General features: G+C 44.6%; 2 protein-coding genes across 2 annotated transcripts; both read left to right on the top strand.

Annotated features, from left to right (window-relative positions):
* The first annotated feature begins 15,527 nt into the window (after positions 1-15,527).
* LOC139584588 (zona pellucida sperm-binding protein 4-like) lies at positions 15,528-21,119 on the top strand. The gene is made up of 8 exons (XM_071416611.1): positions 15,528-16,346; positions 16,631-16,818; positions 17,085-17,182; positions 17,564-17,724; positions 18,060-18,252; positions 20,082-20,235; positions 20,579-20,651; positions 20,952-21,119. The coding sequence occupies exons 1-8, from the start codon at positions 15,548-15,550 to the stop codon at positions 21,047-21,049; spliced, it is 1,764 nt and encodes a 587-aa protein (XP_071272712.1). The 5' UTR covers positions 15,528-15,547; the 3' UTR covers positions 21,050-21,119.
* Positions 21,120-25,683: 4,564 nt separating this feature from the next.
* On the top strand, positions 25,684-71,148 carry fbxl13 (F-box and leucine-rich repeat protein 13). Its single transcript, XM_071416610.1, has 19 exons — positions 25,684-25,746; positions 36,525-36,679; positions 37,425-37,534; positions 38,193-38,297; positions 41,240-41,335; positions 41,555-41,690; positions 52,483-52,535; positions 60,117-60,217; positions 62,905-63,034; positions 63,671-63,769; positions 63,924-64,044; positions 64,486-64,648; positions 64,735-64,854; positions 64,972-65,098; positions 65,185-65,268; positions 65,406-65,540; positions 65,613-65,776; positions 65,878-70,832; positions 70,949-71,148. Exons 1-18 carry the CDS (start codon positions 25,736-25,738, stop codon positions 66,059-66,061), a joined length of 2,094 nt encoding a protein of 697 aa, XP_071272711.1. The 5' UTR covers positions 25,684-25,735; the 3' UTR covers positions 66,062-70,832; positions 70,949-71,148.
* Positions 71,149-72,089: the final 941 nt, after the last annotated feature.

The raw sequence follows: 72,089 nt of genomic DNA, 5'->3' as shown, positions 1-72,089 counted from the left end.
TCGGGCTAATTGAGGTAGTATGTACATGGTTAAAGTGACTATGCATATATGATTAACAGAGACTAGCAGTAGCGTAAAAGAGGGGTTGGCGAGTGGTGGGTGGCGGGACACAATGCAGATAGTCCAGGTAGCGGGGGCACCGGTTAGTCGGGCTAATTGAGGTAGTATGTACATGAATGTATAGTTAAAGTGACTATGCATATATGGTAAACAGAGAGTAGCAGCAGTGTAAAGAGGGGTTGGGTGGACAATGCAAATAGTCCAGGGAGCCATTTGATTACCTGTTCAGGAGTCTTATGGCTTGGGGGTAAAAGCTGTTGAGAAGCCTTTTGGTCCTAGACTTGGCGCTCCGGTACCGCTTGCCATGCGGTAGTAGAGACAACAGTCTATGACTGAGATGGGTGGGGTCGTTGACAATTTTTAGGGCCTTCCTCTGACACCACCTGGAATAAAGGTCCTGGATGGCAGGCAGCTTAGCCCCAGTGATGTACTGGGCCGTACGCACTACCCTCTGTAGTGCCTTGCGGTCGGAGGCCGAGCAGTTATCGTACCAGGCAGTGATGCAACCAGTCAGGATGTTCTCGATGTTGCAGCTGTAGAACCTTTTGAGGATCTGAGGACCCATGCCAAATCTTTTTAGTTTCCTGAGGGGGAATAGGCTTTGTCGTGCCCTCTTTACGACTGTCTTGGTGTGTTTGGAACATTCTAGTTTGTTGGTGATGTGGACACCAAGGAACTTGAAGCTCTCAACCTGCTCCACTACAGCCCTGTCGATGAGAATGGGTCGTGCTCGGTCCTCCTTTTCCCGTAGTCCACAATCATCTCCTTAGTCTTGGTTACGTTGAGGGAGAGGTTGTTATTCTGGCACCACCCGGTCAGGTCTCTGACCTCCTCCCTATAGGCTGTCTCGTCGTTGTCGGAGATCAGGCCTACCACTGTTGTGTCATCTGCAAACTTAATGATGGTGTTGGAGTCGTACCTGGCCACGCAGTCGTGGGTGAACAGGGAGTACAGGAGGGGACTGAGCACGCACCACTGAGGGGCTCCAGTATTGAGGATCAGCGTGGCAGATGTGTTGCTACCTACCCTCACCACCTGGGGGCGGCCCGTCAGGAAGTCCAGGATCCAGTTGCAGAGGGAGGTGTTTAGTCCCAGGATCCTTAGCTCAGTTCTTGGGCACAGGGACTATGGTGGTCTGCTTGAAACATGTTGGTATTACAGACTCAATCAGGGACATTGAACATTTTCACTGACGTTGAAAATGTCAGTGAAGACACCTGCCAGTTGATCAGCACATGCCCGGAGCACACGTCCTGGTAATCCGTCTGGCCCCGCGGCCTTGTGAATGTTGACCTGTTTAAAGGTCTTACTCACGTTGGCTACGGAGAGCGTGATCACACAGTCGTCCGGAACAGCTGATGCTCTCATGCATGCCTCAGTGTTGATTGCCTCGAAACGAGCATAGAAGTGATTTAGCTCGTCTGGTAGGCTCGTGTCACTGGGCAGCTCGCGGCTGTGCTACCCTTTGTGGCCTGTAAGAGTTTGCAAGCCCCACATAAGACGAGCGTCGGAGCCGGTGTAGTACGATTCAATCTTAGCCCTGTATTAGCGCTTTGCCTGTTTGATGGTTCGTCGGAGGGCATAGCAGGATTTCTTATAAGCTTCCGGATTAGAGTCCCGCAACTTGAAAGCGGCAGCTCTACCCTTTAGCTCAGTGCAAATGTTGCCTCTAATCCATGGCTTCTGGTTGGGGTATGTACGTGCAATCACTGTGGGGACGACGTCCTCGATGCACTTATTGATCAAGCCAGTGACTAATGTGGTGTACTCCTCAATGCCATTGGAAGGATCCCTGAACATGTTCCAGTCTGTGATAGCAAAACAGTCCTGTAGTTTAGCATCTGCTCATCTGACCACTTTTTTATAGACCGAGTCACTGGTGCTTCCTGCTTTAATTTTTGCTTGTAAGAAGGAATCAGGAGGATAGAATTGTGGTCAGATTTACCAAATGGAGGGCGAGTGTACTCTGTGTGTGGAGTACAGGTGTCACGATCGTCGTAACGTTGAAGAGAGGAGGACCAAGGCGCAGCGAGAAATTAATACATTCTTGATTTATTTAACGAAGACGAAAATGAAGAACACTTGACAGACTAATACAAAACAATAAACGACGAACGTGAAGCTAACTTCGGACTGACGGCAGCTCCGGACTGACGGGCAGCTCCGGACTGACGGGCAGCTCCGGACTGAGGGGTAGCTCCGGACTGAAGGGCAGCTCCAGACTGAAGGGCGGCTCCGGACTGATGGGCGGCTCTGGCAGCTCCTGACTGGCGGGCGGCTCTGGCAGCTCCTGACTGGCGGGCGGCTCTGGCAGCTCCTGACTGGCGGGCGGCTCTGGCGGCTCCTGACTGACGGACGGGCAGGCACCGTGTTATGCGGTGGAGCGCACGGTGTCCCCGGTGCGTGTGCATAGCCCGGTGAGGTACATTCCAGCACCTCGTATCGGCCGGGCTAGAGTGGGCATCGAGCCAGGTGCCATGAAACCGGCTCTACGCATCTGGTCACCAGTGCGTCTCCTTGGGCCCGGGGTACATGGCACCAGCCCTACGCATGGTGTCCCCGGTTCGCCAGTACAGCCCAGTGCGGGCTATTCCACCTCGCCGCACTGGCCTGGCTAAGGGGAGTGTTCAGCCAGGTAGGGTTGGGCAGGCTCGGTGCTCGAGACCTGAAGTGCGTCTCCACGGTCCGGTTTATCCGGTGCCTTCTCCACGCACCAGTCCGCCTGTGACAGCTCCTTGCACCAGCCCAGTACCACCAGTGCCTACACCACGCACCAGGCTTCCTGTGCGCCCTGTTTCTCCTCCCCGCACTCGCCCAGAGGTGCGTGTCCCCAGCCCGGTACCACCAGTTCCGGCACCAGGCTTATAGTGCGCCTCCATAGCCCAGTACATCCTGTTCCTTCTCCCCGCACTAGCCTAGAGGTGCGTGTCCCCAGTCCGGAACCACCAGTTCCGGCACCACGCACCAGACCTACAGTGCGCCTCGGCAAGTCTGAGCTGGCTGTCTGTCCAGCGCCGCCTGAGCCGCCCGTCTGTCCAGCGCCGCCTGAGCCGCCCGTCTGTCCAGCGCCGCCTGAGCCGCCCGTCTGTCCAGCGCCGCCTGAGCCGCCCGTCTGTCCAGCGCCGCCTGAGCCGCCCGTCTGTCCAGCGCCGCCTGAGCCGCCCGTCTGTCCAGCGCCGCCTGAGCCGCCCGTCTGTCCAGCGCCGTCTGAGCCGCCCGTCTGTCCAGCGCCGCCTGAGCCACCCGTCTGTCCAGCGCCTTCAGAGCCGCCCGTCTGTCCTGAGCCTTCAGAGCCGTCCGTCAGTCAGGAGCCGCTAGAGCCGTCCGTCAGTCAGGAGCCGCCAGAGCCGCCCGCCAGACAGGAGCCGCCAGAGCCGCCAGCCAGCCAGGAGCCGCCAGAGCCGCCAGCCAGCCAGGAGCCGCCAGAGCCGCCAGCCAGCCATGACCTGCCAGAGCCGCCAGCCAGCCATGACCTGCCAGAGCCGCCAGCCAGCCATGACCTGCCAGAGCCGCCAGCCAGCCATGACCTGCCAGAGCCGCCAGCCAGCCATGACCTGCCAGAGCCGCCAGCCAGCCATGACCTGCCAGAGCCGTCAGCCAGCCATGACCTGCCAGAGCCGTCAGCCAGCCATGACCTGCCAGAGCCGTCAGTCAGCCAGGAGCTGACAGAGCCGTCAGTCAGCCAGGATCTGCCAGAGTCGTCAGTCAGCCAGGAGCTGCCAGAGCTACCTGTCATGCCGGCGATGCCGGAATTCCCCCTCAGTCCGGAGCTGCCCCTCAGTCCGGAGCTGCCCCTCAGTCCGGAGCTGCCCCTCAGTCCGGAGCTGCCCCTCAGTCCGGTGCTGCCCCTCAGTCCGGTGCTGCCCCTCAGTCCGGTGCTGCCCCTCAGTCCGGTGCTGCCCCTTAGTCCGGTGCTGCCCCTTAATCCAGTGGGGTTAATATGGAGGGTAGCCATTAGGGGGAGGCCACGGAAGCGGGGATTAACTATGGTGGGGTGGGGGCCACGTCCAGAGCCAGAGCCAGAGCCTTGGACAGATGCCCACCCAGACCCTCCCCTATAGGTTCAAGTTTTGCGGCCGGAGTCCGCACCTTGGGTGGGGGGGGGTGTTTTACGTTTCCTCTGATTGAGAACCATATTAAGGTAGGCTGTTCTCACTGTTTGTTTGTGGGTGATTGTTGCTGTGTCTGTGTCTGTTTCACCACACGGTACTGTTTCGTTTCGTTCGTTCGTTTGTTCCTACCTGTTCGTGCGTTCATGTTTTATGTTCTCAAGTTCAGGTCTGTTCACGTCGTTTTGTTATTTTGTATTTTGTTTAAGTGTTCTTCATTACGTCGCTTAAAGAAATAAAATATGGATACATACCACGCTGCATATTGGTCCGATCCTTGCTCCTCCTCAGCCGAGGAGGAAGACGAACGTTACACCATTTTAAAGATACACTTCTTGTTAATCCCACCACAGTGTCCGATTTCAAATAGGCTTTACAGCGAAAGCACCACAAACGATTATGTTAGGTGAGTGCCAATTCACAGAAAAACACAGCCATTTTTCCAGCCAAAGAGAGGAGTCACAAAAAGCAGAAATAGAGAAAGTAATCACTAACCTTTGATCTTCATCAGATGACACTCATAGGACTTCATGTTACACAATGCATGCATGTTTTGTTCGATAAAGTTCATATTTATATTAAAAAATCTCAGTATACATTGGCGCGTTATGTTCAGTAGTTCCAAAAACATCCGGTGATTTTGCAGAGAGCCACATCAATTTACAGAAATACTCATCATAAATGTTGATGAAAATACAAGTATTATACATGGAACTTTAGATAAACTTCTCCTTAATGCAACCGCTGTGTCAGATTTCAAAAAAACTTTAACGAAAAAGCAAACCATGCAATAATCTGAGTACGGCGCTCAGAGCCCAAAACAACCATAAAGATATCCGCCATGTTGTGTAGTCAACAGAAGTAAGAAATAGCATTATAAATATTAACTTACCTTTGATGATCTTCATCAGAATGCACTCCCAGGAATCCCAGTTCCACAATAAATGTTTGTTTTGTTCGATAATGTCCATCATTTATGTCCAAATACCTCCTTTTGTTAGCGCGTTTGGTAAACAAATCAAAATTCATGACGCGCGTTCACTAGGAGCAGACGAAAAGTTACAGTCCGTAGAAACATGTCAAACGATGTATAGAATCAATCTTTAGGATGTTTAACATAAATCTTCAATAATGTTCCACGCACCCTTGTGGGGCCCCAGTGCTGAGGGTCAGCGAGGTGGAGATGTTGTTTCCTACCTTCACCACCTGGGGGCAGCCCGTCAGAAATTCCAGGACCCAGTTGCACAGGGCGGGGTTGAGGCCCAGGGCCTCCAGCTTGATGATGTAGTCAATGACCAGCATTCTTACATACTGTAGGTATTCCTCTTGTCCAGATGGGATAGGGCAGTGTGCAGTGTGATGGCAATTGCATCGTCTATGGACCTGTTAGGGCGGTATGCAAACTGAAGTGGGTCTCGGGTGCCCGGTAAGGTGGAGGTGATATGATCCTTGACTAGTCTCTCAAAGCACTTCATGATGACAGAAGTGAGTGTTACGGGATGGTAGTAATTTAGTTCAGTTATCTTTGTCTTCTTGGGTACAGAAACAATGGTGGCCATCTTGAAGCATGTGGGGACAGCAGACTGGGACAGGGAGCGATTGAATATGTCCGTAAACACACCAGCCAGCTGGTCTGCGCATGCTCTGAGGATGAGGCTAGGGATGCTGTCTGGGCCAGCAGTCTTGCAAGGGTTAACACGTTTAAATGTTTTACTCACGTCGGCCACGGAGAAGGAGACGGGAGGGCGCAGTTCTTGTTAGCGGGCCGCAACGGTGGCACTGTACTATCCTCAAAGCGGGCAAAGAAGGTGTTTAGCTTGTCTGGAAGCATGACATCGGTGTCAGGACCCGGTGCGAGAAACAGTCACTAATAATAGGCAGAACCCAGAAGATGAGGCAGACACAGCAGTACTAGAGATGGTGGTTTAATAAAAAATGGATATCTTCCAACAATAAAAAGAAAATCCACAAAGTGATAAGAACCGCAAGGGAAAAAACAAACCTCAAAAGACTAATCCAAAAAACACAAGAACAAAACCAGAGAACCTCTGGAAAATCAAACAAGAGAAATATCTATATCAAACAAGGCTTGGGCTGGGGCTGGGTGCTAACTTACAAACACTGAGCAAGGAACTAAGGAACACACAGGGTTTAAATACTAACAAGGGAATGACTTACAGGTGCAAACAATAATTGGAGCAAGAAAAACAAAAGGTACAAAAAGGTGCAAGGGGGACATCTAGTGAACAAAACCTAAACAGTCCTGGCCAAAGCCTGACAGAATCCCCCCCTAGGAACGGCTCCTGACGTTCCTACCAGCCTTCTCAGGGTGGAGGACCCTGAACTGACGAATGAGGTCAGGGTCCAGTATGTCCTTGGCAGGAACCCAGGAGCGCTCCTCGGGACCGTAGCCTTCCCAGTCCACCAGATACTGCCAGGACCGCTGCACCCGGCGGGAATCCAGTATCCGGTGGACGGTATAAGCCGACTGGCCTCCGATGACACGGGGCGGAGGGGGAGGTCTGCCTGCCGGGATAAGGGGAGAAAAAACAACAGGTTTTAATAAAGAAATGTGAAATGTGGGATTGATCTTAAGGGATCTGGGTAAGTGTAGGCGAAAAGTAACGGGATTGACTCTCCTGGCTATCTTAAAGGGACCGATGAATCTCTGGGACAGCTTGCGAGACTCCACCCTTAGCGGTAAGTTTTTTGTTGAGAGCCATACTCTCTGGCCGGGGTACAGGGTGGGACCGGGACGGCGACGTCTGTTGGCTTGTCGCTGGTACTGCTGTGAGGAACGCAGAAGATTAAGACGGGCCTTCTTCCACGTAAGCCGACAGCGTCTGATGAACCTCGAGGCTGAAGGCACTCTGACTTCTGCCTCCTGGTCCGGGAACAATAGCGGAGCATAGCCAAACTGACACTCATGCGGAGACATACCAGTGGAGGAGGAGCACAAGGTGTTGTGCGCGTACTCGGCCCAAACAATGAAGGATGACCATGTGGACGGGTTGTTGGAAACCATACATCTGAGGGTGGTTTCCAGCTCCTGATTCATCCTCTCAGTTTGGCCGTTGGACTCCGGATGGTACCCTGAAGATAAACTGGCCGTGGCCCCTATGAGTTGGCAGAAGGCCTTCCAAAACCTTGAGGCGAACTGGGGACCTCTGTCGGAAACCATATCTTGCGGGATACCAAAGACTCGGAACACATGGTTAATCACCAACTCAGCTGTTTCCTTGGCAGAAGGTAATTTGGTCAAGGGAACAAACCTGGCCGCCTTAGAAAACCTGTCGATGATGACTAGGATAGTAGTATTACCATGGGACGGAGGAAGGCCAGTAATAAAGTCCAACGAGATATGGGACCAGGGTCGGTGGGGAATAGATAAAGGATGAAGGAGTCCTTGAGGGCGGAGGTGAGAAGATTTGCCCTGGCAGCACACGGGACAGGCCTTGACGAAAGTGGCAACGTCTTCTTTTATGGTGGGCCACCAGAACTTACGCTGAATGAACTCCAAGGTGCGACCTACGCCCGGGTGACAGGTGAGGCGAGAGGAGTGCCCCCACAGAAGGACTTGGGATCTTGCTGCCTTGGGAACAAACAACCGATTAGCAGGACCTCCTCCAGGGCCCGGTTCGATGGCTTGAGCTTGTTTCACGGTATCCTCCACTTGCCACGAGATCGGAGCCACGATCTTAGCGGCCGGAAGGACAGTCATGTCAGTATCTTCTCGAATGGCAGGAGAGTAGATTCGTGACAAGGCGTCCGGTTTGAGATTCTTCGACCCGGGTCTATAGGTGAGGATAAACTGAAATCGGCTGAAGAAAAGAGACCATCGAGCTTGTCTGGAGTTCAACCGCTTCGCCTGCTGGATATACTCCAGATTTTTGTGGTCCGTAAGCACTTGAAACGGTTGAGAAGCCCCCTCGAGCCAGTGTCTCCATTCCTTCAATGCCATCTTAACTGCTAGGAGTTCACGATCCCCCACATCGTAATTCCTCTCGGCCGGGGTAAGCCGGTGAGAGAAGAAGGCGCAAGGATGAAGCTTCTTGTCTTCACCCCTCTGAGACAGGACAGCTCCAACCCCAACCTCTGATGCGTCTACCTCCACCACAAAAGGTTCATCCGCCGTTGGTAGTGTCAGGATGGGAGCAGAGAGGATGCGCTGCTTGAGTCCTTGGAAGGCCGTCTCAGCCTCTCTTCCCCACAGAAACCTTGTGTTGCCACCCTTGGTTACAGCTGAGAGAGGGGCTGCCACCGAGCTGAAGTTCTTGATGAACTTGCGGTAAAAGTTGGTGAAGCCCAGGAAACGCTGAACTTCCTTAACGGACTTGGGGGTGGGCCAATCCGCTACCGCCCCTACCTTCTTGGGGTCCATCTGGACTCGACCGGGTTCCACTATAAATCCCAGGAATTGTACTCGAGAGGAATGGAATTCACACTTTTCCGGCTTAACGTACAAATGGCTGTCTAGGAGGCGTTTGAGCACTTGTCTGACATGCTTGGTGTGTTCTTGAAGGGAGCTCGAAAAGATGAGGATGTCATCCAAGTAAACAAACACGAAAATGTTAAGCATATCCCTAAGCACATCGTTTATGAGCGCTTGGAACACAGCCGGGGCGTTGGTCAGGCCGAAGGGCATCACCAAGTATTCGTAGTGACCAGTAGGCGTGTTGAAAGCGGTCTTCCACTCGTCACCGGGTTTGATCCGCACAAGATGGTATGCGTTCCGCAGGTCAAGCTTAGTGAAGACCACTGCTTCCTGGAGCAGCTCAAAGGCTGTGGCCATAAGGGGTAGCGGGTAGCGGTTACGGACGGTTATGGCATTAAGTCCCCGGTAGTCGATGCAAGGACGTAATCCCCCGTCTTTTTTGGCCACAAAGAAAAACCCTGCTCCCGCCGGCGAGGTGGATGGACGCATGAGGCCTGCTGCCAGAGAGTCCTTGATGTAGGTATCCATAGCAGCTCGTTCGGGAGGAGATAGGGAAAAGATCCGACCCCTGGGGGGGCAGGTGCCCGGAAACAGGTCGATGGGGCAATCGTAAGGTCTATGGGGTGGTAGTTTGGTGGCCCTCTGTTTGCTAAATACCGGTTTGAGGTCATGGTAACACTCGGGAACTCGGGACAGGTCGATGGATTCTAGAGACTCGGGAGGGGAACTCGGGGAACTTGGGAAGATACAAGTGGCTTGGCACGTAGGACCCCACTGCTTGATAGTGCCCACAGACCAGTCGATGTGAGGGTTATGGCTGTGAAGCCAGGGGTATCCAAGGACGAGAGGGAACTCGGAACACGAGGTCAGATGAAAGTTCATCACTTCCTGGTGTTGGGAAACTGAAAGTCGCAAGGGGGTAGTGACACGAGTGACAAGTCCAGATCCCAAAGGGCTTCCATCCAACGTAGTAACCCTTATGGGGTCACTTAGAGGTTCAGAGGGAACGCCATTCTCCTTCGCCCAGACACCATCCATGAAGTTACCTGCGGCTCCAGAGTCTACCAAGGCTTGAAGGGGAAGCTCGTGGTTGTCCCAGGAAAGGGTAACTGGAATGAGCAGGCGGGAGTTGGATGGATGGGAGGAGGTTATGTTTCCCGTTACAGTCCTCCCAGGCCTGCACGGGAGAGTGCGTTTTCCCTGGAGCCCGGGACACGTGGAGAGGAAATGGCCCGGTTTGCCGCAATATAGACAGCATCGCTCCCTCATCCGGCGGTCTCTCTCAGCCTGGGAGATGCGTCCAACCTGCATGGGTTCCGGTGGAGTCAGCGAGGATAAAGGTGGAGACTCGGAGCTGGGACCGATAGGAGCTAGGGTGAGAGATCTACGGTTGAGCTCTCTCTCTCTCAGACGCTGGTCTATGCGTGAAGCCAACTTGATCAGGGACTCGAGGTTGTCTGGTGGTTCCCGAGTGGCCAGTTCATCTTGGATGGTGTCGGAAAGACCCTTCAAAAAGCACACTGTGAGCGCCTCGTCGTTCCAGCCACTCGCTGCTGCCACCGTGTGGAACTGGATGGCATAGTCCGTCACGCTGCGCCGACCTTGGCGGAGAGTCAGGAGCTGTTTGGCTGAGTCAGGACCGCTGGTAGGACCTTGAAACACTCGCTTGAATTCTTCAGCAAAGGTAGAGTAGCTGGCACAGCAGGGACTTTGGGCATCCCACACAGCAGTAGCCCAGGCTAGGGCTTTTTCAGACAGCAGGGTGATGATATATGCTATCTTGGACCGGTCGGTGGGAAACGACGAGGGTTGCAGCTCGAAGGAGAGAGAACATTGGGTGAAAAACCCCTTACAAACACTCGGATCACCTGAGAACCGTTGGGGAGGCGGCAGACGAGGTTCAGCCAGGGGGTTAACTGCCACGGGCACTTGAATCTGATGAACTGGAGCAGAAGCGGTTGCAGGAGAAAGTTGATCAGAAATCTGCTTTATGGAAGTCATCATCTCCGACAGAAGTTGAGAATGTCCAGCCAGTAAGGCCTCTTGCTGAACCAGAGCAGCTTCGTGACGTTGGACAGTCCCCTCGTGGTGGGACAGCATGGGAAAAAAGTCCTGGGTACTGGCTGCCTCTGGGTTCATATGAATGGGCTCAGTGTTTCTGTCAGGACCCGGTGCGAGAAACAGTCACTAATAATAGGCAGAACCCAGAAGATGAGGCAGACACAGCAGTACTAGAGATGGTGGTTTAATAAAAAATGGATATCTTCCAACAATAAAAAGAAAATCCACAAAGTGATAAGAACCGCAAGGGAAAAAACAAACCTCAAAAGACTAATCCAAAAAACACAAGAACAAAACCAGAGAACCTCTGGAAAATCAAACAAGAGAAATATCTATATCAAACAAGGCTTGGGCTGGGGCTGGGTGCTAACTTACAAACACTGAGCAAGGAACTAAGGAACACACAGGGTTTAAATACTAACAAGGGAATGACTTACAGGTGCAAACAATAATTGGAGCAAGAAAAACAAAAGGTACAAAAAGGTGCAAGGGGGACATCTAGTGAACAAAACCTAAACAGTCCTGGCCAAAACCTGACAATCGGTGTCTGTGACATGGCTGGTTTTCTTTTTGTAGTCTGTGATTTCCTGTCGACCCTGCCACATACGTCTCATGTCTGAGCCGTTGAATTGCGACTCCACTTTGTCCCTGTACCGGCATATCACTTGTTTGATTGCCTTGCAGAGGGAATAACTACACTGTTTATATTCAGCCATATTCCCAGACCTCTTTCCATGTTTAAATGCGGTGGTTCGCGCGTTCAGTTTTGCGCGAATGCCGCTATCCATCCACGGTTTCTGGTTAGGGTAGATTTTAATAGTCACAGTGGGTACAACATCTCCAATACACTTCCTCATAAATTCACTCAGAGTCAGCGTATTGGTCGATGTTATTCTCTAAGGCTGACCGGAACATATCCCAGTCCGCGTGATCAAAACAATCTTGAAGGGTGGATTGGTAGGGACAATCTTGAAGGGTTGATTGGTAGGGATGCAGCTGACACTGAACTTGAATGGTTCTAGTCACTGGTACATCCGGTAGGAGCAAGATGGCGTCGTGGTCAGATTTGCCAAAGGGAGGGCAGGGGAGGGCTTTGAATGCATCGTGGAAGTTAGAGTAGCAGTGGTCGAGTGTATTACCCCGGTGCGTAGTGCAATCAATATGCTGATAGAATTTAGGTAGCCTTGTTCTCAAATTTGCTTTGTTAAAATCCCCAGCCACAATAAATGCAGACTCAGGATATATGGTTTCCAGTTTATATAAAGTCCAGTGAAGTTCCTTTAGGGCCGTCTTGGTGTCTGTTTGAGGGGGAATATACACCTCTGTGACGATAACTGACGAGAATTATCTTGGAAGGTATTATGGCCGGCATTTGATTGTGAGGAATTCTAGGTTGGGTGAGCAGAAGGACTTGAGTTCCTGTATGTTGTTGTGATTACACCATGAGTCGTTAATCATAAAGCATACCTTCCTCTTCCCGGAGAGGTGTTTATCTCTGTCGGTGCTATGAATGGAGAAGCCTGGTGGCTGAACCGATTCCGACAACATATCCCGAGAGAACCATGTTTCCGTGAAAAAGATAATGTTACAATTGTTGATGTCTCTCTGGAAGGCCACCCTTGCTTGAATTTCATCTACCTTGTTGTCAAGAGACTTTAGCAAGTAGTATACTCGGGAGTGGTGGGCAATGTGCATGTCTATGAAGCCTGACCAGGAGGCCACTCCGTCTGCCCCTTCTGCGGGGCCGTTATCTTGGGTCGGCTTCTGGGATTAGATCCATTGTCCTGGGTGGTGGTCCAAACAGAGGATTCGCTTCGGGAAAGTCATATTCCTGGTCGTAATGTTGGTAAGTTGACGTCGCTCTTATATTCAATAGTTATCTTCCCCGCTTTATGTAATAAGACTTAAGATTTCCTGCAGTAACAATGTAAGAAATAATACATTAAAAAACCAAAATACTGCATAGTTTCCTAAGGACTTGAAGCGAGCCGACCATCTCTGTCGGCGCCATCTCCATAGGAGATCTACACAGGAGTTGCTTACCAAGAAGACAGGGAATGTTCCTGAGTGGCCAAGTCAGCTTTGACTTAAATCTACTTAAAAAGATATGGCAAGACCTGAAAATGGTTGTCTATGTAACGGCTCTCGTCGAAAGGAGTGGACCAAAGCGCAGCGTGGAAAGTGTTCATGATATTTATTTTCAAAAAAACACTCGAACAAAATAACCAAAGTGAAAACGAAAGCGCACAGTTCTGTAAGGCAAATAAACTATACAGAAAACAACATCCCACAAAACCCAAAAGGAAAATGACAACTTATATATGATCCCCAATCAGGGACAACGATAGACAGCTGCCCCTGATTGGGAATCAACCACACCAACATAGAAATAAGGAAACTAGAACGCCCACCCTAGTCACACCCTGACCTAACCACAATAGAGAATAAAAACCTCTCTACGGCCAGGGCGTGACAGTCTAGCATTGATCAACAACTAATTTGGCAGAGCTTGAAGAATTTTGAACAGAATAATGGGCAAATTTTGTACAATCCAGGTGTGGTAAACTCTTAGTGACTTACCCAGAAAGACTCACAGCTGTAATCGCTGCCAAAGCTACTTCTAAAAAGTATTGACTCGGGGGTGTGAATACTTATGTAAATGAGTTGTTTCTGTGTCTTATTTTCAATACATTTGCAAAAATGTCTAAAAACATGTTTTCACTTTGTCATTATGGGGTATTGTGTGTAGATTAATAAAAAAATATTTAATACATTTTGAATTTAGACTGTAACACAACAAAATGTGGAATTAGTCAAAGGGTATGAATACTTTCTGAAGGCACTGTATGTACTTTGGATGGTGTCCATATTGATTGTGTCCCTGCTTAGAAATATCTGGGCATCTGGATAGATGAAAAGCTGTCTTTAAAAAAGCATATTGATGAGTTAGTTAAGAATCTGAGAATAAAAATGGGCTTTTCTATAGAAATACAGTAAATCCTGCCTCTGGCTAAATAATAGAAAGCAGATTATTCAGTCGACATTCCTATCGGTCCTAGACTATGGCGAAATCATATATATGAACGCAGCTGACACTTCATTTAAGCCGTTAGATGCAGGTGATCATAACGCACTGTGCTTTATTACGGTCAGCAATTTTAGTACTCATCACTGCATTTTCTAATAGAAAGTTGGTTGGTCCTCTTTGATGTCACCTAGGTTGATACATTGCTATGTTTTCATTTATAAAGCCATTTTACAACAAGTTCCACTGTACCTAACATCATTACGAAACTTTTGACATATGAGTCACCACACCCGGTCTCATGAATGGCTAACTCTGGAAATTCCTTTTGTCTCTACTTAGTTAGGTAAATCAGGTTTTAGTTTTCTTGCACCTTATTTGTGGAAAAATCTTCAAAATCTTCTTAAATGGTGCTTTTGGTGCTTCTAGGGCAATTCAGAAAGCTGATTGAGGACCTTATTTATGTTGAATGTGTTTGTTTTTTATGATTGTGTTTTTCTTTCTGCTTGCACTTTGTGTTTAGATTTGTGTATTTCTTGTATGAATCGCTGATAAAATAAAGGTTAAATAGTATAAAAAAGAAACAATAAAAAAAAATGTTTTGTAGGAATGGTGTTATTTTCTTTGAATGATTAATTTGGTCGTTGGGAAACATTATTGGAAGAACCTACTACTGAAAGAGACACAAGAAACCACATTGAACTTTGCAAAAGCCCGCCTAAACAAGTCTAAATCCTGTGAAAATGTTCTGTGGACCCCTGAAACAAAATTAGAGCTCTTTGGCAATACAGATCAATGCTATGTTTACAGATGACCAAATGAAGCTTTAAAAGAGAAGAACACCCTCCCTACAATCAAACATGGGGAGGTTTGATAATGCTGTGGGGTTGTTTTGCTGCCTTTGGTACTGAGGACCTTGAACATGTGAAAGACATCATGAAATTAATAGATTATCAATGTGTTTTTGGTAAACAAGTGGGTGTCTGTTGAAGGTTGTGGGTCTTTCATCAGGACAAAAACGCAAACACACATCAATAAACAACAGGAATGGTTAAAAAATTAACACTGGACTGTTCTGGAGTGGCCAGCGATGAGTCCAGATCAGAATCCCATCAAAAACCTATGGCGAGATATTTTTCACCTATAACTCCAGTACCTGCAAAGAAATACCTGGATGTTCATATGTTCTTCAGCTTTTGTGTGTGAGATCTGAAAACAGTAGTTAGTGGAAGGCACCACTCAAACATTGAAGAATTGGAGCAGTTTGAAGAGTGGCTGAAGAGTGGGACAAATTGCCATTAGAAAGGTGCAGCAAGCTCATTGATGGCTACAAGAAGCATTTTCTGGTGGTTCTGCAATGCTGACAATCCAATAACAACGTGTCTAGACTGAAGTTTTTTTTAAATGTCAACTTATTTTCGAAGAAATAGGGAATTATTTAAGAAAAGTGAAAGGGTGGAAATATATTGATCTATATTAGAAATAGAATACAATAGATACATTTGTGTCTCTTATTATTATTTATAAAATGTTTACTTCTTGAGTGTAGTTCTGCACACCGTGTGTACCTGCAAAATAAACATTTGTTAACAAATACAATGTTACGGTCACAAAGACCTTCAACTCTGGTCAAAGGCATGTCAGAGATCTTTGTGACATGAACATTGCGTTTGTCAATAAATGTTTGGGACTTCAGAGTGTGGAAAGCCTTGATTCCTCCGGACTGGATGTGAATGATTGATCAGCCAAGGAGGTGGGGTTTTTCAACAGTTCAACACACCCCACCATGTATAAAAGCAGCAACAAGTGGCACAGTGAGCCTTGTGAGTTCCTCGGATTGTCACTTGTTCTGAATCCATGGCCATGCAGTGGAGTGTTGTTTGTCTCGTAGCAGTGGCCATGCTTGGCTGTCTGTGTGATGCTCAATTGAAGTGGCCTTACCAACCCCCTCAGAAGCCTGCCCAACCTCTTCCTCAGTGGCCTGCCCAACCTCTTCCTCAGAAGCCTGCCCAACCCCTTCCTCAGTGGCCTGTCCAACCCCTTCCTCAGTGGCCTGTCCAACCTCTTCCTCAGTGGCCTGTCCAACCCCTTCCTCAGAAGCCTGCCCAACCCCTTCCTCAGAGGCCTGTCCAACCTCTTCCTCAGTGGCCTGTCCAACCCCTTCCTCAGAAGCCTGCCCAACCCCTTCCTCAGAGGCCTGTCCAACCTCTTCCTCAGTGGCCTGTCCAACCCCTTCCTCAGAAGCCTGCCCAACCTCTTCCTCAGAGGCCTGCCCAACCCCTTCCTCAGAGGCCTGCCCAACCCCTTCCTCAGAAGCCTGCCCAACCTCTTCCTCAGTGGCCTGTCCAACCTCTTCCTCAGTGGCCTGTCCAACCCCTTCCTCAGAAGCCTGCCCAACCTCTTCCTCAGAGGCCTGCCCAACCCCTTCCTCAGAGGCCTGCCCAACCCCGTCCTCAGAGACCTGCTCAACCCTTTCTTCAGAAACCTGCCCAAAACATACCTCAACAGATACCCTACACCAAAGGCGACACAAAACAGACCTGTGAGGTTGTGGACAAGGACAAGGTGTTGTGTGGACTTTCTGGCATCACTGCTCCCCAATGCCAGGCCATCAGCTGCTGTTTTGATGGACGGATGTGCTTCTACGGGAAGACAGGTAGGTGTCAGACCATGCTCATTTTACTCTAGAACTCTCACTCTCAAGTTGTAACAGTGCGATTTTACTTAATGTTTTGCCCCCTCAGAGAAACTAGTATCTTTCTCTTTACCAGAAAACTAGTAATTGGATTGTGAACTCTTCACTCTCAACAATTTCACTTACACTTACCCACTTAGATATGGCCATTTTGTATCCATCAATCAACATGCACCAAAATGCTCCAGTTTACTCAGCAATTAGGACTACTAACTTCATGTTTCTCCTATGCTCCTTGTCACCAGTGACTGTCCAGTGTACCAAGGATGGACAGTTTGTGGTGGTGGTTGCCAGGGATGCCACTCTGCCCAAACTTGAGCTAGATTCTATCAGCCTGCTAGGGGCAAACGGAGCCCACTGCACCCCTGTCGGCACTACATCTGCCTTTGCCATCTACCAGTTCAAAGTCACTGAATGTGGAACTGTGGTGACGGTACGTATGGCCAGGGTTTGGTTTCAGTACAATGAAACTGCATCTTAACCAGAGAGCTACTGTGTTGCTCTAGCACCTAATTCAGCTAATCGAGGTCCTAATAAACAGCTGATTAGAAGAATGGAGTTTGTTAAAACAGGGCAGGATTAAAAGCTTACTTACCCAGTAGCTCTTCTGGAGGAGGGTTGACTATCCCTTGGCTATATAATGAGTTAGAAAGTACTTATTTCTACTTTTGCACAATGTGATGCATGGTCTGTCTGCAGGAGGAACCTGATACTATTGTCTATGAGAACAGGATGTCCTCTTCATATGTAGTGGAGATGGGACCCTTCGGCGACATTACCAGGGACAGCCACTATGAGTAGGTGATCTTTGCCTAAAATGGGGTGTCATGCCCAGTTAAATGAAGGTAAAAAAAATTAAAAACTAAACATTCATATATATATAAGGTGTATATATATATATATACTGTGTTTTTAAGTTATTAACAATGTGTATGGCATTCATAATGTATAATAATTTGTTCTTCTCCCTATGCAACAACATTTCAACTGACTTACAATGGCTGGCATTTAGTCAGGACCATTATGAGATGATTATAAGCTTGAGGGTACATGCTCATAACCTCATTACTGCCTCATAACATGTTATACCTGCAGGCTTTATTGGCAATCCCCCCCCAAAAAAAGTGCTGATATGTGATGTCTTTCTGATAGCTCTGAATATATTGCTTTCTTCTCAGCCTGCTCTTCCAGTGTCGGTATACTGGGACTTCGGTTGAGACACTGGTTATCGAGGTGAAAACGTATCCAAACCCCAACCCAGTGGTCACTGTTGATGCCGTTCTCAACGTGGAGCTCCGACTGGCCAATGGACATTGTCTCTCCAAGGGATGTGATGAAAGTAATTCCTAGTTTTGATATTGTTCCTGTGTATCTGATATGAGGTATACGGTCAGAGTTCATGTGAGTTTTTTCACCAGGTGTTCAGGTTTTCTGCATCACTTAATATTTTTGTATTGTTTAAAAAAACTTCTTTTTTTTAAACTAAAATATTAAGTATATATATAAGTACACATATATATATATACTTTTAAAAAGGTATAAAAGGGAAAAAGCCTGATATGAACCTAATGATGATGAAGTAATGATCACTTATCCAAGTGCATGGTGGTTTAAGTGATTTACAGTATATTTTAAGGTGAACTCATCCACTACCAATGTAATTTTCCTCCACAGTGCAAGAAGCATACACCTCTTACTACACGGTGGCAGACTACCCTGTCACCAAGGTCCTCAGGGATCCCGTGTATGCTGAGGTTCGCATCCTGGGGATGACAGATCCCAATGTTGTCCTGGTACTGGAGCAGTGCTGGGCCACCACAAACCCCACAGGTGATAGGCCGCCCCGGTGGGACCTACTAGTTAATGGGTAACTAAATACTCTATACTTTTTAAACTTTGCGTTATATATACAGTGGGGCAAAAAAGTATTTAGTCAGCCACCAATTGTGCAAGTTCTCCCACTTAAAAAAATGAGAGAGGCCTGTAATTTTCATCATAGGTACACTTCAACTATGACAGACAAAATGAGAAAAAAAATACAGAAAATCACATTGTAGGATTTTTAATGAATTTATTAGCAAATTATGGTGGAAATAAGTATTTGGTCACCTACAAACAAGCAAGATTTCTGGCTCTCACAGACCTGTAACTTCTTCTTTAAGAGGATCCTCTGTCCTCCACTCGTTACCTGTATTAATGGCACCTGTTTGAACTTGTTATCAGTATAAAAGACACCTGTCCACAACCTCAAACAGTCACACTCCAAACTCCACTATGGCCAAGACCAAAGAGCTGTCAAAGTACACCAGAAACAAAATTGTAGACCTGCACCAGGCTGGGAAGACTGAATCTGCAATAGGTAAGCAGCTTGGTTGGAAGAAATCAACTGTGGGAGCAATTATTAGGAAATGGAAGACATACAAGACCACTGATAATCTCCCTCGATCTGGGGCTCCACGCAAGATCTCACCCCGTGGGGTCAAAATGATCACAAGAACGGTGAGCAAAAATCCCAGAACCACACGGGGGGACCTAGTGAATGACCTGCAGAGAGCTGGGACCAAAGTAACAAAGCCTACCATCAGTAACACACTACGCCGCCAGGGACTCAAATCCTGCAGTGCCAGGCGTGTCCCCCTGCTTAAGCCAGTACATGTCCAGGCCCGTCTGAAGTTTGCTAGAGAGCATTTGGATGATCCAGAAGAAGATTGGGAGAATGTCATATGGTCAGATGAAACCAAAATAGAACTTTTTGGTAAAAACTCAACTCGTTGTGTTTGGAGGACAAAGAATGCTGAGTTGCATCCAAAGAACATCATACCTACTGTGAAGCATGGGGGTGGAAACATCATGCTTTGGGGCTGTTTTTCTGCAAAGGGACCAGGACGACTGATCCGTGTAAAGGACAGAATGAATGGGGCCATGTATCGTGAGATTTTGAGTGAAAACCTCCTTCCATCAGCAAGGGCATTGAAGATGAAACGTGGCTGGGTCTTTCAGCATGACAATGATCCCAAACACACCGCCCGGCCATGAAGGAGTGGCTTCGTAAGAAGCATTTCAAGGTCCTGGAGTGGCCTAGCCAGTCTCCAGATCTCAACCCCATAGAAAATCTTTGGAGGGAGTTGAAAGTCCGTGTTACCCAGCAACAGCCCCAAAACATCACTGCTCTAGAGGAGATCTGCATGGAGGAATGGGCCAAAATACCAGCAACAGTGTGTGAAAACCTTGTGAAGACTTACAGAAAACGTTTGACCTCTGTCATTGCCAACAAAGGGTATATAACAAAGTATTGAGATAAACTTTTGTTATTGACCAAATACTTATTTTCCACCATAATTTGCAAATAAATTCATAAAAAATCCTACAATGTGATTTTCAGGATTTTTTTTCTCATTTTGTCTGTCATAGTTGAAGTGTACCTATGATGAAAATTACAGGCCTCTCTCATCTTTTTAAGTGGGAGAACTTGCACAATTGGTGGCTGACTAAATATGTTTTTTGCCCCACTGTATATATATGTTAAAAATTAAAAGCAAGTAATTTAAATAAACATCTAAATCCAGCTATTCTTGTTGAAGTTTGTGAACAATATAGTACTCTGATTAATCCATTTCCCCCCAGTTTCTGTCCTAGCTGGTCTCTGGTGCTCCTCACCATGACTCTCTCTCTCTCTGTGTGTTTATCTCCCCCCAGGTGTCCCTACCAGGATGACCGTTACCTGACCGTGCCCATCCCCTTGGACAGCTCCTATATCCCTCCAGGAGAATTCTTCTCCCACTACAAGCGCTTCGTCTTCAAGATGTTCACCTTTGTGGATCCGACATCTATGGTCCCCCTGCAGGAGAACGTAATGAATGCAGTTCAATCCCAAATCACATCAGAACCCATAGAGACACTTGTGTAGATCTGAGAGCGTTGCATAGATGTAAAGATGATGGTTAAGATTCCACCTAACATCCTATAGAGCAATGTGTAGCTATTACCATATTGCTTGAACATGTACCTATTTTATACATATTGTAGAGTGCTTCCTCATACACCTATAGTGCTTTAAACATAAATAAAAACATCACAATCAGTTGAAGGAATACCTAACATAGATATAGACATAACCATGGTACAAATCAATGTAGACAAGGCTCTGTTGACCAGCTCCAGAGATGTAGCTGATTTAATTTCTGTCTCACCAGGTGTACATCCACTGTAGTGCAACAGTGTGCCACGCTCTAGCAGGCTCCTGTGAACACAGGTGCAACAGGCAAAGTGAGTGGTGTGCTTAGGACCAGGCTGTCATGTTTACTCTGTGCAACAGTTTGGAGTGTGTTTTTATTGGCACAGGGGGTTGGTGGCACCTTAATTGGGGAGGATGGGCTTGTGGTAATGGCTGGAGCAGAATTAGTGGAATGGTATCAAACACATGGTTTCTATGCATTTGATGTCATTCCGTTTGCTCCGTTCCAGCCATTATTATGTCCTACGCTCAGCAGCCTCCACTGGTGAGTGGTTTATTTGAATCTTTAGTTTGAAGTCTTTGTCTGTGGTCTGACTGTCTTTTCTCTTCAGGGAGAGATCTTTCTGCTCAAGGCCAAAAGAAGACTAAAGCAGAGGTTGTGGTTTCCAGTCAAAAAGTCATCATGATTGACCCACGTCTTTATGTTTAAATCAAATGTGTTATATGATCCTCATTTATATGGTCTAACTTGACAATAAAATATGAGACATCTCATTGCTTTTTTTGTGGAAAGAGTTATGAAAAGGTTAAGTTACAAAACTTTTGCTGTGTGTTGGGGACTTTGTGGTCAGGGAAAATCCTTCAAACCTTTTCCCCTCACTTGGTCAGAGAAACCAAGGCAGGGCCCTGATAATATGCTGGCTTTGAACCACTTCCCAGCTTCAACACTAGAGGGTTTAGTCACCCAGGCAGGGATATTGCACCGTGTATTTTACTGGGAACACTCAATGCTGGAGAACCTCAACTTTTCCTTTATGGCATGCTAAAATAATGATGCACGGAGACAGTCACCTTTAAATAAACAAAACATATTTATTAATATATAAAGAAAACAAAAACAAATCTGTTAATTGTAAAGGCCAAAACAAGACAAACAATTTCATAATCAAAATAAATATTTCCTGAATAACTGTACTGTAGTAAATAAGCTTTATACAAGGGGGTGATACTGTTGGTATCAATACTACATGACCAAAAGTATGTGGACACATGCTTGTCTCGTTCCGAAATCATTGGCATTAATATGGTTCCCCCTTTACTGCTATAACAGCCTCCACTCTTCTAGGAAGGTTTCCACTAGATGTTGGAACATTGCTGCAGGGACTTCCATTCAGCCACAAGAGCATTAGTAAGGTCGACATTGATGTTGGGCGATTAGGCCTAGCTCGTAGTTTACGTTCCAATTCATCCCAAAGGTGTTCAATATGGTTGAGGTCAAGGCTCTGTGCAGGCCAGTCAAGGGCTTCCACTCCAATCTTGACAAACCATTTCTGTATGGACATCGCTTTGTGCACGGGGGCATTGTCATGCTGAAACAGGAAAGGGCCTTCCCCTAACTGTTGCCACAAAGTTGGAAGCACAGAATTGTCAAGAATGTCATTGTGTGCTGTAGCGTTAAGATTTCCCTTCACTGGAACTAAGGGGCCTACCCCGAACATGAAAAACAGCCCCAGACCATTATTTCTCCTCCACCAAACCTTACAGTTGGCACTATGCATTGGGGCAGGTAGCATTCTCCTGGCATCCGCCAAACCCAGATTTGTCCATTGGACTGCCAGATGGTGAAGTGTGATTTATCACTCCAGAGAACACGTTTCCACTGCTCCAGAGATCAATGGCGGTGAGCTTGACACTACTCCAGCTGACGCTTGGCATTGCGCATGGTGATCTTAGGCTTGTGTTCGGCTGCTGGATCATGGAAACCCATTTCATGAAGCTCCCGACGAACAGTTCTTGTGCTGACATTGCTTCCAGAGGCAGTTTGGAACTCGGTAGTGAGTGTTGCTACCGAGAACAGACATCCTATGCGCTTCAGCACTCGACAGTCCCGTTCAGTGAGCTTTTGTGGCCTACCACTTCATGGCTGAGCCATGTTGCTCCTAGACGTTTCCACTTCACAATAACAGCACTTACAATTGACCGGAGCAGCTCTAGCAGGGGAGAAATTAGACAAACACTTGTTGAAAAGGTGGCATCATATGACAGTGCAATGTTGAAAGTCACTGAGCTCTTCAGTAAGGCCATTCTACTGCCCATGTTTGTGTATGGAGATTGGATGGCTGTGTACTCGATTTTATACACCTGTCAGCAACGGGTTTGGCTGAAATAGTCGAATCCACTAATTTGAAGGGGTGTCCACATACTTTTGTATATATAGTGTGTCACACAGACCGATTTTGGCAGGCAGCTGCTATTTGAAACAATTCCAGCAGGGCTAGCTTGTGTATGTATGGTGTGTGTTTGGTGAAGCTATACTTAGTCATGGCAACACAATTAGTTTACCACGGCATACATAGTTCAGCGCATTGCTCAAATAGGCTTACTATAAGTAGTTATTAAAGTCAAATATGCCGCAGAGCACAAAAAAATTCAATAATATTCAAGACAAATATGCTGCAGACCGGAAAGCATTCCTCCACGCGCCAGCGTCTTTGAGAAAGGCTGGTATAGGCTATGGATCATGTTATTGAGACCACACTACGCGCACTTGATATTGAGCGCCCAGCAGAGAATCAGGGATGAGCGGCATCATCAGGCACACATAAGATATTATAATAAGCAACTAACTAAACCATGAGCAATACATGACATTTAATTGATTACAAATTACATGACAATTAATATTTTCTAAATACTAAACTCTTCCCCTACTGAAATTTAAAAAGCATGACCCTCCCATTTTCCTCCTGGTAACCATTCAGAAAAACGTAGCTATAGGTTGTTGTAACATTGAAACATTGAAACTTAAAACATGTTTTTGCACTTGATGGATCACCGGTGTGTTGAATGCAGCATTGCTGTATGGTGCACTCAAAATGTATTGTAGTTGAGTAGCCAGCCTAGGCTACTTCTCAAATGTTGCTGTAATAGGCCTACATGTTTCTCCTTTGCATGGCGCTTTGTTGCAGGGTTTTTTTGTAAGCAGGATAAAGTAAAGCAGAACAATTGAAGTTGAATTCACAGATGTGAGCGTAGATGACTCAACTGTTGACTCGCGTATGCGTCCTATTCGGCCCGCAGGACTTGTGTTTGACACATACGCTTGCCTTTTAGCCACGTTATGACTGACTTGTGATCATTGCCCTTGCTAGTTTGATTGTATTGACATTCCCAACATTAGTTACAGTAGTCCGTTTTTGTTCATAATATTGAGTTATTGTAAGAAACTGCATCCCGAATGGGTGGAGGCAGAAAACAACGTACCAGGCAAGTTGTGATTTACAACCTGGTGGCAATATTTTTAGACTACCAAAATATGAATTATGCATTGAACCGCATCCATCTATTCTAACAACAATGCCTTACAGTATGTCATGGAATTTTGAGTCAAATAGAACCTATTTTGAAAACATTTAAAAAATTAGTTTTTGTAGCATAACTAGGAATGTCACATTTTTGACTGATATTATGACTGTCTGTTTGTTTCATATTTGCATATCTGTCAATTCCACTTTAACCGTTTTAAATGTCAATTTCAGTAGGGTACGTCAGAGTTCGGACATCGCAAGGACCCAGATTAGATTTTTCCGTACACCCCCCACAACATGGAATCTTGGTTACTAGGTAACGGTAAACTGTACATGGAAGTGTCCAATCAGAGAACAGAACTGGGCCTGCTTGCAAACTTCTGTGTTGACAAATATTTTGATAATTTTCTATTTAGCTAGTTAACGTTATATTACCTACTTTGGGATGGAGTTTTGATATGGCTTCTTTACTAAATGCTGACCCGGCGTTGAGGGAATATATACTGAAGCATTCCTTGCCCCAGATATTTCAGGTGAGACTTTTACAATGTCACAAATTTTGCCATGCCAACTCTCGTGACCCTAACATAAAATAGCTAGCTAGCTACAGTAGCTAACGTTAGCGAGTTAAAGAGCCATATAGCAGTTTGTAGTTAAATTAATTAGCTAACGTTATATAGCTACATTTGATAATATGTACAATACTCGTGTTGTGTTTCAACAGGCATTATTAACAGGTTTATGTGTGTCGTGTCCTGAAAGTCCATTACATTTTCTGGAAAGGAAGATTGTGTCTATTCAGGAAAACCGGGACACTGCTGAGATTGATTGGTGAGTAACCTGTTACAGTATCCTACTTCTGAATGGTCTATATAAAATGGTTGTGATCTATAAATAAAAACTTCTCAAAACTTCCACTTTATGAAAAGCTGTGTAGGGAGTAAGTCACTGCACATGTGCATTTTCTTATTTTCAAGAATGAAATATTCCGGCACAACCGGAACTGGCCACCCCTCAGAGTCTGGTTCCTCTCTAGGTTTCTTCCTAGGTTCCTGCCTTTCTAGGGAGTTTTTCCTAGCCACCGTGCTTCTACATCTGCATTGCTTGCTTTTTGGTGTTTCAGGCTGGGTTTCTATATAATCATTTTGTGACATCTGCTGATGTAAAAAGGGCTTTATAAATACAATTGATTGATGGATTGATAAAGGTTCAATTTGGGTACCCACTTGCTTTACTTATCAACACTCCTGAACACTGCAGTGCATGGCCCACACCACAATGAATGCAGTTTGGTCTGAGTATAATGACAGTGATAGTTTCATTGCCATGTTTGAAATGCAAGAGGGATTAGAATTTTGTATCATAGCTAAACTCAAAACTTTATGATACCAGGTTGATAAAAGCTGCAGTGAATTGCAGAAAACTTTAACAAAGCACTGTCTCTAGGCATACATGTGTTGATGATCCAGAACAAGTTGCCGTGACCTCACTGGCAGGAAGCATGGTGCATGACATCTTTGGGAAACGAGATGATACACTGGTAAATTTAGAAATAATAGCACTTTTCGTTGAACAAGTCATAGTAGGTATTTGGACAAATTCACATATACTGTATTAAAGTAGTCAGAAGTTTAGAATTTGGTCCCATATTCCTTGCACTCAATGACTACATCAAGCTTGTGGCTTTACAAAGTTGTTGGATGCATTTGCAGTTTGTTTTTGTTGGTAAGGTTTAGTGGTTTCCTACATACATGCTGTACATGTACATTTTGAAAATGATCTCACCTTTACATCTTTCCTTCCCTCAACAGTTTCTCTCCCGTTTGTTTGAGAAGGCCTACTCCTGTTACAGAATACGTTTAACAAATATGTGCTTCAAGTAAGTAACCCCTGTTATCTAAAGCTCACCTATTGAATACAAAAATGGTGTCCCATTTTGAGAACCATGTTTAGTTGGGATACCGAGAGGATGGATGGACGAGGGGGGTTGAGTCTTGGGGCACTCTGGTAGCCACCACTGTTAGAAGACAAAGCTTGTCCATCCTGTCTGGAGGAAGAACTGGAAGGGAAAGGCCTTTGTACTGTAGGGGCATAGCCAGTTTGAGACACTTTGAACGGCTGCTTGACATTAGGGATTTGTTCACTCTGGACATCAAAACTGTTATAAGCACCACCATCATTTCCAAAGGTTGAGCCAGAATTACAAAGACTTCCATAGCTCTTTGAAACAGATTCTCCTGCAGGGACTTTGTTAGAATGATACAAGGGAACAGAATTAGGGCCTTTACTGCCATAACCACTGGGAGAGGCTGGACCTTGGGTAGAGATTATAGGATCAGGGACAGTGTCCTTGCAATTGGGCTTTGGAGAGGCTCATGGGGCTGTAGGCTGGCTCTCTCAAACTCTGGGTTGAACTGCAGCCATTATGGGCAAGCCCTTTCTCAATAGGGACATGGATAGTTTGGGATATTTGCCTTGGCAGCTGAATATGGGGGACATGTTCATTCTACACAGTGTCCAGGGTTTTTTGGAAAGGTCTACCTGGCTTAAAAAAGGTGTTCCTCATAGACTTAAAAAATTGTTTTAAATCATGAATGGTTGCAAAAATGAAATCCTTGACAATGTTACTAAGTCCTTGCCTATCATGTAAAGGGTTGTAGGGAGTTTGGACATCATTACCAGTGCTAGCATGTTCAGGCTCTAGAACAAAGGTGCTGGAGAGAGCTGGGATGAACTCATTGGGCTCATGCCGTGCGGAGATTCTGATCTGGGCAGAGCCCGAATGGCTAGAAACATGATCCCCATAAACACTGGAGTGACTGGGGTAGTTGACCTGCTCCACAGTTTCTCTTGCTTGTGACAGTTCCACCCTTGGGCATTGGCCTTGGTTCAGTTGGAGTGGAGACAAGTTGTGTGAACTGCCCAGGTTCCTGGGATTGGGGGACAGGTTCTCTCTGCACAGAGACACAGCTGGGGGATGATTTCCCTCCACTGGACTGGTAGCTGGTGTCTGCAGAGCCAGAGTCTGGACCAGGCCCTGAGAAGCCTCTAGATTTCAAGAGGCCTGAGGCATCTCTAATTTTCTATTTTATTTATTTAACCTTTATTTAACTAGGCAAGTCAGTCAAGAACAAAAGGGACGGGGGCTATAGTACAAAACAAACATCACGACAAGAGAGACAACACAACACTACATACAGAGAGATCTAAGACAACAACATAGCAAGGCAGCAACACATGACAACACAGTATGGTAGCAACACAACATGACAACAACATGATAGCAACACAACATGGCAGCAGCACAACATGGTAGCAGCACAAAACATGGTACAAACATTATTGGGCACAGACAACAGCACAAAGGGCAAGAAGGTAGAGACAACAATACATCACACAAAGCAGCCACAACTGTCAGTAAGAGTGTCCATGATTGAGTCTTTGAATGAAGAGATTAAAATAAAACTGTCCAGTTTGAGTGTTTGTTGCAGCTCGTTCCAGTCGCTAGCTGCAGCGAACTGAAAAGACGAGCGAACCAGGGATGTGTGTGCTTTGGGGACCTTTAACAGATTGTGACTCGCAGAACGGGTGTTGTATGTGATGAGGGCTGCAGTAGATATCTCAGATAGGGGGGAGTTAGGCCTTAGAGCATCAACCAGTGGGTCTTGTGATGGGTATACAGAGATGACCAGTTTACAGAGGAGTATAGAGTGCAGTGATGTGTCCTATAAGGAGCATTGGCGGCAAATCTGATGGCCGAATGGTAAAGAACATCTAGCCCCTCGAGAACACCCTTACCTGCCGATCTATAAATTACATCTCCGTAATCTAGCATGGGTAGGATGGTCATCTGAATCAGGGTTAGTTTGGCAGCTGGGGTGAAAGAAGAGCGATTGCGATAGAGGAAACCCAAGTCTAGATTTAACTTTAGCCTGCAGCTTTGATATGTGCTGAGAGAACCACAGTGTACCATCTAGCCATACTCCCAAGTACTTGTATGAGGTGACTACCTCAAGCTCTAAACCCTCAGAGGTAGTAATCACACCTGTGGGGAGAGGGGCATTCTTCTTACCAAACCACAATACCTTTGTTTTGGAGGTGTTCAGAAAAAGGTTAAGGGCAGAGAAAGCTTGTTGGACACTAAGAAAGCTTTGTTGTAGAGCGTTTAATGGGGAGGGGCCAGCTGATTATAAGACTGTATCATCTGCATTTACATGGATGAGAGAGCTTCGTACCTCCTGAGCTATGTTGTTTATGTAAATTGAGAAGAGCGTGGGGCCTAGTATCGAGCCTTGGGGTAATCCCTTGGTGACAGGCAGTGGCTGAGAAAGCAGATGTTCTGACGTTATACACTGCACATAAGGTGCTCCGTAGACCTCCGTAGATGTGTACTGAATGGATATCCACGCAGAACAGGGTTTCCTAAGGACATACACAGGGTGTAAGGTTGAGTCTAATATTATCAAGGTCGTTATGCTATTCAGGTCAATATTCAAGACATGCCTATTACCAAACGGGACAGAATTCTCACCTTTTTTAGCAGGTAAAAAGTTAGCGCTGATCAATATGGGTGTGACACATAGAGAGATAGACACATAGGACACAGCATTGTATCTGTCCCATAATGGTCTCTGTGAGAGCATGGACAGCACCATTGAGGCCATCTCCATTTTGAAGTAGAATTTTTAAAAATTTTACTATACTTCTATGAGTTGAAAACAAACTGAAAGGTTGCATACTGCCACCTGTAGTGTGTTGTTTGAACAGGTATAAAGCCAAGGTTCGCGATTTACTACCACTTGCAGTTATGTACTATTTGCTCATTATTATTTTTCATTGGCTGATCCCTCCTGATGTCCTGGGTGGTATTATGTGATCCGTCCTTAACCCATAGGAAGCCCCACCCAGTTGACTACTTCAAAATGGGTGAAAGTGGGCTCTGACGCTCATCGAATGTGGCAGGGCTTGCAAACTATTACAGACTACAAAGGGAAGCACAGCCGCGAGCTGCCCAGTGACACGAGCCTACCAGACGAGCTAAATTACTTCGATGCTCGCTTCGAGACAAGTAACACTGAAGCATGCATCAGCTGTTCCGTGTCACTGTGTGATCACGCTCTCCGTAGCCGATGTGAGTAAGACCTTTAAACAGGTCAACATTTACAAGGCCACAGGGCCAGACGGATTACCAGGACATTTACTCCGAGCATGCGCTGACCAACTGGCAAGTGTCTTCACTGACATTTTCAACCTGTCTCTGACTGAGTCTGTAATACCAACATGTTTCAAGCAGACCACAACAGTCCCTGTGCCTAAGAACACGAAGGTAACCTGCCTAAATGACTAGCACTCAAGTCTGTAGCCAACTAGCCATGAAGTGCTTTGAAAGGCTGGTCATGGCTCACATCAACACCACTATCCCCAAAACCATAGACCCACTCCAATTTGCATACCGCCCCAACAGATCCACAGATGATGCAATCTCTATTGCACTCAACACTGCCCTTTCCCACCTGGACAAAAGCAACACCTATGTGAGAATGTTATTCATTGACTACAGCTCTGCGTTCAACACCATAGCGCCCTCAAAGCTAAGGACCCTGGGACTAAACACCTCCCTCTGCGACTGGATCCTGGTCTTCCTGACGGGCCGCCCCCAGGTGGTAAGGGTAGGTAACAACACATCTGCCTCGCTGATCCTCAACACGGGGGCCTCTCAGGGGTGCGTGCTCAGTCTCCTCCTGTACTTCCTGTTCACTCATGACTGCATGGCCACGCTCGACTCCAACGCCATCATCAAGTTTGCCGATGACACAACAGTGGTAGGCCTGATCACCAACAACGATGAGACAGCCTATATGGGAGGAGGTCAGAGACCTGGCCATGTGGTGCCAGGATAATAACTTCACCTCAACATGATCAAGACAAAGGAGATGATTCTGGACTACAGGAAAAGGAGGACCCAGCACGCCCCCATTCTCATCGACGGGGCTGCAGTGGAGCAGGTTGGGAGCTTCAAGTTCCTTGGTGTCTACATCACCAACAAACTATCATGGTCCAAACACACTAAGACAGTCGTGAAGAGGGCCTGACAAAGCCTATTCCCCCTCAGGAGACTGAAAAGATTTGGCTTGGGACCTCAGTTCCTCAAAAGGTTCTACAGCTGCACCATCGAGAGCATCCTGACTGGTCGCATCACTGCCTGGTATGGGAACTGCTCGGACTCCAACCGCAAGGCACTACAGAGGGTAGTGCGTACGGCCCAGTACATCACTGGGCCAAGCTGCCTGCCATCCAGGACCTCTAAACCAGGCGGTGTCAGAGGAAGGCCCTAAATATTGTCAAAGACTCCAGCCACCCTAGTCATAGACTTTTCTTTCTGCAACCGCATGGCAAGCGGTACCGGAGCACCAAGTCTAGGTCCAAGAGGATTCTAAACATCTTCTATCCCCAAGCCATAAGACTCCTGAACAGCTAATCAAATGGCTACCCAGACTATTTGCATTGCCCCCCCCCCCCCCCCCCCCCCGCTGCTGCTACTCTCTGTTATTATCTATGTATAGCCACTTTGATTACTCTACCTACATGTACATAATTACCCCAATTACCTCGACAACGGTGCCCCCGCACATTGACTCTGTACCGGTTCCCCCTGTATATAGCCCTCCTATTGTTATTTACTGATGCTTTTTAATTATTTGTTATTCTTATCTCTTACTTTTTTGGGGGGATTTTCTTAAACTGCATTGTTGGTTAAGGGCTTGTAAGTAAGCATTTTACTGTTGCATTCGGCATGTGACAAATTACATTTGATTTGATTTGTGTCACGATCGTCGTAATAACACTCGGACCAAAGCGCAGCGGGAAATCGGTTCGACATATTTTATTTGAAGTGAACCTGCACAAAAAACAATAAAGAGTAAACAACACGTGAAGCTATGGAGTGCTCACAGGTGTCGTGTTTTTGGCTATGCCGGATTAAGTGATATGACATACTATTCTATAAAATCCTTTCTCCGTAATTAATATTACCTGATTGAGCTAATCATGTAAATGTAATTAACTAGAGAGGTGGGGCACCACGAAAGAATATTTATAGAGCTGTTATCTTCCGAATAAACTCTTAAAGACCTAGTAATATTTTACATCAATAGCAGTCAATATTAATCGTCACCTTATTTCAGTCTCATCTGAAAGTTGTAAATTCTTGGTTATCTTCACGAACCCTGGCTAACAAGTTGAATCAGCAATACAAAATTGGGTTTAATTATTTATTTACTAAATACCTGTCACACCCTGGCCTTAGTTATCTTTGTTTTCTTTATTATTTTAGTTAGGTCAGGGTGTGACATGGGGGATCTATGTGTTTTGTATTGTCTAGGGTTTTTTGTATGTTTATGGGGCAGTGTTCAGTCTAGGTGTTTGTATGTCTATGGTTGCCTAGATTGGTTCTCAATTAGAGACAGCTGTCTATTGTTGTCTCTGATTGGGAGCCATATTTAGGCAGCCATGGTCATTAGGTAGTTTGTGGGTGATTGTCTATGTCTTTACGTTAGTTGCTTGTGTCTGCACTTTCATTTTATAGCTTCACTGTCGTTTGTTGTTTTTGTATTAGTTTGTCAGTGTTCGTTTCGTGTTCGTCTTCGTTAAATAAAAGAAGATGTATTGTTATCACGCTGCGCCTTGGTCCTCCTCTCTTCCACAATACGACGATCGTGACAGAATCACCCACCAAAATTGGACCAAGCAGCGTGAAAGGAGGGAACAGCGCTTTGTGGAGGAATGGACCCGGGAAAAGGATGAGTGGAGAACAACCTGGGAAGAGATAGACAGGTGGGCGATCGATCCAGAGAAAGTGCCGGAGCCCGCCTGGGATTCGCTGGAGCAGTGCGAGGAGGGTTACAGGATAATGGAGTTGGAGAAAGGAGCACGACGGCGCGGTAGGAAGCCCTCGAGGAAACGCCAAAAGTTTCTTGGGGAGGGGCACATGGGGAGTGTGGCGAGTTCAGATAGGAGACCTGCGTCAACTTCCCGTGCTTACCGTGAGGAGCCGAAGAAGGAACCAGAGCCAGTCGGGCTGATATTGGAGGTGAGCAATGGGAATGATACAGAGACTGTAAAGGATTTAATGGGGAGTTTGGAGGAGAGTGAAATGAGAGAGCTGCTCTGTTGGTGCTTGAGGCACAACATCCACCCGACAGAGCGTGTGCGGGATGTGATGTTACCTGAGTCAGCTCTCCATACTCATCCTGAGGTGCGTGCTAACCGTCTGGGAATGACAGTGCCAGTCCCACGAACCAGGCCTCCTGTGCGCCTCCCTAGTCCTGCACCTCCTGTAGCAGCCCCACGTACTAGCTCTCCTGTGGCAGCCCCTCGTACCAGTCCTCCAATTCCGGTACCACGCACCAGGCCTATAGTGCACCTCGACAGTCCAATACGCCCTGTTCCTCTTCCCCGCACTAGCCTTTAGGTGCGTGTCCCCAGCCCGGTACCACCAGTTCCGGCACCACGTACCAGGCCTATAGTGCGCCTCGGCAGTCCAGTACGCCCTGTTCCTCTTCCCCGCACTCGCCCTGAGGTGCGTGTCCTCGGCCCAGTACCACCAGTGCCAACACCACGCACCAAGCTTCCTGTGCGTCTCCAGAGTCCAGTACGTCCTGTTCCTCCTCCCCGCACTAGCCTTGAGGTGCGTGTCCCCAGCCCAGTACCACCAGTTCCGGCACCACGTACCAGGCCTATAGTGCGCCTCGGCAGTCCAGTACGCCCTGTTCCGCCTCCCCGCACTAGCCCTGAGATGCGTGTCCCCAGCCCGGTACCACCAGTTCCGACACCATGCACCAGGCCTACTGTGCGCCTCAGCCGGCCAGAGTCTGCCGTCTGCCCAGCGCCGTCTGCGCTGTCCGCCTGCCCAGCGCCGTCTGAGCTACCCGTCTGCCCAGCGCCGCCTGCGCTGCCCGTCTACCAAGCGCCATCTGAGCTGTCCGTCTGCCCAGCGCCGCCTGCGCTGCCTGTCTGCCCAGCGCCGTCTGAGCCGCCCGTCTGTCCGGAGCCGTGAAAGCCACCCGTCTGTCCTGAGCCACTAGAGCCGTACGTCAGTCAGGAGCCGCTAGAGCCGTCCGTCAGTCAGGAGCCACCAGAGCCGCCCGCCAGTCAGGAGCTGCCAGTGCCGCCCGCCAGTCAGGACATGCCAGAGCCGCCAGTCAGCCACGACCCGCCAGAGCCGCCAGTCAGCCAGGAGCTGCCAGTGCCGCCCGCCAGTCAGGACATGCCAGAGCCGCCAGTCAGCCACGACCCGCCAGAGCCGCCAGTCAGCCAGGAGCTGCCAGAGCCACCAGTCAGCCAGGACCTGCCAGAGCCGCCAGTCAGCCAGGACCGGCCAGAGTCGTCAGTCAGCCAGGCCCTGCCAGAGTCGTCAGTCAGCCAGGCCCTGCCAGAGTCGTCAGTCAGCCAGGACCTGCCAGAGTCGTCAGTCAGCCAGGACCTGCCAGAGCCGCCAGTCAGCCAGGAGCTGCCAGAGCCGCCATCCAGTCAGGAGTTGCCAGAGCCGCCCGCCACTCATGAGCTGCCCGCCAGTCATGAGCTGCCCGCCAGTCATGAGCTGCCCGCCAGTCATGAGCTGCCTTCCAGTCATGAGCTGCCCTCCAGTCATGAGCTGCCTTCCAGTCATGAGCTGCCCTCCAGTCATGAGCTGCCGTCCAGTCATGAGCTGCCCTCCAGTCATGAGCTGCCCTTCAGTCCGGAGCTACCCCTCAGTCCGGAGCTACCCCTCAGTCCGGAGCTGCCCCTCAGTCCCCTCAGTCCAGAGCTGCCCTTCAGTCCGGAGCTGCCCCTCAGTCCGGAGCTGCCCCTCAGTCCGGGAGCTGCCCCTCCGTCCAGTCGCGCCCTCTAGGATAGTCTTCAGTCCGGGACTCGCTGTAAGGGTCCTCGCTCCAGAGGCGCCACCAAAGCGGATATTGACTATGGTGGAGTGGGGTCCACGTCCAGCACCCGAACCGCCGCCGTGAGAAGGCCCACCCGGACCCTCCCCTTCTGTGTCAGGTTTTGCGGCCGGAGTCCGCACCTTTGGGGGGGGGGGGGTACTGTCACACCCTGGCCTTAGTTATCTTTGTTTTCTTTATTATTCTAGTTAGGTCAGGGTGTGACATGGCGGATGTATGTGTTTTGTATTATCTAGGGTTTTTTGTATGTTTATGGGGCAGTGTTCAGTCTAGGTGTTTGTATGTCTATGGTTGCCTAGATTGGTTCTCAATTAGAGACAGCTGTCTATCGTTGTCTCTGATTGGGAGCCATATTTAGGCAGCCATGGTCATTAGGTAGTTTGTGGGTGATTGTCTATGTCTTTACGTTAGTTGCTTGTGTCTGCACTTTCGTTTTATAGCTTCACGGTCGTTTGTTGTTTTTGTATTAGTTTGTCAGTGTTCGTTCGTGTTCGTTAAATGAATAATTAAATAATTTCGTCAATGGCTTATATAGTGGAGGGAAAAAAGGGGTGTGTTTCATAATTTACAACCTAGGTCTCTTCACGTGGGCGGGCCACTGAGTCGGGCCTAATTCACTCATGAAAACCCAATTCTCACATTTTAGAAGCTAAAATCACATTTCATCCCATCACGAATAATTTCATATTCAAACATTTGAATTGAACAACAATTCCATGTGAATCCGATAACTCTGATGTGTAGACTTTCCACAGTAGAGTTTATGTCATTCTATCATTGATGAGAATGTGCCAGATGACAACCGAACTGACATAATATACATTAAGTACCACCGCATATGTTCAATTGGTCGGATTACCAGAATATAGTTAATTTCCCCCCAACGTCTGATGTTCCCAGAATCTCTATGTTAACCAAGGGGTTTTCTAATGTCACATCAGTAGAGTAGAGAGAGGAAAAAGGGGTGAAGAGGTATTTATGACTGTCATAAACCTACCCCCCGGCCAACGGCATGACACAGGCAACTACACCTAAACAAGATCCCACAAAAAAACAGTGGGGAAATGGCCGCCTAAATATGATTCCCAATCAGAGACAACGCTAAACAGCTGCCTCTGATTGGGAACCATACCAGGCCAACATAGAAATAAAACAACCTAGATTACCCACCCTAGTCACACCCCGACCTAACCAGAATAGAGAATAAAAAGTCTCTCTATGGTCTTGGCGTGACAGAATCCTTCCCCCCCTCCCCCCATCAAAGTTGCGGACTCCGGTCGCAAAACCTGACTCTATAGGTGAGGGTCCGGGTGGGCATCTAGCGTCGGTGGCGGCTCCGGTGCGGGGTGAAGTACCCAATCCGCTTGCAGATCCGCCAGCGATTCGGTGGCGGCTCTGGTGCGGGACTTTGCCCCCGCCCAGACCACGGGTCCGGCCATGGAGCCGGGTAGAACGCCGTGCCCGGACTGGGCCTCGGCGCAGAGGAGGACCCCGGCCATGGAGCTGGGTTGAACGCCACACCCGGACTGGGCACTGGCGCCGAGGAAGGCTCCGGCCATGGAGCTGAGTTGGCCGCCGTGCCTGGACCGGGCACCGGCGCAGAGGAAGGCTCCGGCCTTGAAACGGGACTGGACGTCGTGCCTGGACTGGGCCTCGGCGCAGAGGAGGACCCCGGCCATGGAGCTGGGTTGAACGCCACACCCGGACTGGGCACTGGCGCCGAGGAAGGCTCCGGCCATGGAGCTGAGTTGGCCGCCGTGCCTGGACCGGGCACCGGCGCAGGGGAAGGCTCCGGCCTTGGAGGATTTTTTCCGTGTAGTCGTTCAAAGTTTCAGAAATGCCACGTGCGTCCACTTATATTAGTGCTTTCGTAAAAACCTAACCATTACGAAGCTTCTATTTTATAAAATAAGCCTCAAGTAGCAAATTAGAAATTCCATTTTTTATTGACCAAATTCGGCATTCTCTCATTGACCTCTATATACAAAATTAAACTGGGAAAATCTCTGGCATCTTCCTGAAGATCACTGATGTCATGATATGACCTCGTTTTTTGGGGGGGTTCTCAGTTGTCTTGAAAGCACCAATTGAACACCACTCTTCCAATTGATTAGTCAGTTCCAAAGTAAATCATCAGCTTAGACATCAATATGAAGCTTAGATACTGTTTCAAAAATAGGCCGACAATGCAGTTGACAGTTAAAAATTCTAATTTTATAAACACACACTTTTGTCTATGAAGAGTGGCGGCCAATAACTTAAGATGTGTGATTGAAAGTCCAGATCTTCTCCCTGGGTCACTGGTAAACAAGCTGGGGGGTTAGCAGGGACTCAGTACTCTGTATTTCCTTTCACCTCCTACTGTTGCAGGTAGTACAGGCCCTGGGAGGATGATATCAGTATCTAGTATCACTGACAGCTTTTTTTCTAGCAAACATATGCTGCTTTCTGAATAGCTGAGTATCTGGGGGGAATAGCTCATTGAGGAAGTGAAACCTTTTAAGGTGTTGCAGATATAAATATACATTATAGAACAGTCAGAGACTTCAATTCAACAACATAACTGAGGCACATATACTGTAGGTCTATTCGTACCCCTATTGAATGAAAACGCCCTTGGTTCATGTTCTACCCCGCTGAATGAATGAAGGTGTACAGGATCAGTCCTACCTGCCAGCTCACTGAATTAATGATGGTTGTGTTTTGTGGGCACCGGCAGGGCGTGGAAAAGGTTCATCTGGAATAAGCGGAAGGAGGCCAGGGAGTTGACGCTGAAGATGGAGACAGCTGAGAGGCACTACATACAGAGGGGCCTGAGGGTCGCACTCTGCAAGTGGGTGGAGTGGGTACAGGTCTGCAAGAGAAGGCAGAACGGTAGGCAACTACTATTGGCATGTGTTGCAGAGTCATTGATATAGCCTACAGAGTTACTGGAGGGAAAGTACAGTTTAAGCATCTGGAATAACAATGGGTGCAATTTTGGCACCTGAGAAGATATTTAAATTTAGGTTAAAATAGTTTACCAAACTGTAGGCCTATCTATGACTCTAATGCATATTTATGCATTACTGTCAGAGCATTACTTGTCTGACCTCAGTTCATTCATGTGCTTCAGTACAGAAAAAAAAACTAAGTTATGCTTTAGTATCCATGTGAGTAACCTGTATGTGTGAATCACCTGTCTTTTGCAAAGCTTCAGAATACAGTATGAGAACATAGTTCTGAAAACAGCATGGCTTGTTTTTGGTCAGTTATGTTAAGTTGGTCAGCTGAAAGTCATTAGCTAATACTATATATCCAGACTAGTCTCTGCTGTTAGTTTAACTGATTTATTCTTTGACTAACTATGACTATTTATAGTCGTACTCTGTATCATGACTGTTGTCTTTTAAAAAGCTGTCAGGATGTTTGGCATTATGAATGACTGTATACAGATAATTTTTCCTTTGGGTGTCCCTGACTCAGTTATGCTTATTGAGTTAAAGTGTTGGTATAAAATACAGTTGCAACATCCATGTTTCTACGAAAACGTTTTTTCCACAAATATATCATTTTTCGACAGTATATTATTCACATTTTCATGCAGGACATGTATAATACTTGTGTGTTTTCCTCTTAGATGCCATGAAGAAGATCCAGCGCGTATGGAATGCTATCCACTGTAAGATTGTCATAGGTGCTTGGCGCTATGTGGTGCAGGACTCAAAACGGACAAAGGAGCACTTTGAGGTATGGCTAGACAAGATTCATCTGGTTAGTATTTACTGTATACCAATTAAGAATTAGATTTTTTTATTTAACCTTTATTTTGACTTGGTGTCAATGCTGAGACCAAGGTCTTTTCCAGATGAGCCCTGTTTAGCACAACAACAATACACATCAAAATACAATATACCCATTCAATTACACATCAATATTAACATTCAAATACACATTATTATGCTCAATACATGAAAAGCAAAACACAATCATAAAAAACAACACCTTCTTCAGTAAAATGGTCACCAAACAGCCTTAGAGGGTACAATTATTCCTATTTTAAAGTGCATTGGAGATCATTCCACACATAAGGTGCAAAATAACTAAAAGCAGATCTACCAGAGTTAGCTATCCCTGAGACCGGGTCTGGTATCTCTTGCATATATAAGTTAACAAGGTAAGGTATGGCGGACGTTTAAACAGGAGGGCTTGATAAACAAACAGAGTGCAATGCATTGGTCTACAAGACTTCAGAGAGGGCCAGTCTACTTTCTGATACAGAATGCAGTGATGTGTACTGAACCTATGGCCCGTAATACAGCGTAATGTGCTATAATAAACTGCGTCGCATGGCTTCAATACAGTTGCAGCTGCATTCATATAGACAATGTAATGTGTGTGTTGTCAGAGACTGGAGAATGGTCTGTTGGAGATGAGCAGTAAGGACTCTGATGTTGCCATTGGAGAGGGACATGACGGACTCTCACTGCTACCTTGCAAGCTCTCAATAAAGGTACTCCTCTCTCTCGCTCTTACTGTCTCCCTCATGCTCACTCGCTAAACCTGCCTCCTCTTCTTTCTCACCCTACATTCTTATGAGTCATATGTCCACCCCAGGTATCCTGAGTTTTCTTCTTTAACTGTCAGATTGTTTGTGAAGATTCCTAGCCTTCATGGGCAGTTAACCCTGAGGTCACCTCTATTGCATGCATCATGACTTATGATGACCCCAGTCCTTGTCCCTTCTAAGGCCACATGAGGGTCGTTCCATATGAGTTCAGTCACTTTCTGACTGCACCCCTTTTGATTTGAATGATACCTTCCATACATGTTTGTCCATGGTAGAACCACAAAGATGGTTGAAGGTCCATACATCAGAGAATGTTGACTTGAATGGGAATACACATTGTTTTGAATTAAACTGTCAGTCTTCCATAGGAAACCTATTGAAATCATAGAAGTATAGATAAAATAATAAACATTCCCATTCAAGTTGACATTCAATGGTGGGTGGACTGGCGGCCATCTTTCTGGTAGTAATTGAAACTTCAATTTAAATATCAGTGGTGTACCAGCTGATAGGCAGAATCTACCGCACACCCAAAGCTGATTTGTGACGGTGCTGTAGGCAAAAGGCAAAACTGGAGAAACAGGAAAAAGTCTCTGCACACTACCAAATATATTTTAATTATAGCTGAGCAGTGAGTCAAAGGTAATTACAGACACCTGTGGTAATCTAAAGTACCCAAAAGGTCCACTAGATGTCATAATATCATATAGAAATACAGGATAGAACAGAACATGTTATACTGTAGATGTATTTCTACTAGAACAAAACATGTACACAACATTGTTTCTCCAATGGTGTACCAGCTAAATTGCAGTGGTCTGAAGGGATAGGTCCATTCTATGAATTTAGCTTCTATGATTGAAATGACACCCACCCTGTATTCAAGAGAATGCTGTGTCTCAACCAATGACGAGCACAACACAAACACTTCAGACAATGTAAAATAGGGTCTATACTACAACATATGTGAAAATGAAAAAAAAGATCTGAGTTTACCCGTGTTAAGAGAATTTATGTTAAAGGTTAAGGAATGACTTCATTTTTATAAATAAAAAATAAATACAAATTAAATAAATTATTAAATAGCTTGACATCCCTGTTTGTAAGCTTTCAAATGGTATCAAACTCAAGCCTTTATATTTTTCAGTGATGAAGACATGGAAGTCTCATGGTAGGGTGGGGTATGCAAAATGGGTCAACTTTGAGCATCTCTACTCCTCAATGTTTAGGCTTTCAGGTCCAAAACGTCACTTTCTGACCACTTCTAGAATGGGCAAACATGTTCGGAAGGTTTCGTTAAAGGCCCAGTGCAGTCAAACTTGATTTACCTGTGTTTGATGTTTCCACACTGAGGTTGGACTAATACTGTGAAATTTTGAAAATGATGATAATGCACTTTTAGTGTAAGAGCTGTTTGAAAAGACTGCCTGAAATCTCTGCCTGTTTTGGTGGGATGGAGTTTTGGCCTGCCTGGTGACATCACCAGGCGGAATAATAGTTAATAGACTAATAAGAAAGAGCGTTCCAAACCTCTCTGCCACTAACAGCTAGTTTTCAGTTTCCCCTCCCTACTCAGACCACTCCCAGACAGTCCTAGCAAAATTCTTGCTTGAAAAATTGCTCTTTGCCAAGAAAGGGGGTAACTTAATTGTTACCCCGAATTGATTTGATATCAAGCTAGAAATGGCTGCAATGGAACTTTACAATCTAATGGGGTGCGCTCAGAAAGTGATTGAATTCATATGGAACGACCCATAATTAAAGTCCATCACAGCCTACCATGGCCTATTATGCTCTATTATCAGTTGCCATGGCAGTTGTGTGTGTGTGTGTGTGTGTGTGTGTGTGTGTGTGTGTGTGTGTGTGTGTGTGTGTGTGTGTGTGTGTGTGTGTGTGTGTGTGTGTGTGTGTGTGTGTGTGTGTGTGTGTGTGTGTGTGTGTGTGTGTGTGTGTGTGTGTCGAATGACTCTCTCTCCCTCTGGATGATAGTGTTATTGGACCCATTTCTGAGAGTTGTTACTCCATAATTACATGTTCCCTGTATATTTTGTCTTCTGGCCAAACAAGACTTGTTTTGATTTTGGAGTGGCAGCGGGGGTTTTGTAATCAGCATGGGTTCATGTTTAGTGTGAGGGGAAATGCTAGGAAATGGTTCCTATATAGAAAAGGCGTGCCTATTACATGCTATACAGGACTGTTTTGTCTGTGACCACCCCTGTAGGCATCTAGCAGTTATAGCTTATTTCTTGGCAGTGATTACTATGCTGTTTTTATCAAACATCTCGCTCAAGAAATATTACTGGGACATGACTATGTTTCGGGAAAGGAGCACAGCTCCTAAATGCTTTGTTGACATTCAGTATGTTTTTGTCTGTTTGTAAAGGCAAAATCAAATTAATTGTGGGAAAATAGCAAGAAGAATGGGGGCAGAGAGATTGTTCTGCAGTGTTTTCTTCATATGAAATGGATTGAGATTAACTCACAATCGCATTGCAAAGGGCATAAACAGTATGGGTGAAACGTTTGAATTGACTTGCAGTAAATCAAGGCCTATGCTGAAGTGTTGTATTGCGAATGAAAAGTGGTAGATGTGTCATCAGAGTTTTTGGTTTTGGTAAAATCTGACATTGTTCTGAAATGACACCCAATAGCCTTGTAGTTAATTTGATAGGAAATAGGGTATACTTTCAGATGCAGCCATGCATAACATCTTTCAACACCAGATTGACTGAACAGTTGCTATGGCAGGGGTCACTAACCCAGGTCCTGGAGAGCTACAAGCTAGGTCGTAAAAATATCTCTATCTTCAACCTAAGCTACAGAGTGTGTAGGTTCCAGTGCTGGGTTGGTGACAACTGTTCCATCATAGTATACTGTTTGGTCAGGTCTTCCAGAGTCTAGACGTAGGAGACCTGCTGAAATGTGCAGAAGTGTGTCAGACCTGGAAGGCCATCGCTCAGACCTGCTCACTGTGGAGTCGGGTCAGTATAGCACACACTCACACACACCACAATGACAGGTACTGTAATTACCATAAACATTTAATGTAACATTAATTAATTGTTGTCAGTGATTTAACTCTTATGTCTACAGCATGTTCCACGGTGCTTTCAGGTCTAATATATCCCTTGTGTATTGTTACTTGTTGAGTCCGGATGTGTCCTGTAATGTTTCCTCCAACGTTTGTCTCTGAATGACAGATCAGTTTCTCTGTGGAGAGGGACTGGATCACAGACCGCATCGTGGAACAGATCCTACAGAAGTACCGGCCGTTTGTAGTTCACCTTAACATGCGTGGCTGCACCTCTCTACAGTGGCCCAGCTTCAAATGTATCAGTGAGTACTAGCATACACACACAGACATACACACACACGCATGGGTGTAAAGATTACATACCTGCACGCAAGCGTATGCACACACACTAACACACATATAACAGAAAACGCACAATTACGTAAATGTGATTGTGTTTCATTTCACAGCTACATGTACATTCAAATTACTCTACCAATATAACATTTCTGTCATCTCTAAATCATCTGAAAAAAACAGCACTGACAAAGCAGGAACAACGATATTAAAACAAAGTTAGTTTCACCATCTGATACAGACTAAATTTAAATGATCTATAAAATAAGACTAAAAAGTATTATTAGAAAAACAAGATTTCAGTCTTGGAGGTGTTTCCAGCCCGATTCCGTGTTTGGTTAATTATGTTATTCCCCCAACCCTATTTCACTTCTTCAAAATCCCCAGAATGAACGTAAGATAACTCTCAAAAATCTGTAAATAATTTTGATGTTTTTGCCGAGGATGTTTTAGTAGCGCAATTTTTTTTATACAAAGAAATTGTAGACCTCCACAAGTCTGGTTCATCAGACAATTTCCAAATGCCTGAAGGTACCACGTTCATCTGTACAAACAATAGTAGGCAAGTATAAACACCATGGGACCACGCAGCCGTCATACCGCTTAGGAAGGAGATGCATTCTGTCTCCTGGAGATGAACGTACTTTGGAGCGAAAAGTGCAAATCGGTCCCAGAACAACAGCAAAGGACCTTGTGAAGATGCTGGAGGAAACAGGAACAAAAGTATCTATATCCACAGTAAAACGAGTCCTATATCGACATAACCTGAAAGGCCGCTCAGCAAGGAAGAAGCCACTGCTCCAAAACCGCCATAAAAAAGCCAGACTACAGTTTGCAACTGCACATGGTGACAAAGATCGTACTTTTTGGAGAAATGTCCTCTGGTCTGATGAAACTAAAATAGAACTGTTTGGCCATAATGACTATCGTTATGTTTGGAGGAGAAAGGGGGAGGTTTGCAAGACGGGGGTGCTTTGCTGCAGGAGGGACTGGTGCACTTCACAAAATAGATGGCATCATGAGGCAGGAAAACTATGTGGATATATTGAAGCAACATCTCAAGACATCAGTCAGGAAGTTAAAGCTTTGTCGCAAATGGGTCTTCCAAATGGACAATGACCCAAAGCATACTTCCAAAGTTGTGGCAAAATGTCTTAAGGACAACAAAGTCAAGGTATTGGAGTGGCCATCACAAAGCCCTGACCTCAATCTCATAGAAAATGGGTGGGCAGAACTGAAAAAGCGTGTGTGAGCAAGGACTACTACAAACCTGATTCAGTTACACCAGCTCTGTCAGGAGGAATGGGCCAAAATTCACCCAACTTATTGTGGGAAGCTTGTGGAAGGCTACCCAAAACGTTTGACCCAAGTTAAACAATTTAAAGGCAATGCTACCAAATACTAATTGAGTGTATGTACACTTCTGACCCACTGGGAATGTGATGAAAGAAATAAAAGCTTAAATAAATCATTCTCTACTATTATTCTGACATTTCACATTCTTAAAATAAAGTGGTGATCCTAACTGATTTAAGACAGGGACTTTTTACTAGGATTAAATGTCAGGAATTGTGAAAAACTGAGTTTAAATGTATTTGGCTAAGGTGTATGTAAACTTCCGACTTCAACTGTAACTAAGGTGTTTGGTGCAGTATTTCTCAAGTAAAACAATGCAGGACGTGTTGTCTTAAGTAAACAGTCGGCGCTGCTGAGCAGGTCTGTCTATTATATTGGATAGAGAGCAATCACCACAGTTGTTCACCCCATGTTAGTGGACAAATGGACATTGTCAAATCAAAACGCAAACTTCATTTACCTGTTGTAACGCATGGATTTTCCATTTTTCGTTTTCAAAAACAAAGTCTGTTTTCGAACGAGACTTTGACCAAAATTTTCCTATTTACACTTTGTAGTCAAGTTTGACACTAGAATAACTGTTTCTGATTCATATCAATGCGTTTTCAAAGGGATTCATTGCTTTTTAAAGGCAGTCGCTCTTTAAAGATGTTTAAGATGTCAGTCATTCCATCCTTCGGTGGTTGTTTAATTCAATCTAGTGATGCAGTATTTCGGCGGTCCTTTCAGATGTGCCGGCTCCACCTCCTCCTCCTCTAGCTCCCCCTGCAACACCATAGCTTTGTTCCACAACTCCGGATATGTCTGGCCGTAATCTTTCTGGCCGTATTCTGTCTGATTGTGTTCTATCTGGCCGCAGGCTCTGTTGTAGAAGTGGACGTAGTCCTCCACACTCTTTCCTCCGAGCTTGGGAGGGGGGTGGCACAGCAGGCCATAGCGGGTCACCCCTGGGTGCAGACATAGCCAGTACACCAGGTAGTGGATGCTGGAATGTTGATTTATTTATTTCATGGTTTATTTACGGGGGACAGGGGATTTTGAAACATTGACACATTGAATGATCCATGGTCAAATGCATTGTACTCATAATGCGTTAGTTTTTAGCTAATGTTAATAGTAGTACTACCCACCTGTAGTTACAGACCCAGGGGTTTCCCCCCAGCCTTAGCAGGGACGGGAAATAGAGGTCTTCTAGAATTCCATAGTTGAAGAAGTGCAGGCTGTTGTTGGACTGGTCAAACTCACGGAGGTGGAGGAGGCCAGACAGGGAGGCTGAGAGAGAGGGAGAGGAAATCATTATTATCATCAATAGTAAGGTCAAATTAATAATTTCTTCCCTTTTTAAGTACTTCCAAAACTGTCCTGTGGATGAGCATTATACAATCAATTCAAAACAGAATTAGTTATCTGGCAATGTGAATGCTTCAAACCTCACATATGTTATTCATCAGCTGATGGAATACACAACTGTTCATGTTCATATGTTTCTCATGGCTATCACAGTGAATAGTAAACATATGGTTGTCATTGATCTATGGATTTGGAATATTCTACCCCTCAGGGCCTTGAGATGTGGCCTCTCTGACGCTCACACATTAGAGGTTGATAATCAGGCTTTGTCTCTGTCTCTCTGTCTCTCTCTCGCCATCTCTCTCACTCTCTCTCTCTCTCTCTCACTCACTCAAACACACGCAGACACACACACCTGTGTCTATGTCTTTCAGGTTGTTGTGTCTGAGATTGAGTGACCTCATTTTGGGACAGGTCCATGTGAACCATGTCCCCTGGGATGTCTGCAGGAACCTCAGTCAGATCTAAAGATAGGGGGGGGATAACAGAGAGAGTTTATGGGTGATAGTCAGTCTCTGACAATGGCTCAGTCCTGAGTTAAAACTTGTACTGGTTCAGTTTATTACCAAATTAAATTAAGCTATTGTTTTGTTATTGTTTCAGAGGGACTGTATTCTGTTAATGCGTCTGATTTATTAGGTACACCCATCTAGTACCGGGTTGGACCCGGCTTTGCCTCCAGAACAGCCTGAATTCTTCTGGGCATGGAAACATTAGTCAGTTGGTATCAAGGGACCTAACGTGTACCAGGAAACATTCCCCACAACATTACACCACCGCCACCAGCCTGTACTGTTGACACCAGGCAGAATGGGACCATGGACTACTGCTGCTTACGCCAAATCCTGACTCTGCCATCAGCATGACGCAATAGGAACAAGGATTCGTCGGACTAGGCAATGTTTTTCCACTCCTCAATTGTCCAGTGTTGGTGATCGCTTCTTCTTGTTTTTCCCTGATAGGAGTGGAACCCGGTGTGGTTGTCTGCTGCAATAGTCCATCCGTGACAAGGACTGACGAGTTGTGGGTTCCCGAGATGCCGTTCTGCACACCACTGTTGTACTGCACCGTTATTAGCCTGTTTGTGGCTCGCCTGTTAGTTTGCATGATTCTTGCCATTCTCCTTCAACCTCTCATCAACAAGCTGTTTTCGCCCACAGACCTGCCGCTGACTGGATATTTTTATTTGTCTCACCATTCTCATTAAACCCTAGACACTGTCGTGCGTGAAAAAGCCCAGGGGGCTAGTTGTTTCTGAGATATTGGAACCGGCGTGCCTGGCACCAACGATCATACCACGCTCAAAGTTACTTAGGTCACTCGTTTTGCCTACTCTAACATTCAATTGAAACTACCTGAATGCCTTGATGCCTGTCTGCCTGCTTTATATAGCAAGCCATGGCCATGTGACTCACTGTCTGCAGTAGCACACCATTTTCGTGAACGGGGGGTGTATCTAATAAACTGGCCACTGAGTGTATACAGAGTGAGAGTGGGGGAAGAGAGTTGATAGCTCTGTCGAGTGGCGCAGCGGTCTAAGGCACTGCATCTCAGTGCAAGAGGCGTCACTACAGTCCCAGGTTCAAATCCAGGCTGTATAACATCTGGTCCCATAAGGCAGCGCACAATTGGCCCAGCGTCATCCAGGTTTGGCCGGGGTAGGTTGTTATTGTAAATAAGAATTTTGTAAATAAGAATTTTATTCTTATAATTTATGTAAATAATACTTTTTTATGAGATAAAAAAAACACATCTGTCACACAAACTCACATGTACACCCACTTACTCGTGTTTTCGTTCTAACCTGCTTGCCGACTAAGTAAATTTATGTAATTATGGTAATCCACATCTGAAGGGAATTTTCAGAGAAACACAAACATGAGGCTGGACAAAAACATGCTCAGAGACATAAACCTTTAATAACCCTCTACAGTCTAAGCCCTGTCTAAGCCGGGGGAGGGGTGGGAGGGAGTTCTACTAAGCAATATGAAATAGTTTTAAGAAGGTTGTACCAAGGATAATTTACAGTACCATTCAAAAGGTTGGACACACCTACTCATACCAGGGTTTTTATTTTTTATTATTTTCTACATTGTAGAATAATAGTGAAGACATCAAAACTAGGAAATAACACAAATAGAATGTGTTAAACAAATCAAAATATATTTTATAATTGAGATTATTCAAAGTAGCCACCCTTTGCCTTGATGACAGCTTTGCACACTCTTGGCATTCTCTCAACCAGCTTAATAAGGTGTGGAATGGAATGCATTTAAATTAACAGGTGTGCCTTGTTAAAAGTTAATTTGTGGAATTTCTTTCCTCCTTAATGTGTTTGAGACAATCAGTTGTGTTGTGACATGGTAGGGGTGGTATACAGAGGATATGTCACACCCTGATCAGTTTCACCTGTCCTTGTTATTGTCTCCACCCCATCCAGGCATCGCTTGTTTTCCCCAGTGTATTTATCCCTGTGTTTCCTGTCTCTCTGGGCCAGTGTATTTATCCCTGTCTCTCTGTGCCAGTTCGTCTTGTATGTTCCAAGTCAACCAGCGTTTTTTCCTGTACTCCTGCCTTTGCTATTCTCTTTTTTCTAGTCCTCCCAGTTTTGACCCTTGCCTGTTCTGGACTCTGTACCCACCTGCCTGACTATTCTGCCTGCCTTGACCACGAGCCTTTCTGCCACTCTGCACCTCCTGGACTCTGATCTGGTTTTGACCTTTTGCCTGTCCACGACCATTCTCTTACCTACTCCTTTTGGATTATTAAACATTGTACGACTCCAACCATCTATTTCCTGTGTCTGCATCTGGGTCTCGCCTTGTGTCATGATAGGATAGCCCTATTTGGTAAAAGACCAAGTCCATATTATGGCAAGAATAGCTTAAATAAGCAAAGATAAGCAACAGTCCAGCATTACTTTAAGACATGAAGGTCAGTCAATCCGGAAAACTTCCAGAACCTTGAATGCAAAACCCATCAAGCGCTATGATGAAACTGGCTCTCATGAGGACTGCCACGGGAAAGGAAGACCCAGAGGATAACTGCAGAGGATAACTTCATTAGTTACCAGCCTCAGAAATTGCAGCCCAAATAAATGCTTTGGAGTTCAAGTAACAGACACATCTCAACATCAACTGTTAAGAGAAGACTGTGAATCAGGCCTTCATGGTCGAATTGCTGCAAAGAAACCACTACTAAATTACACCAGTAAGAAGAGACTTGCTCGGGCCAAGAAACACGAGCAATGTACATTAGACCGGTGGAAATTTGTCCTTTGGTCTGGAGTCCAAATTTTAGATTTTTGGTTCTAACTGCCATGTCTTTGTGAGATGCGATGTGGGTGAACAGATGATCTCCGCATGTGTATTTCCCACCGTAAAACATGGAGGTGTTATGGTGTGGGAGTGCTTTGCTGGTGATACTGTCTGTGATTTATATAGAACTCAAGGCACACTTAACCAGCATGGCTACCACAGCATTCTCCAGCGATACGCCATCTCATCTGGTTTTGGCTTAGTGGGACTATCATTTGTTTTTCAACAGGACAATGACCCAACACACCTCCAGGCTGTGTTAGGGCTATTTTACCAAGAAGGAGAGTGATGTAGTGCTGCATCAGATGACCTGGCCTCCACAATCCCCCAACCTCAACCCAATTGAGATGGTTTGGGATGAGTCGGACCGCAGAGTGAAGGAAAAGCAGCCAAGAAGTGCTCAGCATATGTGGGAACTCCTTCAAGACTGTTGGAAAAGCATTCCAGGTGAAGCTGGTTGAGTGAATGCCAAGAATGTGCAAAGCTGTCATCAAGGCAAAGGGTGGCTACTTGAAGAATCTCCAATATAAAATATATTTTGATTTGTTTAAAATTTGGTTACTACATTATTCCATATGTGTAAATGTCATAGTTTTGATGTCTTCACTATCATTCTACGATGTAGAAAATAGTACAAATCAAGAAAAACCCTTGAGTGAGTAGGTGTTCTTGTCACGTTCGTCATAATGAATGGACCAAGGCGCAGCGTGCGTAGAGTTCCACATATTTTAATAAATCAAAACTCACCAAACAAAACAAACAAACGAAACGTGACGTTCTGGGCTGCTCACAGGCAGCTACTCAAAAACAAGATCCCACAATGCACAAAGGGGAATGGCTGCCTAAATATGATCCCCAATCAGAGACAACGATAAACAGCTGCTTCTGATTGGGAACCATACCAGGCCAACATAGATGATTAAACACCTAGATAACCCACCCTAGTCATTGTCACGCCCCAACCACCATCGAGAATAAACAGCTCTCTATGGTCAGGGCGTGACAGTTCTAAAACTTTTGACTGGTAGTGTAGATAGTTAGGTAAAGATCAGACTACACAGTGCAACCATTTTGCTCACATATGCGGCTAAATATTTTGCTGTGCGACCTGGAATTTTAATTGAGGAGCACTCGCAACCGTATCCGTGCCCTCCACGACGGGGCCTTCTCTGGCTTCGAGGGCTTGATAAGTCTGGACCTGCAGCAGAACCGAATCTCAGTGTTGGAGGAGGGTGTGTTCCTGGGCCTGACCCGCCTCGCCACCCTCCTGCTGCAGCACAACCGTCTGGGCACGCTCAGCGAGGAGGCGCTCATCCCCATGCCAGCCCTGCGCTACCTGCGTCTCCATGACAACCCCTGGACTTGCCGCTGCACACTCAACAGTCTGGGTGGCACCCTGCAGGTGCCCAGCAACCATAATCTGGGGAACCACGGCAGGTGGGTGGGACTGGAACATGTCACAGGGTTCAACAAATGTGTCCCATATGACGTCAGTTGGTATTGGTAGAAATTAGTGCACTATACTTCATATGAAGGACAGCGGAGGGTTGCAGGTTGACAGTGTCTGATATGATGGGATTCAGCTGCTTTCCCTGCTGAGAGGGAGAGAGGGCAGGAGAGAGGGGGAAAGACGGAGTAGGGAGAGAGCGAGTGACTGGGAAAGAGAGAAAGTGGACAGAATCTTAACAAATGACGACATCAAAGTAACTGTCCAGTGAAAATCTCACTTTTAAAAGTTCATATTCTGTTAACTTATACACAAATAATGTTGTTGACTCATTCTATACTCGTGTTTGTGGCCAAAGCATACATTTGAGAAAAAAACATAAAAATGCTTCCTATTTCCTTATAGAGGATGACGTCATCCTCCTGAGGAGAATGAGCTGGCCAATCAGCGGTCTACTTGCATGAATATTTTTAATGACTGGTACACGCCCACACCATTCTGTTGTTCAAATCAAATTTTATTTGTCACAAACACATGTTTAGAAGGACACATGTTTAGTTGGGATACACCTACACCATTCCAACACAGAAAGCTGCATTTTAACATAGTTAATTAGTCTTTTCTGGAAGGAAACTATTTCACTCATATTGTAATTAATTATAGGTCCTATTTCATAGAAATCTAGAACCACTGGAGAGTTACTTTGAAGCGTCACAATTATTAAATTGCAATATCTGGAATATTGTTTGATTTACATTCCTGCATTTAGCTTATTTAGGTTACAGTGTGTGACAGTAAATTCAGTTAACAGCATGAAGTCAATGTGTGTGGGAGATAAATAACTAATAAATAACTCTCACATTGACCTGGTGACTTACGTATACCACAGACCCCTCGCAAGCCAAGTAGTCAAGTCTAGGACCAAAAGGCTCCTTTTATGGCTGCATCCCGCTACCGGGATCGATATGACAACAGCCAGTGAAAGTGCAGGGCGCCAAATTCAAACAACAGAAATCTCAGAATTAAAATTCCTCAAACATACATGTGTCTTATATAATTTTAAAGGTAATCTTGTTGTTAATCCCACCAAAGTGTCCGATTTCAAATATGCTTTTCAGCGAAAGCACTACAAACGATTATGTTAGGTCACCACCAAACCACAATAAGCACAGCCATTTTCCAGCGAAAGATAGCTTTCAAAAAAAGCAGAAATAGAGATAAAATTAATCACTAACCTTTGATTATCTTCATCAGATGACACTCATAGGACTTCATGTTACACAATACATGCATGTTTTGTTTGATAAAGTTCATATTTATAACAAAGAATCTGAGTTTACATTGGCGCGTTACATTCACTAGTTCCAAAAACATCAAGTGATTTTGCATAGCCACATCGTTTCAACAGAAATACTCATCATAAATGTAGATGATAATTTTTTTATTTATTTTATTTTACCGTTATTTTACCAGGTAAGTTGACTGAGAACACGTTCTCATTTGCAGCAACGACCTGGGGAATAGTTACAGGGGAGAGGAGGGGGATGAATGAGCCAATTGTAAACTGGGGATTATTAGGTGACCGTGATGGTTGAGGGCCAGATTGGGAATTTAGCCAGGACACCGGGGTTAACACCCCTACTCTTACGATAAGTGCCATGGGATCTTTAATGACCTCAGAGAGTCAGGACACCCGTTTAACGTCCCATCCGAAAGACGGCACCCTACACAGAGCAGTGTCCCCAATCACTGCCCTGGGGCTTACAAGTTATACACATGGAATTATAGATATACCTCTCCTTAATGCAACCGCTGCGTCAGATTTCAAAAAAACTTTACAGAAAAAGCAAATCATGCAATAATCTGAGACGGAGCTCAGAACAATAGCCAAATTAGCCGCCATGTTGGGGTCAACAGAAACCAGAAAATACATGATAAATGTTTCCTTACCTTTGATGAACTTCATCAGAATGCAGTCCTAGGAATCCCAGGTCCACAATAAATACTTGATTTGTTCGATAATGTCCGTTATTTATGTCCAATTAGCTACTTTGGTTAGCGCTTTTGGTAAACAATTCCAAAGTCACAAAGCGCGTCCACTATAACGTGACGAAATGTCCAAAAGTTCCGTAACAGTCAGTAGAAACATGTCAAACGATGTACTGAATCAATCTTTAGAATGTTGTTAACATACATCTTGAATAACGTTCCAACCGGAGAATTAGATTGACTTCAGATGAGCGGTGGAACGGAGGTCCTCCTCATGTGAACGCGCATGTGAAAGCATGGTAAGCTCGTGGCAGTGATTACTCATTCCTGTCTCCTTCGGCCCCCCTTCACATTAGAGTCATCAGACAAAGTTCTATTGACTGTTAACATCTAGTGGAAGCCGTAGGAAGTGAAAACTCATCAATATCTCGCTGTAATTTCAATGAGAGCTTGTTTGAAAATCTGCCACCTCAGAAAGAATTCAAACAGGAAGTGGAACTTCTCAGGTTTTTGCCTGCCATATGAGTTCTGTTATACTCACAGACATAATTCAAACAGTTTTAGAAACTTCAGAGTGTTTTCTATCCAATATGAATAATAATATGCATATATTAGCAACTGGGACTGAGGAGCAGGCAGTTTACTATGGGCACCTCTGTGCACCTTTCATCCAAGCTACTCAATACTGCCCCTGCAGCATAAGAAGTTAACAGCTTCTACCCCCAAGCCATAAGACTGCTGAACAATGAATCAAACGGCCACCGGACTATTACATTGACCCCTCCCTCCTACATTGACCCCTACCTACATGTACAAATTACCTCTAACCTGTACCCCCGCACACTGACTCGGTACCGGTACCCCCTGTATATAGCCTCATTATTGTTATTTTATTGTGTTACTCCTTATTATTTATTACTTTAGTTTATTTAGTAAATATTTTCTTAACTCTTCTTGAACTGCACTGTTGGTTAAGGGCTTGTAAGTAAGCATTTCACGGTAAGGTCTACACTTGTATTCGGCACATGTGACAAATAAAGTTTGATTTGATTTGAAATACAGTGTTGTACTCTATCATTTATGGGCTTGTTGACTTTGAACCAAGTTCAAAGATGCTTTTCATATAAACGTCCTTAAATATTCCTCACAACCTGCGATTTGTTTGTCAGTGCGTGTTTATCTGCATTTGCACTCTAGTATATGATTTAAAATAAACAACACACATCTGGAAACATCCTAATGTTTCTGCTGATACTTTTCTCTTCTCTGTCTCTCTCTTTGTATCCCTCTCTTTCCCAGGTGAATGCAGAAACCTACAGGAGCTGAACCTGTCAGAGTGTTTCAACATTAAAGTGAGTAATGGCCAGGTCTACTCACGGGTACAAACTACCCTCTTATCTTATCTTCCAGAAGTGAAATAAAACCCAACTGTAGAACAGAAGGGAAAAGATTCAGCAAATCTCCCTCATCTTTAGTTGATATGCTTTTCATGAATTCTCTCCATAGCAGTGATGGAATGGCACTGTTCTGAAGCTCATCACCACTCATAAAGAGAGAGTTGAAGTCAGATTATGAAATCAGGGCTCGGGTGGAGGGTGGAGTTGCTTCTCGTATATTGTGATTTACAGTTACGACTCATCTCTACTGATTACACAACATTCTTTAAATAACATAAAATGCTATGGATAATATGAACATTTTCTACATTAAACATTTTGTCAACATACAGTGCCTTCACTTCAGAAAGTATTCACACCTATTGACTTTTTCCACATTTTATTGTGTTACAGCCTGAATTTAAAATGTATTAAATTGAGATGTTGTGTCACTGGCCTACACACAATGCCCCATAATTTCAAAGTGTAAATTATGTTTTAAGAAATGTTTACAAATTAATACAAAATATAAAGCTGAAATGTCTTGAGTTAATAAGTATTCAACCCCTTTTTTATGGCAGTGGTGTGTATTCATGGGTACCAAGGGAAGCCAGGCTTCCCCAAATATTTGACCAATAAAAACCAACAATTATATAATCACTTATCTTTCTGTGTTTTCATAATTTTCCATCAATTCGCAAGTGGCTGAATCTCACTGAAGAAATCATCTGAGCGAGGTAAACAGCGCCTCTCTCTCTCAGTATGTGTAGCCCATGTGTCTGATGCTGTCTGGGCTAAAAGAGTATGACATATTGCGGCCGTAGCGTTTGATTGATTGATGCCAGCAAGCATTTGGCTTCCCTTGATAAACAAATGATAAAATGATGAGCCAATCAGCATTGCGCTAAGCTTGACTGTGGGTTGTCCTGGTGCTGCAAAACGGCCCCAAGTGAGGCCAGTTTGGATTTCACATCACATCCTAAGCAAAACATCATTTTCGTTTCTGGTCTGCTTGTGTTGATGTCCTGCAGTAACTAGCTTGCTAAATTGTCCCTTTCCTAAGCCATGGATGGAGATGAGGATTTGGACTTGTGGTTTTGACTTAATTCTCTGGACAGGCCAATGATTATGACAGCAATTCTGATCTAACCATAAATGAATATGGTGTGCCACTGGCCTGAAACGATTGAAGTTCAATATGTAGCCTGGCCCTTTTAGACTCACGTTAATTAGCTAGCTAACTTACCTGGTTCATTGTTGCCCATGCAAGGAAGTTAGGCTATCAAGCATTTTAGCATTTTATAGAACAAACAACACAATTATCTTGGCTTCCACAGTGATTTTACCCACGCACCGCTACTGTGTTATGGCAAGCCTAAATAAGTTCAGGAGTAGAAATTTGCTTAGCAAATCACAAAATATGTTGCATGGACTACGTTGCATGATTTTTGAATGACTATCTCATCTCTGTACCCCACACATACACTTAGCTGCTATAGACCACCAAGTGCTAACAGTCAGTATCTCGATAAAATGTGTGAAATGCTTGATAATGTATGTGATATCAACAGAGAGGTATATTTTCTGAGTTATTTAAATATTGACTGGCTTTCATCAAGCTCCCCACTCAAGAAAAAGCTTAAAACTGTAATCAGTCAACCTACCAGGGTAGTTACAAACAGCACATGCAATGAAATCCTCACCATGTATTGATCACATCTTTACTAATGTTGCAGAAATTGGCTTTAAAACAGTATCCAGATCCATCAGATATAACAAAATATTAGCCACATCTAGGAAAACCAAAGTTCCAAAGGCAGGGCCTAATATAGTGTATAAGAGGTCCTACAATAAGTTTTGTATTGATTCCTATGACAACTTGGATGGAAAATTACTGAGGATAATGGCGGACGATATTGCCACTCCTATTTGCCATATCTTCAATCAGAGCCTACTAGAAAGTGTGTGCCCTTGGGCTTGGAGGGAAGCTCAAGCAATTCCGTTACCCAAGAATAATAAAAGGCCCCTTTACTGGCTCAAATAGCCGACCAATCAGCCTGTTACCAACCCTTAGTAAACTTTAGGAAAAAATTGTGTTTGACCAGATAATACTATTTTAGAATTAACAAATTGACAACAGACTTTCAGCACGCTTACAGGGAAGAACATTCAACAAGCACAGCACTTACACAAATGACTGATGATTGGCTGAGAGAAATTGATAATAAAAAGATTGTGGGAGCTGTTTTGTTAGACTTCATTGGGGCTTTTGACATTATTGATCGTAGTCTGCTGCTGGAAAAACGTATGTGTTATAGCTTTACACCTCCTGCTATATGGTGAATAAAGAGTTACCTGTCTAATAAAACACAGAGGGTGTTCTTTAATGGAAGCCTGGACCAACATAATCCAGGTAGAATCAGGAATTCTCCAGAGCAGCTGTCTAGGCCCCTTACTTTTTTCAATCTTTACTAATGACATGGTACTGGCCTTGAGTAAAGCCAGTGTGTCTATGTATGCGGATGACTCAACACTTTACACGTCAGCTAATACAGGGAGTGAAATCACTGCAACGCTTAACAAAGAGCTGCAGTTCGTTTCAGAGTGGGTGACAAGGAATAAGTTATTCCTAAATATTTCAAAAACTAAAAGCATTATCTTAGGGACAAATCATTCACTAAACCTCAACTAAATATTGTAATAAATAATGTGAATCAAATCAAATCAAAGTTTATTTGTCACATGCGCCGAATACAACAGGTGTAGACCTTACAGTGAAATGCTTACTTACAAGCTCTAACCAATAGTGCAAAAAATGTATTAGGTGAACAATAGGTAAGTAAAGAAATAAAACAACAGTAAAAAGACAGGCTATATACAGTAGCACTGGTTGGTCGGCCCAATTGAGGTAGTATGTACATGAATGTATAGTTAAAGTGACTATGCATATATGATAAACAGAGAGTAGCAGCAGCGTAAAAAGAGGGGTTGGGGGGGGCACATAATGCAAATAATCCGGGTAGCCATTTGATTACCTGTTCAGGAGTCTTATGGCTTTGGGGGTAAAAACTGTTGAGAAGCCTTTTTGTCCTAGACTTGGCACTCCGGTACCGCTTGCCATGCGGTAGTAGAGAGAACAGTCTATGACTGGAGTGGCTGGGGTCTTTGACAATTTTTAGGGCAGCCTGTTGTAGAGGTCCTGGGTGGCAGGCAGCTTAGCCCCAGTGATGTACTGGGCCGTACGCTTTGTCGTGCCCTCTTCACGACTGTCTTGGTGTGTTTGGACCATTCTAGTTTGTTGTTGATGTGGACACCAAGGAACTTGAAGCTCTCAACCTGCTCCACTACAGCCCCGTCGATGAGAATGGGGGCGTGCTCGGTCCTCCTTTTCCTGTAGTCCACAATCATCTCCTTAGTCTTGGTTATGTTGAGGGATAGGTTGTTATTCTGGCACCACCCGGTCAGGTCTCTGACCTCCTCCCTATAGGCAGTCTCGTCGTTGTCGGTGATCAGGCTTTCTACTGTTGTGTCGTCTGCAACTTAATGATGGTGTTGGAGTCGTGCCTGGCCATGCAGTCGTGGGTGAACAGGGAGTACAGGAGGGGACTGAGCACGCACCCCTGGGGAGCTCCAGTGTTGAAAATTTAGCAAGTTGTGACTAACCTGCTTGGATTTTAAATTGTCATGGTCAAAACATGTTGATACAACAGTAGCTAAGATGGGGATAAGTCTTCTATAATAAATAGCTGCTCTGCCTTCTTAACAACACTATCAACAAGGAAGGTCCTACAGGCGCTAGTTTTGTCGCACCTGGACTGCTGTTCAGTTGTGTGGTCAGGTGCCACAGAGAGGGACCTCGGAAAATTACAATTGGCCCAGAACAGGGCAGCATGGCTGGCCTTTAAATGTACACGGAGAGCTAACATTAATAATATGCATGCAAATCTCTCATGGCTCAAAGTGGAGGAGAGATTGACTTCATCACTACTTGTTTTTATAAGAAGTGTTTACATGCTGAATGCACCGAGGTGTCTGTTTAAACTACTGGCACACAGCTCAGACACCCATGCATACCCCACAAGTCATACCACCAGAGGTCTCTTCACAATCCCCAAGTCAACAGACTATGGGAGGCGCACAGTACTACATAGAGCCATGACTACATGGAATTCTACTCCACATCAGACAACTGATGCAAGCAGTAGAATATATATAAAAAATATGATGCAAGCAAAAAATATATATATAAAAAATACACCTTATGGAACAGCGGGGACTGTGAAGAGACACACACACACACACACACACACACACACACACACACACACACACACACACACACACACACACACACACACACACACACACACACACACACACACACACACACACACACACACACACAGGAACAGACATGCATATGCACACACGCTAGAACATGCACACGTACAGTACGAGTCAAAAGTTTGGACACACCTACTCATTCCAGGATTTTTCTTTATTTTTACTATTTTCTCAATTGTAGAATAATAGTGAAGACATCAAAACTATGAAATAACACATATGGAATCATGTAGTAACCAAAAAAGTGTTAAAGTGTTAAACAAATCCAAATATATCTTCAAAGTAGCCACCCTTTGCCTTGATGACAGTTTTGCACACTCTTGGCATTCTCTCAACCAGCTTCATGAGGTAGTCACCTGGAATGTATTTCAATTAACAGGTGTTGTCACGATCGTTATAATGAGTGGACCAAGATGCAGCGTGGTATGGTTCCATCCTCTTTATTATGAAGTGAAACTCAAAGAAAACAATGAATGCAAACCGAAACGTGAAGCTGCTATAGTGCTCACAGGCAACTATACATAGTCAAGATCCCACAAAGCACAAAGGGGAAATGGCTGCCTAAATATGATCCCCAATCAGAGACAACGACAAACAGCTGCCTCTGATTGGGAACCATACCAGGCCAACATAGAAACATAATCACCTAGATGACCCACCCTAGTCACACCCCGAACTAACCAACATAGAGAATAAAAAGCTCTCTATGGTCAGGGCGTGACAGGTGTGCCTTGTTAAAAGTTAATTTGTGGAATTTATTTCCTTCTTAATACGTTTGAGACAATCAGTTGTGTTGTGACAAGGTAGGGGTGGTATACCGAAGATAGCCCAATTTGGTAAAATACCAAGTCCTTATTGTGGCAAGAACAGCTCAAATAAGCAAAGAGAAATGACAGTCCATCATTACTTTAAGACATGAAGTAGAGTCAATCACGACAATTGCAATAACTTTTTAAGTTTCTTCAAATGCAGTCGCAAAAATCATCAAGCGCTATGATGAAACTGGCTCTCAAGAGGACCGCCACAGAAAGGAAGACCCAGAGTTACCTCTGCTGCAGAGCATAAGTTCATTAGAGTTACAAGATTCAGAAATTGCAGTCCAAATAAATGCTTCACAGAGTTCAAGTAACAGATGCATCTCAACATCAACTGTTCAGAGGTCAAATTGTTGCAAAGAAACCACAGGACACCAATAAGAAGAAGAGACTTGCTTAGGCCAAGAAATACAAGTAATGGGCATTATACCGGTCGAAACCTGTCCTTTGATCTGATGAGTCTAAATCTTAGATTTTTGGTTCCAACCACTGTGTCTTTGTGAGATGCAGAGTAGGTGAACAGATGATCTCCGCATGTGGGGTTCCCACCATGAAGCATGGGGGAGGAGGTGTGATGGTGTGGTGGCGCTTTGCTGGTGACACTGTCAGTGATTTATTTAGAATTCAAGGCACAGTTAACCACCATGGCTACCACAGCATTCTGCTGCGATACGCCATCCCATCTGGTTTGCTCTTAGTGGGACTATCATTTGTTTTTCAACAGTACAATGACCCAAAACACTCCTCCAGGTTGTGTAAGGGCTATTTGAGCAAGGAGAGTGATTGAGTGCTGCATCAGATGATCTGGCCTTCACAATCACTCGACCTCAACCCAATTGAGATGGTTTGGGATGAATTGGACCACAGAGTGTGAAGGAAAAGCAACCAACAAGTGTTCAGCATATGTGGGAACTCATTCAAGATTGTTGGAAAAGCATTCCAGGTGAAGCTGGTTGAGAGAATGCCAAGAGTATGCAGAGCTGTCATCAAGGCAAAGGGTGGCTACTTTGAGAATCTAAAATATAAAATAGTGAAGAGGCGACTCCGGGATGCTAGCCTTCTAGGCAGGGTTCCTCTGTCCAGTGTCTGTGTTCTTTTGCCCATCTTAATCTTTTATTTTTATTGGCCAGTCTGAGATATGGCTTTTTCTTTGCAACTCTGCCTAGAAGGCCAGCATCCCATAGCCACCTCTTCCCTGTTGACGTTGAGTCTGGTGTTTTGCAGGTACTATTTAATGAAGCTGCCAATTGAGGACTTGTGAGGCGTCTGTTTCTCAAACTAATGTACTTGTCCTCCTGCTCAATTGTGCACCGGGGCCTCCCACTCCTCTTTCTATTCTGGTTAGAGACAGTTTGCTCTCTTCTGTGAAGGGAGTAGTACACAGCATTGTACGAGATTTTCAGTTTCTTGTCAATTTCTCCCGTGGAATAGCCTTCATTTCTCAGAACAAGAATTGACTGACGAGTTTCAGGAGAAAGTTATTTGTTTCTGGCCATTTTGAACCTGTAATCGAACCCACAAATGCTTATGCTCCAGATACTCAACTAGTCTAAAGAAGGGCAGTTTTATTGCTTCTTTAGAATTAATTAGAACAACAGTTTTCAGCTGTGCTAACATAATTGCAAAAGGGTTTTCTAATGATCAGTGAGCTTTTAAAATTATAAACTTGAATTAGCTAACACAACGTGCCATTGGAACATAGGAGGGATGGTTGCTGATAATGGACCTCTGTACGGCTATGCAGATATTCCATAAAAAATCTGCCGTTTCCAGCTAAAATAGTCATTTACAACATTAACAATATCTACACTGCATTTCTGATCAATTTGATATTATTTTAATGGTCAAAAAAATTGCTTTTCTTTCAAAAACATGGACATTTGTAAGTGAACCCAAACTTTTGAACTGTAGTGTATGTAAATTAGATATTTATGTATTTCATTTTCAATAAATGTGAGAAAAAAAATCTGAAAACGTGTTTTCCCTTTGCATTATGGAGTATTGCGTGTGTATGGGTGAGATAAAAATATATATATATTTAATCCGGCTGTAATACAACAAAATGTGGAATAAGTCAAGGGGTACCAGGCTCATCTAGGTGGTTGCAGCTGTTGGTGATTTTCTTTACATGCCTTTGGCCACAGCTGAGTAACATGAAAAATATATTGTTGTTAGTTTAGTGGTCTTGTTTGTTTTTAGATTTGATTGGATAACACTGTCTATGAGACGTATAAAGAACTCCGAGGGCTCATTTGTAATGTGCTATGAGCTGTTATGCATGCTTATATAGTCATATAATGCTATAATATGTGTGATATGTGATTGGACCAGAGGCACTATAAATGTAAAATACAGAGATGGTTTGAATAAAATGTAACCTTGTGTTGTCCTTCACCAGGATGAGATGGTGTGTATGATTCTAGAAGGCTGCCCCACTCTGCTCTACCTGAACCTGTCCTTCTCATATGTGGCCAACGGGACTCTCAGAGAGCTCTCCAGGTAAACACCCATAGACCACAGCTACTCCAGTGATGGAAAATGTTTCCCATTTCATTAGAACACAAGGTAGAACACGACCGGTATAATGTCCATTGCTCGTGTTTCTTGGCCTAAGCAAGTCTCTTCTTATTATTGGTGTCCTGTGGTTTCTTTGCAACAATTCGACCATGAAGGCCTGATTAACGCAGTCTCCTCTGAACAGCTGATGTTGAGATGTATCTGTTACTTGAACTCTGTGAAGCATTTATTTGGGCTGCAGTTATTATTTAATGTCCCAAACACCTGTTGGGTTAATGTCAGTTGCTGCTTTTACCACCTCTTGTCCGCAAAGCCGTTATAAGGGCCTGTTATTGTTCCCTCTGTGCTGAAGTACCCATTGGCCCAAGCAGACAGAGCCTGTACTCTGTCTATCTCTGTCTGTGCCTGTCTGTCTGTCTCTTTCCCTCTCTCTCTCTCGCTCTCTTGCTCTCATCTCCTAATCTAAACCATTTGGGTCTCTCTCTCTCATCTCCTAATCTTAACCATTTGTATCTTTCTCTCTCTCATCTCCTAATCTTAACCATTTGTATCTTTCTCTCTCTCATCTCCTAATCTTAACCATTTGGATCTTTCTCTCTCTCATCTCCTAATCTTAACCATTTGGGTCTTTCTCTCTCTCATCTCCTAATCTTAACCATTTGTATCTTTCTCTCTCTCATCTCCTAATCTTAACCATTTGTATCTTTCTCTCTCTCATCTCCTAATCTTAACCATTTGTATCTTTCTCTCTCTCATCTCCTAATCTTAACCATTTGTATCTTTCTCTCTCTCATCTCCTAATCTTAACCATTTGTATCTTTCTCTCTCTCATCTCCTAATCTTAACCATTTGGGTCTTTCTCTCTCTCATCTCCTAATCTAAACAATTTGGGTCTCTCTCTCATCTCCTAATCTAAACCATTTTGGTCTTTCTCTCTCTCATCTCCTAATCTTATCCATTTGGGTCTTTCTCTCTCTCATCTCCTAATCTTAACCATTTGGGTCTTTCTCTCTCTCATCTCCTAATCTTAACCATTTGGGTCTCTCATCTCCTAATCTTAACCATTTGGGTCTCTCATCTCCTAATCTTAACCATTTGGGTCTCTCATCTCCTAATCTTAACCATTTGGGTCTCTCTCTCTCATCTCCTAATCTTAACCATTTGGGTCTTTCTCTCTCTCATCTCCTAATCTAAACCATTTGGGTCTCTCTCTCATCTCCTAATCTAAACCATTTGGGTCTTTCTCTCTCTCATCTCCTAATCTTAACCATTTGGGTCTTTCACTCTCATCTCCTAATCTTAACCATTTGGGTCTCTCATCTCCTAATCTTAACCATTTGGGTCTCTCATCTCCTAATCTTAACCATTTGGGTCTTTCTCTCTCATCTCCTAATCTAAACCATTTGGGTCTTTCTCTGTCATCTCCTAATCTTATCCATTTGGGTCTCTCTCATCTCCTAATCTTAACCATTTGGGTCTCTCTCTCTCTCATCTCCTAATCTAAACCATTTGGGTCTCTCATCTCCTAATCTAAACCATTTGGGTCTCTCATCTCCTAATCTAAACCATTTGGGTCTTTCTCTCTCTCATCTCCTAATCTTAACCATTTGGGTCTTTCTCTCTCTCATCTCCTAATCTTAACCATTTGGGTCTCTCTCTCTCATCTCCTAATCTAAACCATTTGGGTCTCTCATCTCCTAATCTCCTAATCTTAACCATTTGGGTCTCTCTCTCTCATCTCCTAATCTAAACCATTTGGGTCTCTCATCTCCTAATCTCCTAATCTAAACCATTTGGGTCTCTCTCTCTCTCATCTCCTAATCTAAACCATTTGGGTCTCTCTCTCTCTCATCTCCTAATCTTAACCATTTGGGTCTCTCTCTCTCTCTCATTTCCTAATCTTAACCATTTGGGTCTTTCTCTCTCTCTAACTCTCATCTCCTAATCTAAACCATTTGGGTCTCTCCCCCTCTCTCTTTCTCTCTCTTCTGAATGGAAAATAGTCACTTAAATCCCAGGTCATAGCTATTACTCATGTCATAATCAGTTAGGATTACCCAATACCCAGTGATGTAGTGGGATGATGTGGCACGACGAAACAGAAATACTGAGAGGAACAGAGAGAGAAATAGAGAAACCAAATGTGTGTGAGTCATGTGCGCATGCAGGACCTTGACCATGTTCCTTTGTATCCAATGAATGTTACACCTGAAAGCAATTCCATAGGCCGCTCTCTCTCTATGGCAGTTCCCTTCTCTCCTCCTCTCTGTCTCTTTGTCCATCCTTCATCTTTTCTGTTCTTGTGGGATTTCTCTTGATTAACAATGTCTAAACTTAGGTTTCGAAAGAAAAGATTCTCCCAATCAAATGCCACAGTCAATTGACAACTCTGCCTACCTCACGTCTCACCAACCCTCTCAACCCCTTTCCTGACATCCTACCTTGGTCGTTCAACTGCTGCAACCCGGCCAGATGTCAAATAATCATTCATATCCTCACTATCCAACCCCCACACCTTCACAAACTGAAGATTGTGAGAAGACTTGAACTAGTGAAATCAGGCCGATAACAGACTGCAGGTGCTCCAGTATGGATATGAGGCTAATACACAGCCAGTTGTTGCCCAGTACTGCTCACATATTGATCTTAAACTCCCTCTGTCTGTCCAGGAGCTGTCTGAACCTGCAGTTCCTGAGTCTAGCATGCTGCCGTAGGTTCACTGATAAAGGCTTACAGTACCTGGCCTCAGGGAAGGGCTGCCACAAGCTCATCCACCTTGACCTCTCTGGCTGCACTCAGGTCAGTTCCTATCTGTTTGTCTCCTCTTCTATCTGCTTCAACTATATCCAGATCAGTTTGTGTGCTCCTCTCTTTTCCAACACGTATGGGTCCTATGTTGCCCGGCTGTACTGAAGTCAATTTGTGTGCTCCTCTCATTTACAAGTCTGTAGGTTGATACTGGGATTTGAGAGAGGTTCTCTCTCTGACTCTAAGAGAGAAGGAGGTGGCTACAGCTAACACACTGGTTTTAGATTGCAACAGTCACCAGAGCCAGCATTGGTCCAACTCCAGCTTGTTGAGTGGTTGAGAGAGAGAGAGAGAGAGAGAGAGAGAGAGAGAGAGAGAGAGAGAGAGAGAGAGAGAGAGAGAGAGAGAGAGAGAGAGAGAGAGAGAGAGAGAGAGAGAGAGAGAGAGAGAGAGAGAGAGAGAGAGAGAGAGAGAGAGAGAGAGAGAGAGAGAGAGAGAGAGAGAGAGAGAGAGAGAGAGAGAGAGAGAGAGAGAGAGAGAGAGAGAGAGAGAGAGAGAGAGAGAGAGAGAGAGAGAGAGAACAACTTGTTTGTTTTAAATTACAAACTGTACACACTGGCCCTCTCCATCTCTCTCTCACCCACCTACTCTCTAATGTACTCTGTGTGTGGTGTTTTGTCCCAGCAGATCTCAGTGGAAGGTTTCAGGTACATAGCAGCGGGCTGCCCTCAGCTCCAGCAGATAGTCTTCAATGACCTGCCTACTCTGTCAGACAGCTGTGTGCTGGTATGTATGGAGCTACCAGACAACTAATTTAGGCTCTGGACAAAATTATTGCTATCAATAGGGAGTAAGACCATATTTTTAACCTCCATTGGCTACCTGTCATTAATGAGTGAATGGACCTCTGCCTGTCACTTAGTCTGGTTTCTTCCAATAGGAGCTGGCCTCTAAGTGTCACTCTCTGTCTGCCATCTCCCTATGGGACACGCCCCATCTCTCAGACTCCGCCTTCAAAGCCATCGCTGAGGTGGCCAACCTCACCAAGTTCAGTGTTGATGGTGAGTGTGTGTGCGTGTCATGTTCCATGTCTATTTATTAGTGTTCTTTATTTGTCTTGGCAACAATCATTGTGGTGAGTATCATTGCCATGGTGACGTCTACAGGGGCTCTGATTGGGTGACTGAGTGAGGCGCTAGGCCTCATTTCATGTGATTGGTCTGTGACATCAAACCATGATGTAGCAGCCAGCAGGTCATGTAGTTGGTCAACCCTGAAACTTTTGCTATCCTCTAACTCTTGGTCTTATACAGTGCTGTATCTGGCACAAGTCACTGTTAAGTGATTAGCCAATCATTATAGCTCTTCAGCCAAAGGAGATGGTCAGTTTGTTTCTGAGGATGTGATTAGTCATGTAAGACAAATGGTTCAGGGGCAGTATCAACACACACACTTTGTTTGTTATGGTGCGTGTTATGACAGTTGTCCGTGTGTTTTTGTAGGTAACAGTCGTATGTCAGACATCAGTTGGAGGGCTCTGTGTCGTAGCTCTCCAGGCCTTACGAGACTCCATGCTGCTGACTGCCCTAGAATGACTGACTCCAGCCTAAAGTCTATGGGCACCCTCAAAAACCTGGTCTACCTCAACATCTCACACTGCAGCAGGTGTGTGTGTGTGTGCGCGTGTGTTCTGTCTCTCTACGTTAGATGATATCGGGCTGCGCTACCTGACTTCCCGTGTGTGTTCGTAGGGTGAGTGACATGGGGCTGCGCTACCTGACTGAGGGGCCTTCTGCCTCTAAACTGAGGGAGCTGAATCTGAGCAACTGCAGCCGCATCAACAACTTAGCTATCATGAGGGTGGCTCAAAAGTAAGGTCATATAAAAACTCACACACACGCACACACAGACATGCACACACACACACGCATATATAACACACAAGTACTGTACACACTGACAGACTGGCATGGTGTGTGTGTGTACAGGTGCAGTAAGCTGAACCACCTGAGTGTGTCTTACTGTGATAACCTGTCTAATTCTGGTCTGGAGTGGCTCAGTAGCTGTTCCGCTCTCCTCTCTCTGGACATCAGTGGCTGCAACATCATGGACCAGGTAATGCCCCCATACGTTGCCGTGTAGGTGTGTCGTATTACAGTTAGCTATCTAAAACACTCCAACAACACAACTTATGTTTTCAGGGGCTGATTGCTCTAGGTGGGAACCCTGGCCTGAAGAAGCTGGTTGCCTCTGAGTGTTTATGGATCACTGACATTGGCATAGAGGTACTGTTTACTTTGTCTTCTGCAGTTTGAACAGTACCTTTTGACTGTCTGTGACACCTCATTGAAAGAGTGTTAAAGGAATTCACTTCTTAAAGTAACCCTCCTCCTCTTCTCTCCTGCTCTCCCTGTGAAAGCAGAAGTTCTGCAGGCAGGCGAGAGGTCTGGAGTATATGGACGTGTCTCACTGTGTAGCTCTATCTGACCAGGCCATCAAGGCTCTGTCCTTCTACTGCAGGACTATAGTCACATTACGCATGCCTGGCTGCCCAAAGGTATTCACACACACACAAACAAACAATATTACCAAAATATCTTGCCTATTGTCTATGCACTTCCTCTATCAGATGACAGACCTGGCGGTACAGTACCTGACAGTAGGGTGTCACTTCCTGAGAGAGCTGGACGTGAGTGGCTGTGTTCTGCTGACCGATTGCACACCACGCTTCCTACAGACAGGCTGCCCACAGCTCAACACCATCAACATGGTCTACTGCAGGGGAATATCCAAGTAAGACACGCATACACACACTTCAACTGAAATGTCCAGAAACTAAAGATGTAACACTGGGAGCACAGTCACTGTGTGTGTGTGTGTGTGTGTGAGCGTAGGCAGGCGGCTCTGAGGCTCCAGCCCTGTGTTGAGAAGTGGGAGCACAGTAACGATGATGCCCCCTACTGGTTCGGCTATGACAGTCTTGGCCAGCTGCTACAGCCAATCGGACGACCCGACAAGATCCAGGACACCTGGGAGGAAGAGGAGCCAACACCAAGAAACAACAAAAAGAGGATTTGATAAAGGCCTGTGGAGAGGACTACGAATACACAGCATGAATACACACACAGTCCATGCAGACAAACAAACAAACGCACAATGACTTAGTTTATACAGTACACACACACCACCTCACAATCTAAGGTAAATCAAATCCCTAACACATACACTGCACCTTACATTAACTCTAGCTCAGATATCAAGCAACAGAAAGGAATGGCCAAAGATGAATAACCAGAAAATTATATATTTTGTATCTGAGAAATAATGCAGTATATACATGTATGCAGTATATACATTTATGCAGTATATACAGTATATACATTTATGCAGTATACACATGTATGCAGTATATACATTTATGCAGTATATACAATATATACATGTATGCAGTATATACATTTATGCAGTATATACAGTATATACATTTATGCAGTATATACATTTATGCAGTTTATACAGTATATACATTTATGCAGTATATACATTTATGCAGTTTATACAGTATATACATTTATGCAAAGCTTCTGCATCATACTGTTTCATCTGAGTGGGAGAAAGGTCAAAGCGTTCTTCTATGCATTGCAACACAAGACAGATGATTGAATTTCATAATTACATCATAAAGCAAAAAATTTTAGCTTGGAAATAATCATAAAAAAATAAATGTCCTCGATATGATTCGATTTTTTTGTCAATGTCAACACTTTTCCCATTTTTTTTTTTATTCACAGTAAATTGATCCCCCCAAACCTATTTTGTACATTTTGCAGTTTCCACCCTGTGGTAAGAAAGTGTTAAGAGTTTTGACTGTTGCACACACACTAACCACAGCAGTCTCTGAACTTCTCAAAAGTCCAGTTAGACTTCAAGCTCAATACCTGACTGAATATGTGAGACCTGAATGTTGTTCAGTGTTTCAATCTAAGAGCTCTGCTGATGACCACAAAGACAAAGACTGAACTAGCCTGTCTGCCAGCATGCCACTATATTTCTGCTTGAGCCCTCTCATGACAACAACAGTTGGCTAAAGCAGAAACATGACTGAGTTACCTCTACTAACCATGATCATGTGCTACAACTGTATATAGACATATAATATAGCCTGCAGTTTCCGTTATCACATATGTAGCATAGCCTTTACTTTCGGGCATGATATTCACTTCTAGAACAATAGATTGAGAACAAAAATCAATTGTAGACCGTTTGCTTGGGTAAGAAATTGACACGCTTGATAAAGATGAGCAATAACAATTGTAGGGAAAGGGGGATACCTTGTCAGTATTACAACTGAATGCCTTCAACTGAAATGTGTCTTCCGCATTTAACCCAACCCCTCTGAATCAGAGGTACGGGGGGCTGCCTTAATCGACATGCACGTCTTCGGCGCCAGGGGAACAACGGGTTAACTACCTTGCTCAGGGTCAAAACAACAGATTTTTCCTTGTCATAAAATAAATCAAATACTGAGCTATATTGTATGTTATATTTTGGGGGGAAATTAATATGTTATATTAATACAATTTCTCAGAGAAAGAGATTTTGTTTAACAAGTAATAGTTTTCCTCTAATAGTTTTCCTCAAAAGGGTAGGGGTCAAAATTATTGACACCTCTTATGAATAAAGTAGTGAAAAGTTTAGTATTTGGTGCCATATTCCTAGCACGCAATGACTACATCAAGCTTGTGACTCAACAATCTTGTTGGATGCATTTGCAGTTCGTTTTGGTTGTGTTTCAGATTAGTTTGTGCTCAGAAGAAATTAATGGTAAATAATGTGTCATTTTGGAGTCACTTTTATTATAATTAAGAATAGAATGTTTCTAAACACTTCTACATTAAATGTGGATGCTACCATGATTACAGATAATCCTGAATGAATCGTGAACATTTATGACTATTTGAATTTATTATGGATCTCTATTAGCTCTTCATGGGGTCCAGCAAAATTAAGTCAGTTATACAATATTTATAACATTACAATACATTCACAGATTTCACAACACACTGTGTGCCCTCAGGCCCCTACTCCACCACTACCACATATCTACAGTACTAAATCCATGTGTATGTATAGTGCGTATGTTATCGCGTGTGTGTGTGTGTGTGCCAATGTTTGTTGCTTCACTGTCCCCGCTGTTCAATAAGGTGGTTTTTTTAATCAGTTTTTTAAATCTAATTTTACTGCTTGTGTCAGTTACTTGATGTGGAATAGAGTTCCATGTAGTCATGGCTCTATGTAGCACTGTGTGCCTCCCATAGTCTGTTCTGGACTGTGAAGAGACCTCTTGTGGCATGTCTTGTGGGGTATGCATGGGTGTCCGAGCTGTGTGCCAGTAGTTTAGACAGACAGCTTGGTGCATTCAACATGTCAATACCTCTCATAAATAAAAGTAGCGATGAAGTCAATCTCTCCTCCACTTCAACCAGGAGAGATTGACATTATTAATATTAGCTCTCTGTGTACATCCAAGGGCCAGCCGTGCTGCCCTGTTCTAATCCAACTGCAATTTTCCTAAGTCCTTTTTTGTGGCACCTGACCACACGACTGAACAGTAGTCAAGGTGCGACAAAACTAGGGCCTGTAGGACCTGCCTTGTTGATAGCGTTGTTAAGAAGGCAGAGCATCGCTTTATTATAGACAGACTTCTCCCCATCTTAGCTACTACTGCATCAATATGTTTTGACCATGACAGTTTACAATCTAGGGTTACTCCAAGCAGTTTAGTCATCTCATCTTGCTCAATTTCCACATTATTTATTACAAGATTTAGTTGAGGTTTAGGGTTTAGTGAGTGTTTTGTTCCAAATACACTGCTTTTAGTTTTATAAATATTTAGGGCTAACTTATGCCACCCACTCGGAAACTAACTGCAGCTCTTTGTTGAGCGTTGCAGTCATTTCAGTTGAGGTAGTAGCTGACGTGTATAATGTTGAGTCATCCGCATACATAGACACTCTGGCTTTATTCAAAGTTAGTGGCATGTCTGACTGGGTCAGAGGTATAACATTGGAGACAGAGAAATAAAGATCAGAGACGATTCAGATAGATGACCAGATATGGCTCATCCTATTGAGCGTTGTATACCCAGTACATCCACCCAAAATGTTAGATTTTGTTTACCTTGCTCAGAGTGGAGTTCTGTGCTGCCACTGTCTCCTATGTACGCATCAATGTTTCCACTGTTGGACAACACCTTCAGGAAGCCATTATTAGAACCATCAGTCAAGTGTCAAAGTTGAAAGATTTTATGGTACATTCATGTTAATCACCTTAACACAATTTTACTTTCAAGTGTAGCACGGAGTATTGGCCCACTTACCTGCAATTATATCTCCAGTCTCATTCCTCGCTATGGCATCACCTGTATGACAAAGAAACATAAACGTGAGATGCTGTTCCACCCAGTGAGCTAACAGGCTAATGGTTTCCATGTCCTCAAGGAGAACAGACAGGCTGTATCTCAGAGGAACTCACCATAAATGATGTCCGACATCCTCTTCTCCTGGCTTCTCACCTTTCTGTTTATCGCTCTTCCTTCTCAAATGTTTTCTTTGTCAGATGTTCCTCTCCTTCTTTCACTCTTAACCTTGATTTATCTAAGCAGGGACTCAGGCCATCTACAACTTAATCATCTTGTTTACACCAAGTTCTGTAAAACATTTACAGTGCCTTTAGAAAGTATTCATCCCTTGACTTTTTGTTGTGATACAAAGTGGGATTACTCTGTCGAAGTGGAACAACTTAAAAAAAAATTATATTCATGTGAAATAAAACACAAATATCTTGATTAGATAAGTATTTAACCAGTCAATACATGCTAGAATCACCTTTGGCTTCGATTACAGCTGTCTGAGTTTTTCAGAATAAGTCTCTAAGAGCTTTGCACACCTGAATTGTACAATATTTACCCATTTATTATAATTTTTTATTCTTCAAGCTCTGTCAAATTGGTTGTTGATCATTGCTAGACAGCCATTGTCAAGTCTTGCTATAGATTTAAGCTAATTTAAATCAAAACTAACTAGGCCACTCAGGAACATTCAATGTCATCTTGGGAAGCAACTCCAGTCTATATTTGGCCTTGTGTTTTAAGTAATTGTCCTGCTGAAAGGTGAATTAATCTCCCAGTGTCTGGTGGAAAGCAGACTGAAGCAGGTTTTCCATTAGGATTTTGCCTGTGCTTAGCTCCAAATCCTGAAAAACTCTGCAGTCCTTAACGATTACAAGCATACCCAGAACATGATGCAGCCACCACTATGCTTGAAAATATGAAGAGTGGTACTCAGTAATGTATTCTATTGAATTTACCCCAAACATAACACTTTATTTTCAGGAAAAAAAGTTAATTGCTTTACCACATTTCTTGCAGTGCCTTGTTGCAAACTGGATGCATGTTTCTGAATATTTTTATTCTGTACAGGCATCCTTCTTTTCACTCAATTAGGTTAGTATTGTGGAGTAACTACAATGTTGTTAATCTATTCTCAGTTTTGGCCTATCACAGCCATTAAACTCCCAAATGTTTTAAAGTCACCAACCATTGGACTCATGGTATCACGAATCCCGTTTCCTGAGTCTGTTTTTTGCCTGTGTTCTGTCCTGGAGTGTTTTTCCGGCGTCCTGGAACGCACCCTGTCTGGTTGCCGGGCAATGTAGCCAGTTGGGAGAGTTCTGATTACCCGCACCTGTATCCCATCAGCTATCTGCACACCTGGTCCTGATCATCATCTCTCCTCTTCTTAAGCCCGGACCTGACATCCATTCCCTGCCGGATCGTTAGCCATGAACAGTATGTTGTGCCCACGAACCAGCCTCCAGTTGATAGAGTTTGTTTTGTTTTGTTTTGTTTTGTTGTTTTGTACGTCTTGCTTGCCTTTAACTTACCTCCGTTTGTTCTGTCTACAGCCATTCACCCGGAACCCATATCCCATCCCTGTCTGCTCGTCGCCAGTTTTTGTTTATCCCTTGGATCTGCCTATCCACTCCCATCTACACACCTCCGCTGCCCGCTCCGCCACCTGGAACTATCTACCTCCACGTTCTCATTTATTAATAAATACTCACCATCTTCATACTCACCTTGTCCTGGTCTGCTTCTGGGTCCAATTTTGGTAAACCCTGACACATGGTGAAATCCCTGAGCGATGTCCTTCCTCTCCAGCAACTGAGTTAGGAAGGACGCCTTTATCTTTGTAGTGACTATGACTAGGTGTATTGATACACCATCCAAAGTGTAATTAGTAACTTCACCATGCTCAAAGGGATGTCTGCTTTTAAAAAATTACCTATCACCAATAGGTGCCCTTCTTTGCGAGGCATTGGAAAACCTCCCTGGTCTTTGTGGTTAAATCGGCATTTGAAATTCACAGTTTGGCTGAGTGACTTTACAGATTATTGTATGTGTGGGGTACAGAGAGGAGGTAGTCATAAAAAAAACATGTTAAACACTATTATTGCACACAGAGTGAGTCCATGCAACTTATGTGACTTAAGCACATTTTTACTCCTGAACTTATTTAGGCTTGCCATAACAAAAGGGTTGAGTACTTGACCAAAGACATTTCAGCTTTTCATGAATTTATAAACATTTATAAAAACATAATTTAAACTTTGACAGTTTAGGGTATTGTGTGTAGATCAGTGACACAAAATCTCAATTTAATCCAGTGTGAATATTTTCTGAAGGCACTTCTATTCTCAGAATAATTGTAGTTCCTTACCAGGTGTCACGGCTGTCGTAAGAACGGGACCAACGCGCAGCGGATGTTGAGTTCCACATATTTAATTCAAAGAGAAACTTAAACAAAACAAAATATATCAATAAACGAACAACTAAACGTGACTACGTGGTGCACATGCACAAACACAAAACAATATCCCACAAATGTAGGTGGGGAAAAAGCCTACCTAAATATGATCCCCAATTAGAGGCAACGATTACCAGCTGCCTCTAATTGGGAACCACACGAACCACCAACCCAGACCACGGGTCCGGCCATGGAGCCGGGTAGAACGCCTTGCCCGGACTGGGCATCGGCGCAGAGGA

Source organism: Salvelinus alpinus, chromosome 9 (genome assembly GCF_045679555.1).
Source record: "Salvelinus alpinus chromosome 9, SLU_Salpinus.1, whole genome shotgun sequence".
Taxonomy (NCBI): Eukaryota; Metazoa; Chordata; class Actinopteri; order Salmoniformes; family Salmonidae; genus Salvelinus; species Salvelinus alpinus.
Note: the sequence above shows the minus strand (reverse complement) of the source record. Positions and strands in the feature narration are given on the sequence as shown.

Coding starts and splice junctions, on each gene's coding strand:
- LOC139584588 (XM_071416611.1), top strand. CDS start 15,548: ATGGCCATGCAGTGGAGTGTTGTTTGTCTCGTAGCAGTGGCCATGCTT. Junction 17,183..17,563: donor ACCAGGGACAGCCACTATGA/GTAGGTGATCTT, acceptor CTTTCTTCTCAG/CCTGCTCTTCCAGTGTCGGT. Junction 20,236..20,578: donor TGGTCCCCCTGCAGGAGAAC/GTAATGAATGCA, acceptor CTGTCTCACCAG/GTGTACATCCACTGTAGTGC.
- fbxl13 (XM_071416610.1), top strand. Junction 63,035..63,670: donor ACCTCTCTGGCTGCACTCAG/GTCAGTTCCTAT, acceptor TTGTCCCAGCAG/ATCTCAGTGGAAGGTTTCAG. Junction 64,649..64,734: donor AACATCTCACACTGCAGCAG/GTGTGTGTGTGT, acceptor GTGTGTTCGTAG/GGTGAGTGACATGGGGCTGC.